Here is a 72,089-nt window from a genome sequence, read left to right as displayed (position 1 = left end):
TTCCGTAAGAGGCACAATGCTGACAACCTCTTAAGGAAACTGAGGAACATCATTGCACAATGGCTTACCCCAATTAGACTCTCCTGGGGATTTGTAAGATCTTACAATGCCACCAATATTGTGCGTGCATCACATCTGGGCAAATTTCAGTATGTCCCATGTTTTGCACATACAATTAATTTGGTGGTGCAGAATTTTTTGAAAAATGACAGGGGCATGCAGGAGATGCTGTTGGTGGCCCGAAAAATTGCGGGCCACTTTTGGCATTCAGCCACCGCGTGCCGAAGACTGGGGCACCATCAACCACTCCTGAACCTGCCATGCCATCATCTGAAGCAAGTGGTGGTAATGAGGTGGAATTCAATACTCTATATGCTTCAGAGGATGGAGGAGCAGCAAAAGGCCATTCAAGCCTATACATTCACCTACGATATAGGCAAAGGAGGGGGAATGCACCTGACTCAAGCGCAGTGGAGAATGATTTCCATCTTGTGCAAGGTTCTCCAACCCTTCGAACTTGCCACACGTGAAGTCAGTTCAGACACTGCCAGCTTGAGTCAGGTCATTCCCCTCATCAGGCTTTTGCAGAAGCAGCTGGAGAAATTGAAGGAGGAGCTAAGATGGAGCGATTCCGCAAAGTATGTGGGACTTGTGGATGGAGCCCTTCATTCGCTTCGCCAGGATTATTCGCTTTGCCAGGATTCAAGGGTGGTCAATATGCTTGAATCTAGGTTTAAAGCCTACGTTGTATCTCTTTTTCTGGCAGACACAAGTCTGCAGAGGTTCAAAGACCTGCTGGTGAGAAAATTGTCAACTCAAGCAGAATGTGACCCATCAACAGCTCCTCCTTCACTTTATACTGCAATTAGGGCTGCAAGGAAAAGGATAAGATTTCCTAGCCCACCCGCTGGTGGTGATGCAGGGCAATCACTAGCGAGTGCTGACATCTGGTCCGGACTGAAGGACCTGCCAATCATTACTGACATGTCTACTGTCACTGCATATGATTCTGTCAACCTTGAAAGAATGGTGGAGAATTATATGAGTGACAGCATCCATGTAGGCATGTCAGATAGTCTGTACGTATACGGGCAGGAAAAAGAGGCAATTTGGATGACCTTGCACAAACTGGCTTTATTTTACCTAAGTTGCCCTCCCCCTTCCCTCCCCCCCATCCCTCCAGTGTGTACCATGAAAGAGTGTTTAGTGCAGCCGGTAACCTTGTCAGCGATCGGCACAGGTGGTTACTTTCACAAAATGTGGAGAAGATGATGTTCATCAAAATGAATTAGAAATTCCTCCGGGAAGACTTTTACCAGCAATTGCCTCCAGAAAATACACAGGGACCTGTGATGGTGGATTCCAGTGTGGACGAATGAATACTTTGTGAGGAGAAGGATGTACACAGTGAAACTTGAAAGGGGTGAGTAATTGGAGGATGAGGTCAACATCTTGCCTCTGTAGAGCCTTTTTGTGCAAGGAGAGATTGATTGCTTCTTTTTTGGTGGAGGTCCAAACAAATCAGTCATTTCAGTCACAGACATGTGGCAGTTCCTGTCGCTGAAATGATTGGTTTGTTAAAGTGTGCATGTCCTGTTTATACAACATAAGGGTGGGTGGGAGGTCCAAAGGACAATTCCATCTTGCACCTCTTTTTCTTCTTTGCATCATGTGCTAGTTTTTTTTAAGTGCCATCCTGTCTGCCACTGCAGTGCCACTCCTAGATGGGCCAGGTGTTTGTGCCGCACACTTGTGTCACTTAGCTTAGTCATACAGCCACCTCGGTGCAACCTTTTGGCCTCAAAACAATATTGTGAGGTGTGAGGCTTTCAGAATAGACAGGAAATGAGTGGAATTTAAAGTTATTGAGGTTAATAATACTGGAGGAGCAAATTACCCCCAAATTTAGCTGTTTTTATGTTTGTTTGTTTGTTTGTTTGTTTGTTTGTTTTCAAAAATCATCCAGATCCAAAACCAAAACACGAAAGGGTGAAAGGGCAAAACCAATCCAAAACTAAAACATGAGCAGGGAATTAGAACCAAAACCAAAACACAATAATTAGAGATGTGCCCGCCGCACATCTCTAATTATAATAACCTGCATCCACATACAATATATGGTAGCAGTCACACAACTCTTAAGCTGATTGTACATTATAAAATCATTCCCCAGTGTTTACATGTCTTTAGGGCACAACTCTTGTTAACATGCTCCATTTCATTAACACATTGTTTAGCATCAATTTCCGCGCACATTACATGTCTGTATCAGCACCAACCTGACAAAAGAGCATAATCTCCAGAGTATTCAACCATACTCATGGCAATTAGCATGTTATTGCCAGTAATTATTATTTCAAACAAATCATATAAATGAATGGAATGAAAGAGTAACCAGGCAATGCAAAATCATGTTAGCCTGATGAAAAATGTATGGATTGGAAAGAGCCAGATGTGTATGGACAAGTCCCAGCGGAACACATTTTGGTTGGCTTGGATAATCTTCCTGCCTTCAGATACTGTACATCAAGCACAGTATTTGGATGACTGTCCCTCTGCTCACCTTTGATCTCAGTAATACCATGGGAACATCCTTCTCTCATCTCACCCCAGACTGAGCTTACACAACATCACCTGCAGTTTGAGGTTTGACAATCTAACATGGTGTGTTTTCTAAGGACATGCACATAATATACTGTATGCAATAACAGCAAGATTAAAAATATTACACATTTCTTGGGGTAAATTTACTAAAGCTTCTAAAACAGAGAATTGGTGATATTGTCCATAGCAACCGATCAGATGCTGTCTATCATTTTCTAAAAGACAATGGAGAAATGATAAACAGCATCTGATTGGCTGGTATGGGCAACATCACCAATTCTCTGTTTTAGAAGCTTTAGTAAATTTACCCTTTAGTGCTTACTATAAACTGCAAATATTTGTTTCCAGACACTTTACGCAATTTACTACAGATATCTGGTTATAAAGTAATATTATATAAAAAACAACGTTCGCACAGCTCGGCCGGCCCGAGAAACGGCCATGGCCCATTAACTCTGGGGGTTGAGGGTGGAGGATCTGCCACAGGGATCTATTACCTGCAGAGGAGCTGATAATGCTGGGGATTCTTTTGCCATTTGTTTGGGGTATTTCCACCGGGGGGTGGGAAGTAATAAATACATTTTAAACTTTATTAAGTAAGAAAAAAAACCCTATAATCTCTGACCAGTTAGTTAAGTGGTTTACACAGCAGTTACGTGATCTCTCACTGTGGAAACCCATTATCCAGAAAGTTCTGGGAAAAAAAATAAAAAAAAGAAAGAAAATGATTGCTGTATTTCTGGTTATTTGTGACATGTGCTGATGTGGTGCTTGACGGTATATACATATCATTTGTTTTTATCATGTATCTTAGGCCTGATTCTGAGTCAGACGCAAGTGACAATGCGAATGGATCTTGTGGAGTTCAGCTAAGACATTGGCGACTGTGCATGCAGCACATCTCTCCTACTAGATTTAAGTGCAGTTTGCTAGTGCATATGGATTTATCTGTCTTCCACACACCACACTATCCCTGAAATTTAGGTTTCTGGATGACAAATCTTGCAAATACTCAGATCTGCTTTATCTAGCAGGAGTGTCATGGATGTACAATATAGGCCAACTTTCAAGCTCAGTTATAATAATAAGAATTTACTTACCGATAATTCTATTTCTCATAGTCCGTAGTGGATGCTGGGGACTCCGTAAGGACCATGGGGAATAGCGGCTCCGCAGGAGACTGGGCACAAAGTAAAAAGCTTTAGGACTACCTGGTGTGCACTGGCTCCTCCCCCTATGACCCTCCTCCAAGCCTCAGTTAGGATACTGTGCCCGGACGAGCGTACACAATAAGGAAGGATTTTGAATCCCGGGTAAGACTCAAACCAGCCACACCAATCACACCGTACAACTTGTGATCTGAACCCAGTTAACAGCATGATAACAAAGGAGCCTCTGAAAAGATGGCTCACAACAATAATAACCCGATTTTTGTAACAATAACTATGTACAAGTATTGCAGACAATCCGCACTTGGGATGGGCGCCCAGCATCCACTACGGACTATGAGAAATAGAATTATCGGTAAGTAAATTCTTATTTTCTCTAACGTCCTAAGTGGATGCTGGGGACTCCGTAAGGACCATGGGGATTATACCAAAGCTCCCAAACGGGCGGGAGAGTGCGGATGACTCTGCAGCACCGAATGAGAGAACTCCAGGTCCTCCTCAGCCAGGGTATCAAATTTGTAGAATTTAGCAAACGTGTTTGTCCCTGACCAAGTAGCTGCTCGGCAAAGTTGTAAAGCCGAGACCCCTCGGGCAGCCGCCCAAGAGGAGCCCACTTTCCGTGTGGAATGGGCTTTTACAGATTTTGGCTGTGGCAGGCCTGCCACAGAATGTGCAAGCTGAATTGTACTACAAATCCAACGAGCAATCGTCTGCTTAGAAGCAGGAGCACCCAGCTTGTTGGGTGCATACAGGATAAACAGCGAGTCAGATTTTCTGACTCCAGCCGTCCTGGAAACATATATTTTCAGGGCCCTGACTACGTCTAGCAACTTGGAATCCTCCAAGTCCCTAGTAGCCGCAGGCACCACAATAGGCTGGTTTAAGTGAAATGCTGAAACCACCTTAGGAAGAAATTGAGGCAGAGTCCTCAATTCTGCCCTATCCGTATGAAAAATTAGGTAAGGGCTTTTATAGGATAAAGCCGCCAATTCTGATACACGCCTGGCTGAAGCCAGGGCTAACGTCATTACCACTTTCCATGTGAGATATTTTAAGTCCACAGTGGTGAGTGGTTCAAACCAATGTGATTTTAGGAATCCCAAAACTACATTGAGATCCCAAGGTGCCACTGGAGGCACAAAAGGAGGCTGTATATGCAGTACCCCCTTGACAAACGTCTGAACTTCAGGAACTGAAGCTAGTTCTTTTTGGAAGAATATTGACAGGGCCGAAATTTGAACCTTAATGGACCCTAATTTTAGGCCCATAGACAGTCCTGTTTGCAGGAAATGCAGGAAACGACCCAGCTGAAATTCCTCTGTAGGGGCCTTCCTGGCCTCACACCACGCAACATATTTACGCCAAATACGGTGATAATGTTGCACAGTTACATCCTTCCTGGCTTTGATCAGGGTAGGGATGACTTCATCAGGAATGCCTTTTTCCTTCAGGATCCGGCGTTCAACCGCCATGCCGTCAAACGCAGCCGCGGTAAGTCTTGAAACAGACATGGTCCCTGCTGGAGCAGGTCCTTTCTTAGAGGTAGAGGCCACGGGTCTTCCGTGAGCATCTCTTGAAGTTCCGGGTACCAAGTCCTTCTTGGCCAATCCGGAGCCACGAGTATAGTCTTTACTCCTCTCCTTCTTATGATTCTCAATACCTTGGGTATGAGAGGCAGAGGAGGGAACACATACACTGATCGGTACACCCACGGTGTTACCAGAGCGTCCACAGCTATTGCCTGAGGGTCCCTTGACCTGGCGCAATATCTGTCCAGTTTTTTGTTGAGGCGGGACGCCATCATGTCCACCTTTGGTTTTTCCCAACGGTTCACAATCATGTGGAAGACTTCTGGGTGAAGTCCCCACTCCCCCGGGTGGAGATCGTGTCTGCTGAGGAAGTCTGCTTCCCAGTTGTCCACTCCCGGAATGAACACTGCTGACAGTGCTAATTTCCGCCCAGCGAAGAATCCTTGCAACTTCCGTCATTGCCCTCCTGCTTCTTGTGCCGCCCTGTCTGTTTACGTGGGCGACTGCCGTGATGTTGTCCAACTGGATCAACACCGACTGACCCTGAAGCAGAGGCCTTGCCTGACTTAGGGCATTGTAAATGGCCCTTAGTTCCAGGATATTTATGTGAAGTGACGTTTCCATGCTTGACCACAAGCCCTGGAAATTTCTTCCCTGTGTGACTGCTCCCCAGCCTCTCAGGCTGGCATCCGTGGTCACCAGGACCCAGTCCTGAATGCCGAATCTGCGGCCCTCTAGGAGATGAGCACTCTGTAACCACCACAGGAGAGACACCCTTGTCCTTGGAGACAGGGTTATCCGCTGATGCATTTGAAGATGCGATCCGGACCATTTGTCTAGCAGATCCCACTGAAAAGTTCTTGCGTGGAATCTGCCGAATGGAATCGCTTCGTAAGAAGCACCATCTTTCCCAGGACCTTTGTGCATTGATGCACTGACACCTGGCCTGGTCTTAGGAGGTTCCTGACTAGGTCGGATAACTCCCTGGCTTTCTCCTCCGGGAGAAACACCTTTTTCTGTACTGTGTCCAGAATCATCCTAGGAACAGCAGACGTGTCGTCGGAATCAGCTGCGATTTTGGAATATTTAGAATCCAACCGTGCTGTCGTAGTACTATTTGAGATAGTGCTACTCCGACCTCTAACTGTTCTCTGGACCTTGCCCTTATCAGGAGATCGTCCAAGTAAGGGATAATTAAGACGCCTTTTCTTCGAAGAAGAATCATCATTTCGGCCATTACCTTGGTAAAGACCCGGGGTGCCGTGGACAATCCAAACTGGCAGCGTCTGAAACTGATAATGACAGTTCTGTACACAAACCTGAGGTACCCTTGGTGAGAAGGGCAAATTGGGACATGGAGGGTAAGCATCCTTGATGTCCAGAGACACCATATAGTCCCCTTCTTCCAGGTTCGCTATCACTGCTCTGAGTGACTCCATCTTGAACTTGAACCTTCTTATGTAAGTGTTCAAGGATTTCAGATTTAAAATGGGTCTCACCGAGCCGTCCGGCTTCGGTACCACAAACAGCGTGGAATAATACCCCTTTCCCTGTTGTAGGAGGGGTACCTTGATTATCACCTGCTGGGAATACAGCTTGTGAATGGCTTCCAATATCGCCTCCCTGTCGGGGGGAGACGTTGGTAAAGCAGACTTCAGGAACCGGCGAGGGGGAGACGTCTCGAATTCCAATTTGTACCCCTGAGATACTACCTGCAGGATCCAGGGGTCCACTTGCGAGTGAGCCCACTGCGCGCTGAAAATCTTGAGATGGGCCCCCACCGTGCCTGAGTCCGCTTGTAAGGCCCCAGCGTCATGCTGAGGACTTGGCAGAAGCGGGGGAGGGCTTCTGTTCGTGGGAAGAGGCTGTCTGCTGCAGTCTTTTTCCCCTTCCTCTGCCCCGGGGCAGATATGAGTGGCCTTTTGCCCGCTTGCCCTTATGGGGACGAAAGGACTGAGCCTGAAAAGACGGTATCTTTTTCTGCTGCGAGGTGACTTGGGGTAGAAAGGTGGATTTCCCGGCCGTTGCCCGTGGTCACCAAGTCCGATAGACCGACCCCAAATAACTCCTCCCCTTTATACGGCAATACTTCCATATGCCGTTTGGAATCCGCATCCCCTGACCACTGTCGCGTCCATAATCCTCTTCTGGCAGAAATGGACATCGCACTTACTCTTGATGCCAGAGTGCAAATATCCCTCTGTGCATCTCGCATATATAGAAACGCATCTTTTAAACGCTCTATAGTCAATAATATATTGTCCCTGTCCAGGGTATCAATATTTTCAGTCAGGGAATCCGACCAAGCCACCCCAGCACTGCACATCCAGGCTGAGGCGATTGCTGGTCGCAGTATAATACCAGTATGTGTGTATATACCTTTTATGACATTTTCCAGCTTCCTATCAGCTGGCTCCTTGAGGGCGGCCGTATCAGGAGACGGTAACGCCACTTGTTTTGATAAGCGTGTGAGCGCCTTATCCACCCTAGGGGGTGTTTCCCAGCGCGCCCTAACCTCTGGCGGGAAAGGGTATAATGCCAATAATTTTTAGAAATTAGCAGTTTTTTATCGGGGGAAACCCACGCTTCATCACACACCTCATTTAATTCATCTGATTCAGGAAAAACTACGGGTAGTTTTTTCACACCCCACATAATACCCTTTTTTGTGGTACTTGTAGTATCAGAAATGTTCAAAACCTCCTTCATTGCCGTGATCATGTAACGTGTAGCCCTACTGGAAAATACGTTTGTTTCTTCACCGTCGACACTGGAGTCAGTGTCCGTGTCTGTGTCTGTATCGACCTGATGTAACGGGCGCTTTAGAGCCCCTGACGGTGTTTGAGACGCCTGTATTAACTGATTATCCGGCTGTCTCATGTCATCAACAGACTTTTGTAAAGTGCTGACACTATCACGTAATTCTTTCCATAAGATCATCCAGTCAGGTGTTGACTCCCTAGAGGGTGACATCACTAACACAGGCAATTGCTCCGCCTCCACACCATTTTCCTCCTCATACATGTCGACACAACGTACCGACACACCGCACACACACAGGGAATGCTCTGATAGAGGACAGGACCCCACTAGCCCTTTGGGGAGACAGAGGGAGAGTTTGCCAGCACACACCAGAGCGCTATATATATACAGGGATAACCTTATATAAGTGTTTTTCCCTAATATAGCTGCTGTATATCTTTATATGCCAATTTTATGCCCCCCCTCTCTTGTTTTACCCTGTTTCTGTAGTGCAGGACTGCAGGGGAGAGTGAGGGAGCCTTCCTCCAACGGAGCTGTGAGGAAAAAATGGCGCCAGTGTGCTGAGGAGATAGGCTCCGCCCCCTTTTCGGCGGCCTTTCTCCCGCTTTTTTATTGTAATTTAGGCAGGGGTTAAATACATCCATATAGCCCAGGAGCTATATGTGATGTATTTTTAGCCAAAAAAAGGTATTTCTATTGCGTCTCAGGGCGCCCCCCCCCAGCGCCCTGCACCCTCAGTGACCGGAGTGTGAAGTGTGCTGAGAGCAATGGCGCACAGCTGCGGTGCTGTGCGCTACCTTAATGAAGACAGGACGTCTTCTGCGCCGATTTTCCGGACTCTTCAGTCTTCTGGCTCTGTAAGGGGGACGGCGGCGCGGCTCCGGGACCCATCCATGGCTGGGCCTGTGATCGTCCCTCTGGAGCTAATGTCCAGTAGCCTAAGAAGCCCAATCCACTCTGCACGCAGGTGAGTTCGCTTCTTCTCCCCTTAGTCCCTCGATGCAGTGAGCCTGTTGCCAGCAGGTCTCACTGAAAGTAAAAAACCTACTTTAAACTTTTTCTCTAAGCAGCTCAGGAGAGCCACCTAGATTGCACCCTTCTCGTTCGGGCACAAAATCTTAACTGAGGCTTGGAGGAGGGTCATAGGGGGAGGAGCCAGTGCACACCAGGTAGTCTAAAGCTTTTTACTTTGTGCCCAGTCTCCTGCAGAGCCGCTATTCCCCATGGTCCTTACGGAGTCCCCAGCATCCACTTAGGACGTTAGAGAAATGTGGATGTATGTGGGATCATGCTCAGCGACAGGGGAGAACAAAGGGTACAACCATCTAGGCCCCCTGGTTCAGAGGGTCCCAGAGGTCCCCTCTCCGCTGACCTATGTCCGCTGACTTCCTCTCCGGCAACCCACGTCATTGCATGTCATGTCTGCGCTGTGTGTCCTGCTTGTATTGGGGTGCACCTATTAGCAATGGACTGGACATATCTTTTGGGTTATACAATGTTTAAACTAGAGATGAGCGGGTTCGGTTTCTTTGAATCCGAACCCGCACGAACTTCACTTTTTTTTCCACGGGTCCGAGCGACTCGGATCTTCCCGCCTTGCTCGGTTAACCCGAGCGCGCCCGAACGTCATCATGACGCTGTCGGATTCTCGCGAGGCTCGGATTCTATCGCGAGACTCGGATTCTATATAAGGAGCCGCGCGTCGCCGCCATTTTCACTCGTGCATTGAGATTGATAGGGAGAGGACGTGTCTGGCGTCCTCTCCATTAGAATAGAGATAGATAGATTAGATAGAGAGAGATTGTGCAGAGTCGCAGACAGAGTTAGTTTACCACAGTCAGTGACCAGTGCAGTTGCTAGTTAACTTTTATTTAATATAATATATCCGTTCACTTCTCTCTGCTATATCCGTTCTCTGCCTGAAAAAAAACGATACACAGCACAGTCAGTCACACAGTGTGACTCAGTCTGTGTGCACTCAGCTCAGCCCAGTGTGCTGCACAGTCATCAATGTATAAATTAAAAGCTTATAATTAATTGTGGGGGAGACTGGGGAGCACTGCAGGTTGTTAGCAGGAGCCAGGAGTACAATTATATTACTTAACAGTGCACACTTTTGCTGCAGGAGTGGTGACCAGTGCCTGACCACCAGTATAGTATTGTTGTATACTACTAATATCTCTTTAAATATCAACCAGTCTATATTAGCAGCAGACACAGTACAGTGCGGTAGTTCACGGCTGTGGCTACCTCTGTGTCGGCACACGGCAGGCAGTCCGTCCGACCAGAATTGTATTATTTATTATTATATACCTACCACCTAACCGTGGTTTTTTTTTCATTCTTTATACCGTCATAGTGTCATCCTAATTGTTACGAGTATACTACTATCTCTTTGTCAACCAGTGTACAGTGCGGTAGTTCACGGCTGTGGCTACCTCTGTGTCGGCACACGGCAGGCAGTCCGTCCGACCAGAATTGTATTATTTATTATTATATACCTACCACCTAACCGTGGTTTTTTTTTCATTCTTTATACCGTCATAGTGTCATCCTAATTGTTACGAGTATATTACTATCTCTTTATCAACCAGTGTACAGTGCGGTAGTTCACGGCTGTGGCTACCTCTGTGTCGGCACACGGCAGGCAGTCCGTCCGACCAGAATTGTATTATTTATTATTATATACCTACCACCTAACCGTGGTTTTTTTTTCATTCTTTATACCGTCATAGTGTCATCCTAATTGTTACGAGTATACTACTATCTCTTTATCAACCAGTGTACAGTGCGGTAGTTCACGGCTGTGGCTACCTCTGTGTCGGCACACGGCAGGCAGTCCGTCCGACCAGAATTGTATTATTTATTATTATATACCTACCACCTAACCGTGGTTTTTTTTTCATTCTTTATACCGTCATAGTGTCATCCTAATTGTTACGAGTATACTACTATCTCTTATCAACCAGTGTACAGTGCGGTAGTTCACGGCTGTGGCTACCTCTGTGTCGGCACACGGCAGGCAGTCCGTCCGACCAGAATTGTATTATTTATTATTATATACCTACCACCTAACCGTGGTTTTTTTTCCATTCTTTATACCGTCATAGTGTCATCCTAATTGTTACGAGTATACTACTATCTCTTTATCAACCAGTGTACAGTGCGGTAGTTCACGGCTGTGGCTACCTCTGTGTCGGCAGTCGGCAGGCAGTCCGTCCATCCATAATTGTATTATTATTATAATATATACCACCTAACCGTGGTTTTTTTTTCATTCTTTATACCGTCATAGTGTCATACTAGTTGTTACGAGTATACTACTATCTCTTTATCAACCAGTGTACAGTGCGGTAGTTCACGGCTGTGGCTACCTCTGTGTCGGCAGTCGGCAGGCAGTCCGTCCATCCATAATTGTATTATTATTATAATATATACCACCTAACTGTGGTTTTTTTTGCATTCTTTATACCGTCGTCATAGTGTCATACTAGTTGTTACGAGTATACTACTATCTCTTTATCAACCAGTGTACAGTGCGGTAGTTCACGGCTGTGGCTACCTCTGTGTCGGCAGTCGGCAGGCAGTCCGTCCATCCATAATTGTATTATTATTATAATATATACCACCTAACCGTGGTTTTTTTTTCATTCTTTATACCGTCGTCATAGTGTCATACTAGTTGTTACGAGTATACTACTATCTCTTTATCAACCAGTGTACAGTGCGGTAGTTCACGGCTGTGGCTACCTCTGTGTCGGCAGTCGGCAGGCAGTCCGTCCATCCATAATTGTATTATTATTATAATATATACCACCTAACTGTGGTTTTTTTTGCATTCTTTATACCGTCGTCATAGTGTCATACTAGTTGTTACGAGTATACTACTATCTCTTTATCAACCAGTGTACAGTGCGGTAGTTCACGGCTGTGGCTACCTCTGTGTCGGCAGTCGGCAGGCAGTCCGTCCATCCATAATTGTATTATTATTATAATATATACCACCTAACCGTGGTTTTTTTTTCATTCTTTATACCGTCGTCATAGTGTCATACTAGTTGTTACGAGTATACTACTATCTCTTTATCAACCAGTGTACAGTGCGGTAGTTCACGGCTGTGGCTACCTCTGTGTCGGCAGTCGGCAGGCAGTCCGTCCATCCATAATTGTATTATTATTATAATATATACCACCTAACCGTGGTTTTTTTTTCATTCTTTATACCGTCGTCATAGTGTCATACTAGTTGTTACGAGTATACTACTATCTCTTTATCAACCAGTGTACAGTGCGGTAGTTCACGGCTGTGGCTACCTCTGTGTCGGCAGTCGGCAGGCAGTCCGTCCATCCATAATTGTATTATTATTATAATATATACCACCTAACCGTGGTTTTTTTTTCATTCTTTATACCGTCGTCATAGTGTCATACTAGTTGTTACGAGTATACTACTATCTCTTTATCAACCAGTGTACAGTGCGGTAGTTCACGGCTGTGGCTACCTCTGTGTCGGCAGTCGGCAGGCAGTCCGTCCATCCATAATTGTATTATTATTATAATATATACCACCTAACCGTGGTTTTTTTTTCATTCTTTATACCGTCGTCATAGTGTCATACTAGTTGTTACGAGTATACTACTATCTCTTTATCAACCAGTGTACAGTGCGGTAGTTCACGGCTGTGGCTACCTCTGTGTCGGCAGTCGGCAGGCAGTCCGTCCATCCATAATTGTATTATTATTATAATATATACCACCTAACCGTGGTTTTTTTATACCACCTAACCGTGGCAGTCCGTCCATAATTGTATACTAGTATCCAATCCATCCATCTCCATTGTTTACCTGAGGTGCCTTTTAGTTCTGCCTATAAAATATGGAGAACAAAAAAGTTGAGGTTCCAAAATTAGGGAAAGATCAAGATCCACTTCCACCTCGTGCTGAAGCTGCTGCCACTAGTCATGGCCGAGACGATGAAATGCCAGCAACGTCGTCTGCCAAGGCCGATGCCCAATGTCATAGTACAGAGCATGTCAAATCCAAAACACCAAATATCAGAAAAAAAAGGACTCCAAAACCTAAAATAAAATTGTCGGAGGAGAAGCGTAAACTTGCCAATATGCCATTTACCACACGGAGTGGCAAGGAATGGCTGAGGCCCTGGCCTATGTTCATGGCTAGTGGTTCAGCTTCACATGAGGATGGAAGCACTCTCTCTCTCGCTAGAAAACTGAAAAGACTCAAGCTGGCAAAAGCACCGCAAAGAACTGTGCGTTCTTTGAAATCCCAAATCCACAAGGAGAGTCCAATTGTGTCGTTTGCGATGCCTGACCTTCCCAACACTGGACGTGAAGAGCATGCGCCTTCCACTATTTGCATGCCCCCTGCAAGTGCTGGAAGGAGCACCCGCAGTCCAGTTCCTGATAGTCAGATTGAAGATGTCAGTGTTGAAGTACACCAGGATGAGGAGGATATGGGTGTTGCTGGCGCTGGGGAGGAAATTGACCAGGAGGATTCTGATGGTGAGGTGGTTTGTTTAAGTCAGGCACCCGGGGAGACACCTGTTGTCCGTGGGAGGAATATGGCCGTTGACATGCCAGGTGAAAATACCAAAAAAATCAGCTCTTCGGTGTGGAGGTATTTCACCAGAAATGTGGACAACAGGTGTCAAGCCGTGTGTTCCCTTTGTCAAGCTGTAATAAGTAGGGGTAAGGACGTTAACCACCTCGGAACATCCTCCCTTATACGTCACCTGCAGCGCATTCATAATAAGTCAGTGACAAGTTCAAAAACTTTGGGTGACAGCGGAAGCAGTCCACTGACCAGTAAATCCCTTCCTCTTGTAACCAAGCTCACGCAAACCACCCCACCAACTCCCTCAGTGTCAATTTCCTCCTTCCCCAGGAATGCCAATAGTCCTGCAGGCCATGTCACTGGCAAGTCTGACGAGTCCTTTCCTGCCTGGGATTCCTCCGATGCATCCTTGCGTGTAACGCCTACTGCTGCTGGCGCTGCTGTTGTTGCCGCTGGGAGTCGATGGTCATCCCAGAGGGGAAGTCGTAAGCCCACTTGTACTACTTCCAGTAAGCAATTGACTGTTCAACAGTCCTTTGCGAGGAAGATGAAATATCACAGCAGTCATCCTACTGCAAAGCGGATAACTGAGTCCTTGACAACTATGTTGGTGTTAGACGTGCGTCCGGTATCCGCCGTTAGTTCACAGGGAACTAGACAATTTATTGAGGCAGTGTGCCCCCGTTACCAAATACCATCTAGGTTCCACTTCTCTAGGCAGGCGATACCGAGAATGTACACGGACGTCAGAAAAAGACTCACCAGTGTCCTAAAAAATGCAGTTGTACCCAATGTCCACTTAACCACGGACATGTGGACAAGTGGAGCAGGGCAGGGTCAGGACTATATGACTGTGACAGCCCACTGGGTAGATGTATGGACTCCCGCCGCAAGAACAGCAGCGGCGGCACCAGTAGCAGCATCTCGCAAACGCCAACTCTTTCCTAGGCAGGCTACGCTTTGTATCACCGCTTTCCAGAATACGCACACAGCTGAAAACCTCTTACGGCAACTGAGGAAGATCATCGCGGAATGGCTTACCCCAATTGGACTCTCCTGTGGATTTGTGGCATCGGACAACGCCAGCAATATTGTGTGTGCATTAAATATGGGCAAATTCCAGCACGTCCCATGTTTTGCACATACCTTGAATTTGGTGGTGCAGAATTTTTTAAAAAACGACAGGGGCGTGCAAGAGATGCTGTCGGTGGCCAGAAAAATTGCGGGACACTTTCGGCGTACAGGCACCACGTACAGAAGACTGGAGCACCACCAAAAACTACTGAACCTGCCCTGCCATCATCTGAAGCAAGAAGTGGTAACGAGGTGGAATTCAACCCTCTATATGCTTCAGAGGTTGGAGGAGCAGCAAAAGGCCATTCAAGCCTATACAATTGAGCACGATATAGGAGATGGAATGCACCTGTCTCAAGTGCAGTGGAGAATGATTTCAACGTTGTGCAAGGTTCTGATGCCCTTTGAACTTGCCACACGTGAAGTCAGTTCAGACACTGCCAGCCTGAGTCAGGTCATTCCCCTCATCAGGCTTTTGCAGAAGAAGCTGGAGGCATTGAAGAAGGAGCTAACACGGAGCGATTCCGCTAGGCATGTGGGACTTGTGGATGCAGCCCTTAATTCGCTTAACAAGGATTCACGGGTGGTCAATCTGTTGAAATCAGAGCACTACATTTTGGCCACCGTGCTCGATCCTAGATTTAAAGCCTACCTTGGATCTCTCTTTCCGGCAGACACAGGTCTGCTGGGGTTGAAAGACCTGCTGGTGACAAAATTGTCAAGTCAAGCGGAACGCGACCTGTCAACATCTCCTCCTTCACATTCTCCCGCAACTGGGGGTGCGAGGAAAAGGCTCAGAATTCCGAGCCCACCCGCTGGCGGTGATGCAGGGCAGTCTGGAGCGACTGCTGATGCTGACATCTGGTCCGGACTGAAGGACCTGACAACGATTACGGACATGTCGTCTACTGTCACTGCATATGATTCTCTCAACATTGATAGAATGGTGGAGGATTATATGAGTGACCGCATCCAAGTAGGCACGTCACACAGTCCGTACTTATACTGGCAGGAAAAAGAGGCAATTTGGAGGCCCTTGCACAAACTGGCTTTATTCTACCTAAGTTGCCCTCCCACAAGTGTGTACTCCGAAAGAGTGTTTAGTGCCGCCGCTCACCTTGTCAGCAATCGGCGTACGAGGTTACATCCAGAAAATGTGGAGAAGATGATGTTCATTAAAATGAATTATAATCAATTCCTCCGCGGAGACATTGACCAGCAGCAATTGCCTCCACAAAGTACACAGGGAGCTGAGATGGTGGATTCCAGTGGGGACGAATTGATAATCTGTGAGGAGGGGGATGTACACGGTGATATATCGGAGGGTGAAGATGAGGTGGACATCTTGCCTCTGTAGAGCCAGTTTGTGCAAGGAGAGATTAATTGCTTCTTTTTTGGGGGGGGTCCAAACCAACCCGTCATATCAGTCACAGTCGTGTGGCAGACCCTGTCACTGAAATGATGGGTTGGTTAAAGTGTGCATGTCCTGTTTTGTTTATACAACATAAGGGTGGGTGGGAGGGCCCAAGGATAATTCCATCTTGCACCTCTTTTTTCTTTTCTTTTTCTTTGCATCATGTGCTGATTGGGGAGGGTTTTTTGGAAGGGACATCCTGCGTGACACTGCAGTGCCACTCCTAGATGGGCCCGGTGTTTGTGTCGGCCACTAGGGTCGCTTATCTTACTCACACAGCGACCTCGGTGCAAATTTTAGGACTAAAAATAATATTGTGAGGTGTGATGTGTTCAGAATAGGCTGAAAATGAGTGTAAATTATGTTTTTTGAGGTTAATAATACTTTGGGATCAAAATTACCCCCAAATTCTATGATTTAAGCTGTTTTTTAGGGTTTTTTGAAAAAAACACCCGAATCCAAAACACACCCGAATCCGACAAAAATAATTCGGTGAGGTTTTGCCAAAACGCGTTCGAACCCAAAACACGGCCGCGGAACCGAACCCAAAACCAAAACACAAAACCCGAAAAATTTCAGGCGCTCATCTCTAGTTTAAACCTATGGGTTGTAGTGGTGAGTCTTATACAGTATGCATTCTGGGATCTTTCCAAGTGCTCTCAAGAGGCTGGTACCCCATCGTGTCTATCAAGCAGTGGCATGCGGTGAGGTGAGGCAGGTGTGGCAGAGACATACATTAAGTGTACAGGGCCACAAGATTTCTGTTGCCTGCCCTGTGTGGGATGCCTGTTTCAGATGGATCTTTTGCATCAGCCATGGGGTGGGAGTAAGCGTCACTACTACCGATGACTGCTATTGATGGGAAAACAATGAGTGGAATAGGGTTCTACATGAAGTCACACAGATTATCACATGAGAAACAAACATATTTTGTGTTGTTTGGACCTTACTTATGATGAATAAACCTGACATTTTGACCAATGATATAAAATGGAGGGTAATTAACTCACCTGATTTAAGTGTTTTGGCTGCAAGAATCCAGTCAAAACATCATTGAAACTTGATAAAAAATGTGACCTGTGTGTTTGGTATATAAATATATATATATATATATATATATATATATATATTTATATATTTACAGTATGTATTATGTACAGTATGTTTTATGTATTTTGTATATGTAACACATGCCTCTGTTTTTCTATATTGTGAACAATATCACAGCGAGAAAATACAGTATAAATACCTGCGAGAATAATTAAAATAATAATAATAAAAAACACCTCATCAGGTGGCATCTAGTCTTCAGGGCATATTTATCACAGTGTGATAAATATGACCAAATCCGCTATCTAATAATTAAATACGTTGCAGGGATGTATTAATTATCAAGAAATCTTTGTCCCTGCGAATCCACTTACTGCAATTCTCAGGGAAAGGTTTTTGTGAAAAATACCCACAGATTATGTCCGTGCATGGGCTGCTGCCGCTGGCTACCCGCTACAACCACCCCCCATCTAATTACACTTACCTGTAGCCAGAACTGGTGATCCGGGAGAGCAGCCGTTCATCTGATCCTGTGCACTGCTATGAGCCCTGGTGCAGTAAAGTGAGATGTCACTTTGTAGCATCACTTTACTGCACTGGGTGTCACAGCAGGGGCACAGTGATCAGATGATGAGCTGTATTCCCCACATCTCTGATCACCAGTCCCTGGGTGCAGGTAAGTATTATTATTTATTTCTAGCTTTTTTTTCACACAATGATCAGTCTGTGGGGTATATTTACTAAAATTCGTATTTTCCCGTTTGAGGTCAAAGTTCAATCACGAATGACATCGAAAGTGTAAAGTTGCAACTTTTTGAATTTAGTACGACTAATTTACTAAGCTGTCGTATTCTGCATTTTCGGATTTACCGATGTCAATGTCATTAGTTTTTTTTGGCAGTGTTTTACGTGAGTGACTTGTAAAACACTGCCGACTTTAATACAATGAATCTCGGCCGGATCTGAGAGATCCATGCTGGGCTTCATTGTGCACCTTTAAAAAAAATGCAATCAGTGTTAAAATAAAAAAAAAAATTGCGTGGGGTCCCCCCTCCTAAGCAAAACCAGCCTCGGGCTCTTTGAGCCGGTCCTGGTTGCAAAAATATGGGGGGGGGGAATGTCAGGGGTTCCCCCATATTTAAGCAACCAGCACCGGGCTCTGCGCCTGGTCCTGGTTCCAAAAATACGGGGGACAAAAAGCGTAGGGGTCCCCCGTATTTCTGAAACCAGCACCGGGCTCCACTAGCCAGATACATAATGCCACCGCCGGGGGACACTTTTATCTAGGTCCCTGCGGCCCTGGCATTACATAACCAACTAGTCACCCCTTGCCGGGGTACCCTGGAGGAGTGGGGACCCCTTCAATCAAGGGGTCCCCCCCCTCCAGCCACCCAAGGGCCAGGGGTGAAGCCCGAGGCTGTCCCCCCCATCCAAGGGCTGCGGATGGGAGGCTGATAGCCTTTTTGTCAAAAAATGAATATTGTTTTTAGTAGCAGTACTACAAGTCCCAGCAAGCCTCCCCCGCAAGCTGGTACTTGGAGAACCACAAGTACCAGCATGCGGAGGAAAACCGGGCCCGCTGGTACCTGTAGTACTACTACTAAAAAAATACCCCAATAAAAACATAAGACACACACCTTGAAAGTAAAACTTTAATGCATACATCCACACCTCCATATACACATACTTACCTATGTTCACAAGAGGGTCGGTCCTCTTCTCCATGTAGAATCCATGGTGTACCTGTTGAAAAAATTATACTCACAAAATCCAGTGTAGATGGCTCCTCTTGTAATCCATTTGTAATCCAGGTACTTGGCAAAATAACAAAACGGACAACCGACCTCAAACTGAAAGGGGCCCCATGTTTTCACATGGGACCCCTTTCCCCGAATGCCAGAAACCCCCTCTGACTTATGTCTAAGACGGTTCCATCAGCCAATCAGGGAACACCACGTTGTGGCATCCTCCTGATTGGCTGTGTGCTCCTGTACTGTATGACAGGCAGCACACGGCAATGTTACAATGTAGCGCCTATGCGCTCCATTGTAACCAATGGTGGGAACTTTGCGGTCAGCGGTTGACCGAAAGTAACCTCACCGCTGACCACAAAGTTCCCACCCTGTAGTGTGGTGGCCCGGGTTAGGAGAAGCAACCAGGAACATTTCCGCCCAGGAGCAGCACATGCAGTGTCACTGTACTGCACACTGAGGTCGGCAGCTGCCTGAGTCACCTGATCACCCGTACAGAGCAGCGGAGCCTGGGAGCATCCAGCCCAGATGCCAGCCTCTCTCCCTGCGTAAGTACAGTGCTGCCCACACTGACTGTCCCTGCAGCCAGCATTGCACTCCCATCCTCCATGCCTGCTCTCTCTGCTTACCAAGCCACCACTTGTTTCACCAGCAAGTATTCTTATCCCCCGTCATGTAACGCACCCTGAATAAATACCCCCCTCTCCAGCACCCTGCATTAACACCCCATCCTCTCACCAATGCTGCATTAATACCCACCTCCTCACACACACCCTTCATTAATACCACATCCTATCACCCACCCTCTATTAATATCCCCCTCCTCTCACCCACTCTGCATTAATATCCTCATCTTCTCAACCACCCTGCATTAATATCTCCCTTCTCTCCAGCACCCTGAATTAATACTCACATCCTCTCACCCATGCTGCATTAATACTCCCTCCTCTCACCTGCCTTGTGTTAATACTACTCTCACCCACCCCTCATGAATATCCCCCCTTCCACTCAGTAACTTTCTCTCACCTGTAAATTAATACCCCATTTCCAGTCACCCATCCTGCATTAATACCCTCCTCCTTTCATCCTCCCAGCAATAATATCTCCCCTTTCTCCCCCTCTTCTCACCCACCCAGCCCTCCTGCTGCCCTGTAATCATTCAGATCAGTGCCTGATCTTTCTCCCACATCCCTCTTAGTGTTATCATTGTGTAACTCTTACCCTGGTCTACTTCTACACAAAACTTTTTTGGCATAGCAGGGCTGCACAAGCGTTCGCAGCCTTGCTATGCAAAAAAGCCCTCCACCATAGGCAGCATTTAGTTGATCACATGGGCAGCAAAAAGTTGCTACGTGTGATCAACTCGAAATGACCCTCAATGTCATTGGCTTATTGCAATAAAGAGATTTCCATTATATTTCCCACATATTGTCTTTCTTACAGGTTATCATCAAACCTTCCCTCATAGATGGAGGGACTATACACTCCTACTATACTGAATATTTCTCAGGTACCATATACAAATCCTCTTATGTAGATACAGTATACAGCTCCAATGCTAGTATAGAATGTATATGATAGAATTGCTGGTCATATACTTGGGATAAATAGAGGGAGTATGTGCTTCCTACTATACTCAATATTTCTAAGGTACCATAAGGATGTCTTGATTAATGATGATAGGGAAAAGGCAGAGTTATTGAATAAATTCTTTTCATCAGTATTCACGAGAGAGGACCGATTGACGAGAGTAGAGCACAGAATAAGCTATAATAATGACCCGTTGCTAAGTACTTTTAAATGAGGAAGTAGTCCGGGAAAGACTAAGGGGGACATGTACTAAGCAGTGATAAAAGTGGAGAAGTGATCCAGTGGAGAAGTTGCTCATGGCAACCAATCAGCTGCTCTGTATATGTTTATAGTAATCAAATTATAAATGTTACATCAATGCTGATTGGTTGCCATGGGCAACTTCTCCACTGGATCACTTCTCCACTTTTATCACTGCTTAGTACATGTCCCCCTAAGTAAAATGAAGATAGATAAATAAATCTCCTGGGCTGGATGGACTTCACCCCAGTGTTCTTATGGAACTTAACTCAGAGCTATCGAGACCCATATATATGATTTTCAGTGAGTCAATTACATCAGGAATGATACCGAAAGACTGGCGTATAGCATAGGTAGTCCCAATATTTAAAAAGGGAATTAAAACTCATCCCAGTAACTATAGACCGGTAAGTTTGTCATCTGTAGTGGGGAAAATACTGGAAGGTATATTAAGTGATAGCATACTAGAGTACTTGGATACCTCCAAGGTTATTACTAGGAATCAGCATGGTTTTGTGAAGAACAGGTCATGTCAAACTATCTTAATTAGCTTCTATGAGAAAGTGAGCTATAATATTGATCAGGGTAAAGCAGTGGATGTGGTCTTTTTGAACTTTGCTAAAGCCTTTGACAAAGTCCCACATAAGAGACTAATTTTCAAACTAAGAGAGCTTGGGGTGGGAAACATTATTTGTACTTGAGTGAGTAATTGTCTGTACAACAGGGAACACCGAGTGGTGATTAATGGGATGTTCTCTGAATGGGCCTCAGTGCTCAGTGGAATACCACAGGGTTCAGTACTAGGGCCATTGCTGTTTAACATATTCATTAATGACCTAGGAGTGGGCCTAGAAACCACAGTGTCAATTTTCACAGACGATACTAAACTATGTAGAGTAATTAATTAAGACAAGGATGTTGAGTCTCTACGGAATGATTTATCTAGACTTGAGGTCTAAGCAGACAAATGGAGAATGAGGTTCAACATAGACAAATGTAAAGTTACGCACTTTGGGACTAAGAACAGTAGGGCAGCCTATAAACTAAATGGGGAAAATGTATCGATAATGGTAGCTGAAAAAGATTTAGGGGTGCTTATCGATAATAGACTTAGTAGCAGTATGCAATGTCAAAATGCAGCAACAAAAGCAAATAAAGTGTTATCATGCATAAAACGGGGAATGGAGACAAGGGATGAGAGTGTATTCCTGCCACAGTATAAATCATTGGTGCGGCCACACCTGGAATATTGTGTACAGTTCTGGGCACCTCACTATAAAAAAGATATCTTGGAACTTGAAAGGGTTCAGAGGCGAGCTACCAAACTGTTTAAAGGGTTAGAGGCTCTGAATTATGAGAAAAGACTTAAAAGGTTAGATTTGTTTACACTGGAAAAGAGGTGACTGAGAGGGGGCAGTATTAATATTCATACAGTAAATACATAAAGGGACAATACAAGGATTTATCAGATGATCTGTTTATAAAAGAAAAAAGGCTACACAGGACACGGGGACACCCCCTGAGGTTAGAAGAGAAAAAACTTAATAAACAATGGAGGAAAGGGTTCTTCACAGTAAGAGCAGTAAGGATTTGGAATTCTCTGCCAGAGAAGGTAGTAATGGTGGACTCAATCAATAAGTTTAACATTTAAATGATATAAAATTTTATAATACAGGTTGAACTCGATGGACATTTGCCTTTTTTCAGCCTCAACATCTATGTAATAAATCCTCTTTTGTAAATACTCCAATGTTGGTCTAAAATGTATATGATAGGATTGCTGGTATAATACTTGGGATAATATACTAACCGCAGATATATCCCTTTCTTTATCTTGTCCCAATATGGAATTCCCCAAGAAATAGAGTGTATTTAATGCACCAACAGACTATCATTTAGTTGACAAGTATAGTATCTTAAGGTATTGCTTATATGGTCTCTGAGTGGTGTTATGCCATAATATTTTCACTGCCTTTGACAAAACTGGCAGTGTTACTTCATTCGGTATCCGGTCTATAGGTCGACATCATTTATTTTGAACTTTTTCATACTTTACGATCCACGTGGACTATAATTGGGAATAGTAACCTGTCCCGGGTGCAGCGGTAGTGGAGAGAGGCACCTTGCCCAAAGCATGGCGAGCGAAACGAGCCATGAGTTTGGGGTACCCGATCACTTTATGAAGTGACCATGCAATTGGGGTTCCCGGCCACTTTACAAAGAAAACAACACCAAATTTTAAATAAACCTCACATCAACCTTTTCTCATGTCGACCTTTTCCATGTCGACCTAATGGCCGTGTCGATGTATTTTAGGTGTCAACCTAGTCACTGTTGAGCAATAGTGGTCAACCTAATGACTGTCGGCCTAGTTACTGTCGACCCAAAGAACCACGGTCCTTCATTCATAGGACAGTAAAAGTTCAGACTTGTTCTTGATACCATGGCAACCACTATAAAGATTATGTATATCACATCTCATACTTCCATAAGCTCTAATTATCTTATATAACAAATGGAGCTACTTAATTTATATATTTTTGTGCAGATGGTATAAGAAGTATAATGAGTTGGTGACTATCACTGCCTATATACAGTAGGTCTGGCAATGTTATTTTATTAGTTGGTAGTAGAGTATTGCAACTTATATAGTAAGCAAAAGCAGTTTAGATCATACTGTACATGTTTTTTATATGGATGGCAGATGTAAAATTCCACTGTTGCTGCCTGTGAAAGTCTGCCAGTGTTATATGTTCCAACTTATGTTATAGGCAGAGCCATTTAAATTGTGTTTATTTAGTCAGTGGCAAATGTTGTGTGAAACAAATTGCGCTGCCTGTACAAATCTGGCAGTGTTACTTTATTATTTAGCAATTAAATGTTGCAATCTGTCTCATTGCATTGACTGCACTTTTAGACAGTTATGTATCAATTATTTATACACTTTCCAGCTGCAATGATTTGTTTCACAGTACTCAATGCATACAGAGTTGCAAACTGGCAGTGTGCCTGCAGCTGACAAATGGAGCTTGTATGCGGTTAGTAAGAAAGCAGGGACGGCTTCTTTTCTACCCTCCACCTATGGACTAGCAGTGATCCTGATATCTCTCCATTAACATAGGGGGTCATTCTGACCCGATCGTACGCTGTAGTTTATCGCAGTGGTGTGATCGGGTCAGAACTGTGCATGCGCCGTTGACAGGCAGAGGCGGTTGCTGGGTGGGGGGGCGGAACGGCAGCGTTTGACTGCCGTTTCGTGGGCGTGGTCCGGCCGGACTGAACGGGGGGCGGGCCGCAGCGGCTATGTGATGTCATACGCAGCCGCTGCGGGCCAGGGAGCGATGAGTAGCTCCCGGCCAGCACGCTAAAGCTGCGCTGGTCGGGAGCTACTCTCGAAGTGCAAAGGCATCACCGTTGTGCGATGCCTTTGCACCTCTGCGGGGGGGGGCAACACTGACAGGCGGGGCGAGATAGCCCTGTGCTGGGCGTTCCCCCGCATGTCAGTGTGAATGATCGTAGCTGTGTTAAATTTAGCACAGCTACGATTATCTCAGAATGACCCCCATACTGCAGTAATTCAGTTTAACTGATATTCGTGATTATACATATTATAGGAGCAAGAAAAATCCCAGTATGTTTGAGGCACGCTGTAGCAATTGCTTGTCTGCACTTATATACTGTAAGTATTGTCGTTTTCTTATTAAAACCCTCAACACATATCTGCTGCTTCTTACTAGTATAATTCCTTTTAACACTTAAACCTCTCACTAGTGTGATGCCTTGGAGCTGTTGACTCATGCTGATCTGGAGGTCCTGTGCACAGAAGCTGAACCTTAGTGTGAGGGGTCAACCAGCTGAGGTCACCTGGTAGCAGTTGGTAGGCCCATATTTTTTTGACTGAAATTATGGTAAGCACCTAAAATTTACTCTTGTTTTATTGCAGAGTTTATTCGAATTTTAGCAATTAGCAGTGTTTAGTATTTGGAGAGTGCACCTGCATTTTCTCTTTTGTGGTACAGAACTACAAAGTCTCAGAATGATAGCACATCTCAGTATGTTGAGAATTAGGGTATGCAGTCCAAGCCGTCCCCCTTCCTATAGTCTTAATTTAACCTAATCATGTAGTGATAGAAATAAATAATGCATTAGGAGACAATTAATGCATTATGAGTTTGAAAATGTATTTTAAGAGCTTACCAGTTTGCAATAAGAATACTGTCTACTCTGGAACATTTTATGTACAGTGAGTGTCATTTGTAATATAGTCCAAATTAGTGATGAGCGGGTTCAGTTCCTCGAGATCCGAACCCCCCCGAACTTCACCCATTTTACACGGTTCCGAGGCAGCCTTGGATCTTCCCGCCTTGCTCGGGTTAACCCGAGCGTGCCAGAAACGTCATCATCCTGCTGTCGGATTCTCGCGAGATTCGTATTCTATGTAAGGAGCCGCGCGTCGCCGCCATTTTCACTTGTGCTTTGGAGATGATAGCGAGAGGACGTGGCTGCGTTCTCTCAGTTTCTGTGTTCAGTGTGCTGCAAATATCTGTGCTCAGTGTGCTGCAAATATCTGTGCTCAGTGTGCTGAAAATATCTACGTTCTCTGCCTGAAAAACGCTCCATATCTGTGCTGCATTGTAGTATATAGTAGGAGGACAGTGCAGAATTTTGCTGTGACCATCAGTATATATAGCAGTACGGTACAGTAGTCCATTGCTCTACCTCTGTGTCGTCAAGAATACTATCCATCCATACCTGTGCTGCAATTTAGTTGTGCGCAGTATATAGTAGGAGGACAGTGCAGAATTTTGCTGTGACCACCAGTATATATATAGAAGCACGGTACAGTAGTCCACTGCTCTACCTCTGTGTCGTCAAGTATACTATCCATCCATACCTGTGCTGCATTTTACTTGTGCGCAGTATATAGAATCAGAATCAGAATCAGCTTTATTGGCCAGGTATACTTGCGGAATTTGTCTTCGGTCTGCTATACAACAGCCAAGTAGGTAACAGGTAAGCAGGTGTGTGTGTGTGTGTGTGTGGGGGGGGGGGGGGGAAGTAAAGTTACACAGATAGGTATACCGTAGGGACACAAGTTAGTTACATGTACGTCTAGTCAGTCAATGTTCAGGAGTTCAGCAGGCGGACCGCTTGGGGAAAGAAACTTTTGAGACTTCTGGTGGATCTGGCGGGGACAGAACTGTAACGCCTGCCTGAAGGAAGCAAGTTAAACATGCTGTGGCCGGGGTGTAGCTGGTCTTTTACTATCTTCATTGCCCGCTTTTTAGCTCTGGACAAGTACAGGTCCTGGACTGAGGGAAGGTCGGCCCCGATGATCTTCTCTGCGGTTCTGAACACCTTTTGGAGCCTGCATCTGTCCCTCGCTCTGGCGGAGCTGTACCATACGAGTATCGAGGAGCACAGTACCGACTCCACAATCGCGGAGTAGAAGAGGAGCAAAAGCTTCTGTGGGATGTTGAACTTCCTTAGTTGCCTGAAGAAGAACAACCTCTGCTGCGCTTTCCCAACAGTGGCATCAGCGTTGGACCCCCATTTAAGGTCCCTGGAGATTGTGGTCCCTAGAAACTTGAAGGAGTCCACTAGCGATACCACACTGTCAGCAATCGTTAGCGGAGGTGCACTAGATGACTTCTTCCTGAAGTCCACTATCATCTCGACAGTTTTGAGGGGGTTGAGCTCAAGGTTGTTGTGGATGCACCACTGGGCCAGCCGGTCTACTTCCCGTCTATAGGCCGATTCGTCCCCATCCTTGATGAGGCCGATGACGGTGGTGTCATCGGCGAATTTGATGATCCTTACTGATTGCGCCTCTGAGGTACAGTCATTTGTGTACAGGGAGAAGAGCAGGGGTGAGAGGACACAGCCCTGAGGGGCCCCTGTACTAATGGACCGCGCTTGAGAGGTGAATTCCCCTGCTTTCACCACCTGTGTCCTATCTGTCAGGAGGTCTGTTATCCAGGAACAGGTAGGTTCTGGGACCCCTAGGCGAAGTAATTTGGGGTGGAGGATGCTGGGGACGATTGTATTGAAGGCCGAGCTGAAATCGACAAACAGGACCCTCGCGTAGGTACCGGGAATGTCTAGGTGCTGTAGAATGTAGTGCAGGCCCAGGTTGACTGCATCCTCAACACACCGATTCGAGCGATAGGCGAACTGCAGGGGGTCCAGTTGGGGGCCAGTCACAGTTTTCAGGTGATTCAAAACAAGACGCTCGAACGTTTTCATGACCACAGACGTCAGTGCTATCGGCCTGTAGTCGTTCAGGTTCGTGATAGTGGGTTTCTTGGGGACCGGGACTATAGTAGGCCTTTTGAGGCAGGAAGGGACTTTCTGTAGCTCCAGCGATTTATTGAAGATCTTGGTGAATATGGGGGCGAGCTGACCCGCACATGCTCTTAGGGCAGATGGTGACACTCCATCAGGACCTGGAGCTTTCCTGGTTTTGGCCATTTTGAACAATGCCTCCACCTCTTCTTGGGTGACTTGCAGTGCCTGGGGTTGGCCGTCGGTGTTCGGGACATCGTAGAGGTGATTGTTTGGGTTGCAGGGGACTTCTTTTGGGAACCTGCAATAAAAGTGGTTCAGTTCATCTGCAAGGTCTTGGTGCATGGCGGTGGACTTTGATGTTTTCCTATAGTTGGTTATGGATTGCATTCCTTTCCATACAGATACGGGGTCATTGGTGGAGAGATCGTTTGTCAGCTTGTCCGAGAACCGCTTTTTTGCTAGCCTGATTCCTTTAGTCAGAGAGTTCCTAGTACGGTTGTATAGTGTTCTGTCACCGCTGCTATAGGCCTCCTCTTTGGCTCGACGAAGTTGCCTGAGCTGGGCATTGAACCAGGGCTTGTTGTTGTTGTAAATGCGGTAAGTCTTGGTAGGTACACACATGTCCTCACAGTAGCTGATGTAGGATGTGACAGTGTCTGTCAAGTCATTCAGGTCGGTTGCCGAGGCTTCAAAGACCCCCCATTCCGTGCAGTCAAAGCAGATCTGGAGCTTCATCTTGGCCTCATTGGTCCATTTCATAACAGTCTTAACGACAGGCTTAACTGCTCTCAGCTTCTGTGTATAGGTAGGGAGTAGGGGGACGAGGCAGTGGTCAGATAGGCCGAGTGCAGCACGTGGGATAGACCGGAAGGCAGACTTGAGGGTAGTGTAGCAGTGATCAAGGGTGCGCCCTTCTCTAGTGGGACACGTGACAGTTGTTTGTACTTAGGTAGCTCCTTGCTCAGGTTAGTTCTGTTGAAGTCACCCAGTACTATAAGCAGAGAGTCTGGGTGTTTTTGTTCTATGTCGGATATACATATGGCCAGGTGGTGCAGGGCTTCGTTCGCGCAGGCGAGGGGGGGGATGTACACTCCCACAAGGACAATTGAGGCAAATTCCGGGGGGGGGAATAGAAGGGGTTGCAGTTGATACTTAGCATCTCCAGGTGAGGGCTGCATGATTTGCCTATGATCGTGACATTGGTGCACCATCCGTCGTTGATGTAGAAGCAGATGCCACCACCCTTCGTTTTTCCTGAGAGAACCTTGGAGCGATCGGCCCTGAAGAGACTGAAGCCCGGCAGAGACATCGGGTTGTCCACAATATGGTCGTCCAGCCACGTCTCCGTAAAGCAGAGGACGGATGACCCTGTAATGCCTGACCCTGCGCTGCCCAGAAGGAGGGACAATTCGTCGAACTTGTTTGCCAGTGAGCGCACATTCGAAAGCAGGATCGCGGGAAGTGCAGACCTGTGCCCTCGCCGCCGCCACCTCACTAGGGCGCCTGCGCGACAGCCTCTCCTCTGAGTCCAGGTCCTTCTACTAGGGCCGACATGAGGGCCTCCGTCATTCCCTTTCCGGGGCCGGTGATCCATCTGCCAGTCGCCACCTGGGATGCGGGGGCGCGCGGCCGCTCGGTCATCCACTTCGGTGTCCACAACGTCTGCATCCTTGCCACACAGGGCAGCAAGGGCAGCGAGGGCTGCAAGGGCCGCTGACCTGCCCGCCGACGGGCCCGAACTTGTGGTAAGCACCTCGGGAGCGCTCCAACTTAGGAGGGCTTCCCTGCTGTATTTGGTCACCGGTGGGGTAGACAAGGGCAAGGGAAAACAAGGGGAAACAGGTATTTTGGCTGAGCTGCGTAGCTCCGAGGCAGCCATCTGCGGCGCCATCTTAGATTGTAATCGCTATAATCGTTGTTGCTGTAACCTATTGCTGCTCCTTAATACAATGGGTATATTTGAAACAAGTGATACTGTAAATAAAAAAAAATAGCTGCTTTTTCTGTTGCTGATTTAGTCAAAAGCAGACTTGTGGAGAGGTGTTAGAATCCAATTCCTGTTGTGTAGGTGTGAAAGATCTCAGTGTGAGAGGCCTTTGAAGTAAATTTCTTGTCGGGGTAGTGATAACATGTGTCCTTTGGAATGGCTCTTGCAAATTGAAGTGAGCAGTGACCCTTCAGTGATTCAGAGCCTGAATATGCTGTATATTAGTTGATTAATGCAAGAAGTCAGTTATTTTTTGCTCAGAGAACAGAGGTGAATGATATAGTAGGAGGACAGTGCAGAATTTTGCTTTGACCACCAGTATATATATATATATATATATATATAGCAGTACGGTACAGTAGTCCACTGCTCTACCTCTGTGTCGTCAAGTATACTATCCATCCATACCTGTGCTGCATTTTAGTTGTGCGCAGTATATAGTAGGAGTACAGTGCAGTATTTTGCTGTGACCACCAGTATATCTATAGCAGTACGGTACAGTAGTCCACTGCTTTACCTCTGTGTCATCAAGTATACTATCCATCCATGCCTGTGCTGCATTTTACTTGTGCGCAGTATATAGTAGGAGGACAGTGCAGAATTTTGCTGTGACCACCAGTATATATATAGCAGTACGGTACAGTAGTCCACTGCTATACCTCTGTGTCGTCAAGTATACTATCCATCCATACCTGTGCTGCATTTTAGTTGTGCGCAGTATATAGTAGGAGGACAGTGCAGCATTTTGCTGTGACCACCAGTATATACATAGCAGTACGGTACAGTAGGCCATTGCTATTCATATATATTACTGGCATATAATTCCACACATTAAAAAATGGAGAACAAAAATGTGGAGGGTAAAATAGGGAAAGATCAAGATCCACTTCCACCTCGTGCTGAAGCTGCTGCCACTAGTCATGGCTGAGACGATGAAATGCCATCAACGTCGTCTGCCAAGGCCAATGCCCAATGTCATAGTAGAGAGCATGTAAAATTCAAAAAACAAAAGTTCAGTAAAATGACCCAAAAATCAAAATTAAAAGCGTCTGATGAGAAGCGTAAACTTGCCAATATGCCATTTACGACACGGAGTGGCAAGGAACGGCTGAGGCCCTGTCCTATGTTCATGGCTAGTGGTTCAGCTTCACATGAGGATGGAAGCACTCATCCTCCAGCTAGAAAAATGAAAAGACTTAAGCTGGCAAAAGCACAGCAAAGAACTGTACGTTCTTCTAAATCACAAATCCCCAAGGAGAGTCCAATTGTGTAGGTTGCGATGCCTGACCTTCCCAACACTGGACGGTAAGAGGTGGCGCCTTCCACCATTTGCACGCCCCCTGCAAGTGCTGGAAGGAGCACCCGCAGTCCAGTTCCTGATAGTCAAATTGAAGATGTCACTGTTGAAGTACACCAGGATGAGGATATGGGTGTTGCTGGCGCTGGGGAGGAAATTGACAAGGAGGATTCTGATGGTGAGGTGGTTTGTTAAATGTCAGGCACCCGGGGAGACACCTGTTGTCCGTGGGACGAATATGGCCATTGACATGCCTGGTCAAATTACAAAAAAAAATCACCTCTTCAGTGTGGGATTATTTTAACAGAAATGCGGACAACAGGTGTCAAGCTGTGTGTTGCCTTTGTCAAGCTGTAATAAGTAGGGGTAAGGACGTTAACCACCTAGGAACATCCTCCCTTATACGTCACCTGGAGCGCATTCATCAGAAGTCATTGACAAGTTCAAAAACTTTGGGTGACAGCAGAAGCAGTCCACTGACAACTAAATCCCTTCCTCTTGTAACAAAGCTCCTGCAAACCACACCACCAACTCCCTCAGTGTCAATTTCCTCCTTAGACAGGAAAGCCAATAGTCCTGCAGGCCATGTCACTGGCAAGTCTGACGAGTCCTCTCCTGCCTGGGATTCCTCCGATGCATCCTTGAGTGTAACGCCTACTGCTGCTGGTGCTGCTGTTGGTGCTGCTGGGAGTCGATCGTCATCCCAGAGGGGAAGTCGTAAGACCACTTGTACTACTTCCAGTAAGCAATTGACTGTCCAACAGTCCTTTGCGAGGAAGATGAAATATCACAGCAGTCATCCTGCTGCAAAGCAGATAACTCAGGCCTTGGCAGCCTGGGTGGTGTTAAACGTGTGTCCGGTATCCACCATTATTTCACAGGGAATTAGAGAATTTATTGAGTTAGTGTGTCCCCGGTACCAAATACCATCTAGGTTCCACTTCTCTAGGCAGGCGACACCGAGAATATACACAGACCTCAGAAAAAGAGTCACCAGTGTCCTAAAAAATGCAGTTGTACCCAATGTCCACTTAACCACGGACATGTGGACAAGTGGACAAGTGGAGCAGGGCAGACTCAGGACTATATGACTGTGACAGCCCACTGGGTAGATGTATTGCCTCCCGCAGCAAGAACAGCAGCGGCGGCACCAGTAGCAGCATCTCGCAAATGCCAACTCGTTCCTAGGCAGGCTACGCTTTGTATCCCCGCTTTCCATAAGAGGCACACAGCTGACAACCTCTTACGGAAACTGAGGAACATCATTGCACAATGGCTTACCCCAATTGGACTCTCCTAGGGATTTGTGACATCGGACAACGCCACCAATATTGTGCGTGCATTACATGTGGGCAAATTCTAGCACGTCCCATGTTTTGCACATACATTGAATTTGGTGGTGCAGAATTATTTAAAAAACGACAGGGGCGTGCTAGAGATGCTGTTGGTGGCCCGAAGAATTGCGTGCCGAAGACTGGAGCACCAGCAAACACTCCTGAACCTGCCCCGCCATCAGCTGAAGCAAGAGGTGGTAACGAGGTGGAATTCAACCCTCTATATGCTTCAGAGGATGGAGGAGCAGCAAAAGGCCATTCAAGCCTATACATCTGCCTACGATATAGGCAAAGGAGGGGGAATGCACCTGACTCAAGCGCAGTGGAGAATGATTTCAACGTTGTGCAAGGTTCTGCAACACTTTGAACTTGCCACACGTGAAGTCAGTTCAGACACTGCCAGCCTGAGTCAGGTCATTCCCCTCATCAGGCTTTTGCAGAAGAAGCTGGAGACATTGAAGGAGGAGCTAAAACAGAGCGACTCCGCTAGGCATGTGGGACTTGTGGATGGAGCCCGTAATTCGCTTAACCAGGATTCACGGGTGGTCAATCTGTTGAAATCAGAGCACTACATTTTGGCCACCGTGCTCGATCCTAGATTTAAAACCTACGTTGTATCTCTTTCCGGCAGACAGACCTGCAGAGGTTCAAAGACCTGCTGGTGAGAAAATTGTCAAATCAAGCGGAACGTGACCCGTCAACAGCTCCTCCTTCACATTCTCCCGCAACTGGGGCTGCGAGGAAAAGGCTAAGAATTCTGAGCCCACCCGCTGGCGGTGATGCAGGGCATTCTGGAGCGAGTGTTGACATCTGGTCCGGACTGAAGGACCTGCCAACGATTATAGACATGTCGTCTACTGTCACTGCATATGATTCTGTCACCATTGAAAGAATGGTGGAGGATTATATGAGTGACCGCATCCAAGTAGGCACGTCAGACAGTCCGTACGTATACTGGCAGGAAAAAGAGGGAATTTGGAGGCCCTGGCACAAACTGGCTATATTTTACCTAAGTTGCCACCCCTCCAGTGTGTACTCCGCAAGAGTGTTTAGTGCAGCCGCTCACCATGTCAGCAATCGGCGTACGAGGTTACTTCCAGAAAATGTGGAGAAGATGATGTTCATCAAAATAAATTATAATCAATTCCTCCGTGGAGACATTCACCAGCAATTGCCTCCAGAAAGTACACAGGGACCTGAGATGGTGGATTCCAGTGGGGACAAATTAATAATCTGTGAGGAGGGGGATGTACACAGTGAAAGGGGTGATGAATCTGTAGAGTCAGTTTGTGCAAGGAGAGATTGATTGCTTCTTTTTTGGTGGGGGCCCAAACCAACCAGTCATTTCAGTCACAGTCGTGTGGCAGACCCTGTCGCTGAAATGATGGGTTTGTTAAAGTGTGCATGTACTGTTTATACAACATAAGGGTGGGTGGGAGGGCCCAAGGACAATTCCATCTTGCACCTCTTTTTTCTTTCATTTATCTTTGCATCATGTGCTGTTTGGGGATTATTTTTTGAAGTGCCATCCTGTCTGACACTGCAGTGCCACTCCTAGATGGGCCAGGTGTTTGTGTCGGCCACTTGAGTCGCTTAGCTTAGCCATCCAGTGACCTTGGTGCACCTCTTTTTTTCTTTGCATCATGTGCTGTTTGAGGACTATTTTTTGAAGTGCCATCCTGTCTGACACTGCAGTGCCACTCCTAGATGGGCCAGGTGTTTGTGTCGGCCACTTGGATCGCTTAGCTTAGCCATCCAGCGACCTCGGTGCAAATTTTAGGACTAAAAATAATATTGTGAGATGTGAGGTTTTTTTCTTTGCATCATGTGCTGTTTGGGGACTATTTTTGAAATCTGCCATCCTGTCTGACACTGCAGTGCCACTCCTAGATGGGCCAGGTGTTTGTGTCGGCCACTTGGGTCGCTTAGCTTAGTCATCCAGCGACCTCGGTGCAAATTTTAGGACTAAAAATAATATTGTGAGGTGTGAGGTGTTCAGAATAGACTGGAAATGAGTGGAAATTATGGTTATTGAGGTTAATAATACTATGGGATCAAAATTACCCCCAAATTCTATGATTTAAGCTGTTTTTGAGGGGTTTTTGTAAAAAAAAAAACACCCGAATCCAAAACACACCCGAATCCGACAAAAAATTTTCAGGGAGGTTTTGCCAAAATGCGTCCAAATCCAAAACACGGCCGCGGAACCGAATCCTAAACCAAAACACAAAACCCGAAAAATTTCCGGTGCACATCACTAGTCCAAATTCAAAGCAGCAATTTTGTCTAGTTTATTCTAAGCTCACACAAAATGAGGCAACAGGCAGATTCACATTCAGTAAACACCTTGTCCATCACTGGGAAGGGGTGGAGCCCTCTTATATACAGTACATTTTATATATTATACTAATTGAAAGCAAATATGTGCAAAATAATGGAAAAATCATCATTATTTTCCCCTTTGTGTTTGTTTGTTTGTTTGTTTGTCCTTGTATTTAACTATGCCAAATATTGATGGGATAATAAAATATATATATTAAATTCTGTGTGTAAATCAGCAAAGAATAGTAAAATGAATGAAATGACAGGAGCTAGGACATCATTATGTATAGAAAACAGATCATGTACACAAATGGTAAATTAGCTTCTCCTGTGGCTGACAGTAGTATATTGTGTGTACTAACAAGTTCTACATTATTTCATGTAGCTGTGAATACATTTTCAGCACAATGTAATGTTCCTGCTGGTCACATTGATGTGCATGTGAAAAATCCCTGGTCATGAAGGTAAATAGACATTATGCTGAAACAAATGACATTCAAAAAGCAATATGCTTCTTGCTGAGAAATAAAAGGCACTCACATGTGTAAGCTGAGTTTTCAGCTATTGGCCCTCATTCGGAGTTGTTCGCTCGCTAGCTGCTTTTAACAGCATTGCAAACGCTAGGCCACCGCCCTCTGGGAGTGTATCTTAGCTTAGCAGAATAGCAAACGAAAGATTAGCAGAACTGCTACTAAATAATTCTTTGCAGTTTCTGAGTAGCTCCAGACCTACTCCTAGATTGTGATCACCTCAGCCCGTTTAGTTCCTGGTTTGACGTCACAAACATGCACTGAGTTCGGCCAGCCACTCCTGCGTTTTTACCTGGCACGCCTGCGTTTTTTAGCACACTCCCGGAAAACAGCCAGTTACCTCCCAGAAACTCCCCTTTCCTGCCAATCACTCACCGATCAGCACAGCGACTGAAAAGCGTCGCTCAGACCTGTGTAAAATTGCTTCGTTTGATGTTAAAATACTTAGCTCATGCGCGATGCGTACCATGCGCATGCGCATTTTCCACCTAATTGCTGCGTTGCGAAAAATGGCAACGAGCGAACAACTCGGAATGACCACCATTGTGTGAATAAAACAGGAAGGATATCTACCATGCTGATGGTAGTCTGTTCACTTGGGGCCCTTTATGACAATATCTACAGAGATATTTAAGTTGCTTCGTAAAAGCAGTAAGTTCAGCATTTATTACTCCAAACATTAAAATAAATGGCAATGAACTAAGGCCCAGATTATAAAGCCTTGGAGAGTGATAAAGTCGCTGGTGATAAAGTACCAACCAATCAGCTCCTAACTGTCATTTTTCAAACACAGCATGCAACATGGCAGTTAGGAGCTGATTGGTTTGTACTTTATCACCATGCTATTTATCACTCTCTAAGGGTTGATGAATGGGGACCTGAATGTCCTCATTATATACATACAGGCGATGCCATGCACATGTTCTGTATAGTAATTAATCAAAGAGCCAAGGTAGGTTGCCAACCCTGGGGCTTGTGGAAAATATGGGTGCATGCTACTGACTTTTAACATTTACTTTTGCTTTAAGCAGCATTGGTCACATATTACTACAGATACAGAATCTGAACTTCAATAAGAGCTACTGTATGTCACATAATGCTGCTTTTTTTAGATGTTATTTCTAACCTTACTGTGGGACGTTATTGTTGTTTGATTTATGCCACTGACCATGTGTCTGTTTTCATACTTGGCTGCCTATTTAAGTCATTTTTAATGTAACCCCATTATGTATTAATTTTTTATGGCATCAGCCAATGCAGCCTTGGCGCTTCAACATTGCTCAGTTCTTCCTATCCCTCTCCTGTAATGGCCACTTGCACCTGTGAAGTAACCCTGCTAGGTGTCCCTGCTTGTATTTCTTGATACATTTACTAGATACTGTACATATATTTTTTTATTGCCGTGTTACCTGGCAATATATAGTTCTTTTTACCAGGGGCAGATTTAGGGGTGAGGGTGCCCACAGGCACAACAGTAACTGCCACGCCCCCCCCCCCCCCCCCCCCCAATTTTTTTATAATTAGCATTTATTGGTTATAAGTCATCAATTGATTATAGCAAATTTACTAGATACAAAAAGGAGCCATTAACTATGACAATTTTTTTAATTATAATTACAGCATGTATACATATTTACTAAGTAGGACAGCTTACATGGGCTTACCCATTTACACTACATTCAAGATGTCATATGGTACAGTACAGTGGAAATATTTTTGCAGTTACTGGTACATTTCAGGCTGACAGTAACACAAGCATTCAGGTGCTGCCCCTCCAAAAGTGCCACCCCTAGGCATGTGCCTAATGGGAAATTCACCACTGCTTTATACCCTATCCCAGAGGTACTCAAACGTGGTCCTCAATTCACATCAGCAGTCCAGGTTATAAGTTTGCTTGGCAATAGGTGACTTAATTAGCACCTCAGTTAATTTGATCATCTGTGCTGAGCCATGGATATACCTAAAACCTGGACTATTGGGGTGCCTTGAGGACCGCATTTGAGAACCCCTGCCCTATCCTATGATTTATTCATCGCTAACTCCTTCAGTCTTGGCACTATCACAGAAACCTATCTCATACTAACACCACCTCTCCAAATGCTCTATCCTATAGGTACCCATACTCCCTGAGAAAATTGTCATCATGGGGTGGCAGGGTCAGGGCCATCTTATTCCACAGCTCCATGTCATGACTCCAGAACCAACTGACTCCTTCTTCTCCTTTGAGGTCCCCTCGAGTTGTTGTTATTATTGTTATTGCTACTTGAAAAACGAGCCATGTAATTACTATTAAAAGGATTTAAATTAGGTTAGCATAATGTGTGGCTGGTTTCATTCTAGAGCTGACTGAACTGGTGTAGATCCTTAGTGGAGGGTTCAGATCCAAGCGAGGTTGGCACTTCATAATACTGGATGGCTCTACAGGTACAAATTCACAAACCACAGCTCCACCATCAAAACACTGCAAGAACAGCCCAGAGCCAGGTGGCATCTATGGCTCTTTATTAGAAAAATATATTTATATACTTACCTATTACCTTCCTAACTCTAAGCCTTTGTAAAGATAATACAGTAGGTGTACAGGGAGCCCAGTTTTATTACAGCAACCCCACCTTATGAGCAAGATTCTCCTAAATAGAATAACATTGAAGTACCTTAGAGAGTTCTTCTTTCTGATAAGAAGAGAGTTGGAAGAATCATTCTCCAGCACAACTACTGATTCACCTGGCTAATTAAATATATCTTACAAAACTATCAACTTACAGCATGCATTTTATAATTATCTTGGGCACATTAACCCCGTAAGGAGTACAGGGACATTCATATACTAAAAACCAAACAGAACTCTAGTGCTTCAGGAGTAGCAAAAAATTAATTTAATACACTGGGCCAGTGGTTCTCAAACTGTGTGCCTAGGCACCCTGGGGTGCCTCAGGGCACTTGCAGGTGTGCCTTGGATTGGTGGTCCAGGACCAATTTAAATTAATTATGGTCAATGTAATAAAACTAGTTCTGGTGGCTGTCAATCATAAAATATGTGAACAAACGGAAGCTAATCTTGTCCATCACCACACAACTGACCCTAAGGATGACAAACACAGTTTACCCAATTTAATATTTATTTCTAAATTTCTCACTAAGAAACTTTTGGCCTGGGGGTGCCATGAAAAAAATTCTGATACTGTAGGGCACTGTGATTCAAAAAGCTTTGGGTACCACTGCACTAGGCAAAGAAAGATTTCATGCTGTCATTAGTTCAGTACTTTTAACATCAGATTATTAATAAATGCTGGATTTAGACATAGCACATAACCATACAATATCTGCTCCAGATTTAAGTAAATAATTCCTTTCTACAATTGATTCAAAGGATTAAACTACTGGTAACAGTAATTCTGAAAATACACAGATACTTTATTAAAGTACATTGTCCATGTCTAAGTAATAAGTATTGATACCATTTTGCAACAATTGAATAACATGAAAGCTTGCAGAGGTAATAACATGAGAAGTCCACAGAACATAGGGAAAAGTCCCCAGTAATAAATGGATTCACAATGCACTTAACTAAACAGTGATGCTTGATATAGACACAAGGCTCAGTAGAAGATCAGCAATGCTTAACTAGGTAATCCTTAAGAGCACGGACAGGCAGAGCATGGAGCTGAAGAAAGACGGGTACAGGTAAACCAGGCTTCCATCAAGAATTATGGGGGTAATTCAGATCTGATCGCTGTTCAATGCGCACGCAAGTGGCGTTTGCACATGTGCGAATGCAACGCAAGAGTGCGCTCATGCAGAAAAACACGCCCACCACGCACGAGAGCACAAAAATGTGCAGAAGAACACAAAAGAGGTGTGTACTATTTTGCTTTGCATGGAAACAATGCATTCGCAAGGTTGCTATTCGCATCGCTAGCAACATGGAGATTTTCATGCATGTGCGTTGCATTCGCTAGTTTGCAAATAAACGCACAATGGATTTTTTAATAAAAATACTTTAAAAAACAATTACACTAAGGAATCGTAATGTGATTGAACAATTAAGTGATCAAACACTGCTAAATGAAGAGTTTGTCAACCTAATTGTCCAATAACATTCAGCAACTAAGGCAACAAACATATCAGTTTAATATATTTGTTGTCCTATTTGCACAATTCCCTGCACTTATTAAAATGTAAATTTGTTTTGACTAAAACAAGAAAGGTTGAATATGTTATTTATTATGATTTTGACTAAGCAGTGAATGTATGACATAAATTATATACTCATTATGTTCTGTTGCTTATATGATTAATCTTTTTGTAAGCGTTTAAAAGGGGAGTGATAAAGTAGCAAACAATTTGTTCCTAACTGCCATGTCACAGGCTGTGTTTGTAAAATGACAGTTAGGTTTGTGTGTTCGCAGGGCCGGCGCTACCACTAGGCAGCTTTAGGCAGCTGCCTATGGGCGGCGACCACTAGAGGGCGGCACCGCACAGTGAATTAAAGGGAACACTTTCTTTATCAGCTGCCTCGCCCTCGCCTCAGCCCAGCCAAACTCCTGCTTTTCTTTAAGAGAGACAGAGGAGCAGCTCGTGGGCGTCTGTACTGTATTTCATCAACGAGTGAGTTGACTGTCTGTGTGAGTCCTGGCCTGATTCATCCTGCAACCCTGCAGGAGCAGATTCGGCAGGCGGCAGCAGCCTGAACATAACATTCCACTATGCGGGCTATCGCAGCCGCCCCCGCACCTCTGCGATAGCCCGCATAGTTGAATCATGTTATGTTCAGGCTGCTGCCGCCTGCCGAATGTGCTCCTGAGTCCCACATTATCATTATGTGTGCAGTCACGGAGTCACCGCAGTGCGCTATGTTATCACTGCTGCCTGCGAGGGTTTTCGGCGTCCCCCCTCCCCAATCCCCCCTGCATTTGGGCAGTGGGCTGTGTGGGCACATGATGAAGCAGTCACCTGCTGCCGCTGGCCTGGTCCGCTCCGCTGCCCGTCGTGTTACCGCTCCGGCGCCGCCTCCCCCCTACGATCAACTGCGTCTGCATGTCATCTCATCCGCTCTCACCCTCGGCTCTATGCAGTCCCGCGACTGGCTCCCGCCCGCATCTGAAAACCACTGGCACTCACCGAACGTGACCTGCTGCTGCCTCCCTGAGTCCCCCCCCTCCTGCATATTATTACCAGCTCCTAGGTTCATCTCTTCTCTCCCCCCCCCCCCCGCAATTAGGCTCCCACATTTTGCCGCCCCCCTTTCCTTTACCTTGTTACCAGCTCCCCCCCCCCCCCCCCCCTGATCAGGAGCACCCAGCCAGGCCTGCTACCATTGCCATGGTCACGCAGGGGGGGCATCTACGTGGTTCGGCGAATGAGGTTAGGCTTATGTGTAACACTGCACCGCCTTACCTTGTGTACACATATAGATATATATATTCAAAAGACCGGCACTCCTCTGTTAAATTGATGATTGCGTCCCAGTGAGGGAAAAATCATATATAGTTCACAATAGCGGCACTCGGCGACAACTATAAGAATTTAAAACACCATCACTCTGGATTATTTCAACGTTTCAGGATCCTTTATTTCGACCCTTTCGTCAGGATATAGGATAAAGGATCTGGAAACGTTGAAGTAATCCAGAGTGGTGGTGTTTTAAATTCCTTAAGACGTCGTCGCTGAGTGCCGCTTTTGAGAAACATATATGTGTGTGTGTGTGTGTGTGTGTGTGTGTGTGTGTGTGTGTACAGTATATAGAAATGCAGTATAGTCTTGTGCATCTCCATTATGAACAGCGGTGCTTGGGGGAACCAGTGTAACATTATAGGATGGCTGAAGATTACTATTTTGAGGGAAGAGGTTAGGGTTAGGCTGTGGGTAGGGGCGGTTAGGATTAGACTACGGAGTTAGTATGCACGGGTAGGAGGGGGGGGGGGTGACACTGACTATTTGCCTAGGGTGCTGAGAGACCTTGCACCGGCCCTGTGTGTTCGGTACTTTAGCACTCTCCATTCGAACACTTACAAACTGATGCAACAATATTGTCCTTAAAAAAAACACAACACACAATTTAATTTGTTGAAAAATTTACTGAAAAATATTGATTATAAACATAAAAACAAAAATAAATCATCTAAAAATGTGTAACAAAAAATTAATTTAATCAAGGATGCCCTGCGCGTGGGCCTCCATCTGCTGCATGGACAAATGAATGGGCCGATTTGGATCTCCAACCTCAGCATCTGTAGAGAATGTTTAAACAAATATTACATTTAATTTCAGACATTATGCAATATAGAAGCAATGTACCAAACACACTTCAACAGCTCACTGTCTAGGTCAGGGATGGTGAATGTTTGGCCCTTCAGCTGGTGTTGAACGACACATACCAGCATGCCCTGCAACAATTTTAGCATGGACAAATGCAAAAACTGTTGCAGGACATGCTGGGATGTGTAGTTCCACAGCAGCTGGATAGCCAAAGTTTGTGGACACATGTTGAAGTATCTGTTTAAAGGGCATAAAAAAAACACACCAAACTTACACTCCTCCATAGGCCCATACTCCTCCTCCTCTTCTTCCACACCAGGGGATGGTGCCGGTATGTCTGCATTGCGAACTCTAAACTCAGCATCTGAAAAAGATGTTTACTAATTCAGCAACAAAAAAAAATTCACTCATCATGCAATATACTGTAGAAGAACTTCAACACCTCAATCTTTAGGTCAGGCATGGTGAACCTTTGGCTATCCAGCTGACGTGGAACTACACAGCCCAGCATGCCCTTCAAGAGTTCCGCAATCTGGCCATGCAAAAACTGTAGTAGGGAATGCTGGGCTGTGTAGTTTATGTGTCGTTCAACAACAGCTGGAGGACCAAAGTTTCACCATCACTGGTCCAGGGTCAGCAACTGCAGCTCTCCATCTGTTGTTTAACTACACATCCCAGCATGCCCTACAAAACGTTACACATTCCCAAATTGCACAACTTTGCAGGGCATGCTGGGCTGTGTAGCTGGATAGCCAAAGTTTGTAGACACATGTTGAAGTATATGTTTAAAGGCCAAAATAAAAAATAAAAAATTAACACTCCTCCATAGGCCCATACTCCTCCTCCTTCTCTTCCACACCGGGGGTTTGTTGTTGGATGGGGGAAGGGACTTGAATGGGGGCGGGTGGTTGAGGAGGAGAGGGTAGTTGAATGGGGGTGGGTGGTTGAGGGGGAGAGGGAGGTTGAATGGGGGTGGGTGGTTGAGGGGGAGAGGGTGGTTGAATGGGGACAGGTGGTTGAGGGGGAGAGGGAGGTTGAATGGGGGCGGGTGGTTAAGGGAGAGAGGGAGGTTAAATGGGGGCGGGTGGTTGAGGGAGAGAGGGAGGTTGAATGGGGGCGGGTGGTTGAGAAGGAGAGGGATGTTAAATGGAGGATGGTTGCTGAGGGGGAGAGGAGGTTTGAGAGGGAGAGGGAGGTTGCTGGTGTCGGGCACTTCTTCTTTCAACAATCAATCCCTACTCAACGATCGCGACAACAATCCCTACTCAATAATCAACATAAAACCTACATTTTTTAAATAAAAACAACAACAAACTTTATTATACTATAAATAAACACAAAATTATTGCTGGTATGCTAAATAATAAATGTTAGTATGTCAGAGCTAATTTTTGTACTGTAATCACCATACAACACACACACATACTCTATACATCCATACAAACATCTATGCATACCAACATACATTTTCAATATCTCCAGTCTAAACAACATACCCACACACTTATGGATGCAAATATTACACAACTTCAAACTGCAAACACACTCATGCGCACACAAATGCTACAATATGCATTACTTACGGTCGCAAATTTGCTGGCGTAACTCTGCCAGCAGCTGCGGCTATCTTCAACACAGGTTGGACCACCGTCTCTCTAATTGTACAATGGTCCGCCTGCTGTGGAGTTTCACACGCAGCTTTTGGTGGACCTCCACGTAGGCCACATGCTTATGGGCATTTGAGACATAAGGGCCCGTGTGGCCAACGTAGCAGTTCATCACTGCAGTGAGGAGCCGCAGCTCCCTGATGCTGAATGCAGCAGCTCGCATGGTTTCAATGGCATATTCATCTAAATTGCTAATATTTATACTGCCTGCCTGCTGTTGGTTGGTCGACAGCTGTGATGCTCTTAAATACAAATAAGCTTTATTGCTATTAATGTACAGTACATTAACAGTATGGTCTGTGTTCTCATTTGTGAACGCAATTGCGATTGTATGCAACTGTAAAAGTATTTGCAAAATACTTACCAAATATCCAATTAATTAATAGTAATTGTAATTGGTGACAAAACGCATAGCTTCATTGTTCCTTAAAAAAATAAAACGTTGACTACAAAACTCTACTTGTACTGTAATGTGATCATTAACTCATTAGATAATTTAAAAACAAAACAACAATATCTTTTAACTTCAGCAAATAACATTGCTGTAAATAGGAATATTTAACACACAAATGCAGTAATAATGTTCTGAATACACGTACAATCTACCATAATTTTTTTTTTTTTTGGAGTAGCTAAATAGTCAAAACTCACAAAATACAAATATGCAGTTGACAACACCAAAAAACTCTTGTCTGATGTGCTCATAACTTAAACATACCTGAAATATTCTGCCACTATTCTGTCCCTAAAGCCATGACCGTGTTGTGTTTCGAACCTCCATGTATGGCCAACCCCTGGCTCCTCATCCTCTGGGCCCAAAATAAGGTTTTGGGCCAGCTCCACAAGCCTCCTTGCAGCAATATTGTGCAGTATTGCACACAGGACCACTATCTTACTAACCATTGCTGGCGAATACATGAGGTCGCCACCAGTGTGGTGGAGCACACAAAAATGGCCTTTTAGAAGCTCAATCGTGCACCACTATAAGTGTGGAATTAAATGCAGATTGTGGTCCTGGTGTTGGTGTGCTGTAAGGAGTCATGAGCATGGGGTGCAAGGATATCCCCGATCTCCTGCAAAAACACATCTAAACAAACCACATAAATATGGTTACAAATTACACAACAACACAACTGACACTTTACTACATGATGTAGCTACAACTCACCCAAGAGCCACGCGTCTTGGCCTTCCAACATGCTTAATTTTTGCCATATCCCTGATTGCCGAATCACGTGGGAATCATGGGCACTTCCTGGGTACCGGGCATTCAGGGAAAGGATCTGGAGGGATGGGCCACAAACAAACATCACATTCAAAGAGTGGAACATTTTTGTGTTCCTAAAGATTATTTCATTATGTGATAGAGCCACAAGTGGAATGTGTGTACCATCTACTACTCCAATAATGTGTGGGAAATAACCATCTTCATGGAATTGCCGCTTCAACATAGCTTGGGAATCCACAACCACAATATGAACTGCTTAGCTCTTTTGAGGAATGCAGCAATGACGCGCCTCAGAATTCTTGGGAATGAGGCCTGGGAGATGCCTCCCAGAACTACAACTATATGCTGGTAGGACCCTGAAGCGTAAAAATGTAAGACAGCAATGAATTGTGTCAGTGGTGGAATTGCTGTAGGATTGAGAATTGTACTCTCTAGATCACTCTCTATTATTGAGAGAGTTTCTAGGATGACATGAGGGGGCAGCATATAGCGCTGCACCACCTCATCATGTGGCATTCCAAAAAGGGTGACATGGGTTCGAAAGATACTAGGCCTTGCACGCCTCCTTTGCCTTCGAGAATGAGGGGCAGGTTGGGGTTGACTGTATAAGGAATACAGGTATGCCGCCGTCGCCAACTGAAATATACATTTAACAGAGTTTGAAATCCGAAACCAATGATTGGTACCAAACAATCTTGTCAACCAATTCTTATTTCAAAAATCCACTTACAGGTGTGGTGTAATCCATCTCTAAATTGTTCACAACAGGAGGAAAGGAACATTGTATACATTGACAAATAAATACAAGTAGGGAGGCCAATCCCAGCATCGGGATCGGCAGGATCCCGTGATTTAGGCCCAAAAATGGCCTCCAATCCCAGGGATTGAGGGATCAGCATTGAGCATCCTCAGGATGCTCAGACGCTGGCCGGCTCCCTCCTTCACTCGCTGAGAGTGACGGATGTTTCCCACCCACCTGCCCCATTGTATGATGAGTATTGTGTGTGCGGGGGGAGGACACAGGGAATAGCCAATCCCGGGTATCCCAGGAATGCCAGGATTGACCATTTTTCAATCCCGATATCCGGGATTGAAAAAATTGCCCGGGATTGGCCTACCTAAATACAAGTAAAGAACAAAATAATTCACACACAACAAACCAACACAATAAGCATACATATACTTACCAAATGAAAACACCTGATACAAAATGCAGCACAGGGCTGCTAATAACTTAAAAGGCCTACTTTAGCAAAAAAAAAAAAAAGAAACAAAAAACTCCCTTGAGAAGAAAAGAAAAACAAACACTTAATAAGCATACTAAGAGAAAACAACACCCCACCACCCAACACACATCTACTGTATGAACATGCATATACTTACCCACAGATGAGTAGAAATCTCAAAAAGAAAAGGCAAAAGGCCAGAAGTGAAACTGAAAATGGGCTGCTTTGCCAAAAAGGAAAATAATAATGCTGCTCCCTTCAGGAAAGACAGAAATAAACACTTAATAAGCATAGAACCTTGCTGTGTCTGTCGTTTAAATCCGTGAGTACCACACCTACCGCTTGTATATGTATATATATATATATATATATATATATATATATATACACACACTATATATATATATATATATATATATATATATATATATATATATATCTATCTATCCCAAATAAGGACCGGCACTCAGGGACAAATAACCACACAGCAAGCAGCAAGTTAGTTCAACATTTCGGGGTATTAAACCCCTTTATCAAGTCACTTGTACAAAAAAACAACATACCTTTTATAATGTGTACCATCACCGCCAGCAACGATCCCTACTGGAGACCCGATGACGTCACAGCTTGTGCTGTGTGGTTATTTGTCCCAGAGTGCCGGTCCTTATTTGGGATATATACAAACTTGAAACAGGGCACTGGGGCATGTTGGTTACAGCTGTAAGAGTGCCGGACATCCATTGGAACATATATATATATATATATATATATATATATATAAAAAAGGAACTAAGGCCCCTTAATTGCGCTGAATATCTGATGAAGCTCAAACCACTGAGAAATACCCCCTGTCAGAAGGGGTACTAAACATAGAATAGACAAAAGAAAAAATAAGAATTTACTTACCGATAATTCTATTTCTCGTAGTCCGTAGTGGATGCTGGGGACTCCGTAAGGACCATGGGGAATAGCGGCTCCGCAGGAGACTGGGCACAAAAGTAAAGCTTTAGAACTACCTGGTGTGCACTGGCTCCTCCCCCTATGACCCTCCTCCAAGCCTCAGTTAGGATACTGTGCCCGGACGAGCGTACACAATAAGGAAGGATTTTGAATCCCGGGTAAGACTCATACCAGCCACACCAATCACACCGTACAACTCGTGATCTAAACCCAGTTAACAGCATGATAACAGAGGAGCCTCTAGAAAAGATGGCTCACTACAGCAATAACCCGATTTTTTGGTAACAATAACTATGTACCAGTATTGCAGACAATCCGCACTTGGGATGGGCGCCCAGCATCCACTACGGACTACGAGAAATAGAATTATCGGTAAGTAAATTCTTATTTTCTCTAACGTCCTAAGTGGATGCTGGGGACTCCGTAAGGACCATGGGGATTATACCAAAGCTCCCAAACGGGCGGGAGAGTGCGGATGACTCTGCAGCACCAAATGAGAGAACTCCAGGTCCTCCTCAGCCAGGGTATCAATTTTGTAGAATTTTACAAACGTATTTGCTCCTGACCAAGTAGCTGCTCGGCAAAGTTGTAAAGCCGAGACCCCTCGGGCAGCCGCCCAAGATGAGCCCATCTTCCTTGTGGAGTGGGCATTTACAGATTTTTGGCTGTGGCAGGCCTGCCACAGAATGTGCAAGCTGAATTGTACTACAAATCCAACGAGCAATAGTCTGCTTAGAAGCAGGAGCACCCAGCTTGTTGGGTGCATACAGGATAAACAGCGAGTCAGATTTTCTGACTCCAGCCGTCCTGGAAACATATATTTTCAGGGCCCTGACAACGTCTAGCAACTTGGAGTCCTCCAAGTCCCTAGTAGCCGCAGGCACCACAATAGGTTGGTTCAGGTGAAACGCTGAAACCACCTTAGGGAGAAACTGAGGACGAGTCCTCAATTCCGCCCTGTCCGAATGGAAAATCAGATAAGGGCTTTTACAGGATAAAGCCGCCAATTCTGACACGTGCCTGGCCCAGGCCAGGGCCAACAGCATGACCACTTTCCATGTGAGATATTTTAACTCCACAGATTTAAGTGGTTCAAACCAATGTGACTTTTTGGAACCCAAAAACTACATTGAGATCCCAAGGTGCCACTGGAGGCACAAAAGGAGGCTGTATATGCAGTACCCCTTTTACAACGTCTGAACTTCAGGGACTGAAGCTAGTTCTTTTTTTTTTTTTTTTTTGGAAGAAAATTGACAGGGCCGAAATTTGAACCTTAATGGACCCCAATTTCAGGCCCATAGACACTCCTGTTTGCAGGAAATGTAGGAATCGACCCAGTTGAATTTCCTCCGTCGGGCCTTACTGGCCTCGCACCACGCAACATATTTTCGCCAAATGCGGTGATAATGTTTTGCGGTTACATCCTTCCTGGCTTTGATCAGGATAGGGATGACTTCATCCGGAATGCCTTTTTTCCTTCAGGATCCGGCGTTCAACCGCCATGCCGTCAAACGCAGTCGCGGTAAGTCTTGGAACAGACAGGGTCCTTGCTGGAGCAGGTCCCTTCTTAGAGGTAGAGGCCACGGATCCTCCGTGAGCATCTCTTGAAGTTCCAGTTACCAAGTCCTTCTTGGCCAATCCGGAGCCACGAATATAGTGCTTACTCCTCTCCATCTTATCAATCTCAGTACCTTGGGTATGAGAGGCAGATGAGGGAACACATACACTGACTGGTACACCCACGGTGTTACCAGAGCGTCTACAGCTATTGCCTGAGGGTCCCTTGACCTGGCGCAATACCTGTCGAGTTTTTCCCAACGGTTTATAATCATGTGGAAGACTTCTGGGTGAAGTCCCCACTCTCCCGGGTGGAGGTCGTGTCTGCTGAGGAAGTCTGCTTCCCAGTTGTCCACTCCCGGAATTGCTGACAGTGCTATCACATGATTTTCCGCCCAGCGAAGAATCCTTGCAGCTTCTGCCATTGCCCTCCTGCTTCTTGTGCCACCCTGTCTGTTTACGTGGGTGACTGCCGTGATGTTGTCCGACTGGATCAACACCGGCTGACCTTGGAGCAGAGGTCTTGCTAAGCTTAGAGCATTGTAAATGGCCCTTAGCTTCAGGATATTTATGTGAAGTGATGTCTCCAGGCTTGACCATAAGCCCTGGAAATTCCTTCCCTGTGTGACTGCTCCCCAGCCTCGCAGGCTGGCATCCGTGGTCACCAGGACCCCGTCCTGAATGCCGAATCTGCGGCCCTCTAGAAGATGAGCACTCTGCAACCACCACAGGAGGGACACCCTTGTTCTTGGTGACAGGGTTATCCGCTGATGCATCTGAAGATGCGACCCGGACCATTTGTCCCGCAGGTCCCACTGGAAAGTTCTTGCGTGGAATCTGCCGAATGGGATTGCTTCGTAGGAAGCCACCATTTTACCCAGAACCCTTGTGCATTGATGCACTGAGACTTGGCTCGGTTTTAGGAGGTTCCTGACTAGCTCGGATAACTCCCTGGCTTTCTCCTCCGGGAGAAACACCTTTTTCTGGACTGTGTCCAGGATCATCCCTAGGAACAGAAGACGAGTCGTCGGAACCAGCTGCGATTTTGGAATATTGAGAATCCAATCGTGCTGCTGCAACACTACCTGAGATAGTGCTACACCGACCTCCAACTGTTCCCTGGATCTTACCCTTATCAGGGAATCGTCCAAGTAAGGGGTAACTAAAATTCCCTTCCTTCGAAGGAATATCATCATTTCGGCCATTACCTTGGTAAAGACCCGGGGTGCCGTGGACCATCCATACGGCAGCGTCTGAACTGATAGTGACAGTTCTGTACCATAAACCTGAGGTACCCTTGGTGAGAAGGGTAAATTTGGACATGAAGGTAAGCATCCTTGATGTCCCGAGACATCATGTAGTCCCCTTCTTCCAGGTTCACAATCACTGCTCTGAGTGACTCAATCTTGAATTTGAACCTCTGTATGTAAGTGTTCAAAGATTTTAGATTTAGAATCGGTCTCACCGAGCTTTCCGGCTTCGGTACCACAACAGTGTGGAATAATACCCCGTTCCCTGTTGCAGGAGGGGTACCTTGATTATCACCTGCTGGGAATACAGCTTGTGAATGGCTTCCAAAACTGTCTCCCTGTCAGAAGGAGACATCGGTAAAGCCGACTTTAGGAAACGGCGAGGGGGAGACGTTTCGAATTCCAATTTGTACCCCTGAGATATCACCTGAAGGATCCAGGGGTCTACTTGCGAGTGAGCCCACTGCGCGCTGAAATTCATTGAGACGGGCCCCCCACCGTGCCTGATTCTGCTTGTAAAGCCCCCGCGTCATACTGAGGGCTTGGCAGAGGCGGGAGAGGGTTTCTGTTCCTGGGAACTGGCTGATTTCTGCAGCCTTTTTCCTCTCCCTCTGTCACGGGGCAGAAATGAGGAACCTTTTGCCCGCTTGTCCACGAAAAGACTGCGCCTGATAATACGGCGTCTTCTCATGTTGAGAGGCGACCTGGGGTACAAACGTGGATTTCCCAGCTGTTGCCGTGGCCACCAGGTCTGAAAGACCGACCCCAAATAACTCCTCCCCTTAATAAGGCAATACTTCCAAATGCCGTTTGAAATCCGCATCACCTGACCACTGTCGTGTCCATAACCCTCTACTGGTAGAAATGGACAATGCACTTAGACTTGATGCCAGTCGGCAAATATTCCGCTGTGCATCACGCATATATAGAAATGCATCTTTTAAATGCTCTATAGGCAAAAATATACTGTCCCTATCTAGGGTATCAATATTTTCAGTCAGGGAATCCGACCACGCCAACCCAGCACTGCACATCCAGGCTGAGGCGATTGCTGGTCGCAGTATAACACCAGTATGTGTGTAAATACATTTTAGGATACCCTCCTGCTTTCTATCAGCAGGATCCTTAAGGGCGGCCATCTCAGGAGAGGGTAGAGCCCTTACAAGCGTGTGAGCGCTTTATCCACCCTAGGGGGTGTTTCCCAACGCACCCTAACCTCTGGCGGGAAAGGATATAATGCCAATAACATTTTAGAAATTATCAGTTGTTATCGGGGGAAACCCACGCATCATCACACACCTCATTTCATTTCTCAGATTCAGGAAAACTACAGGTAGTTTTTCCTCACCGAACATAATACCCCTTTTTGGTGGTACTCGTATTATCAGAAATGTGTAAAACATTTTTCATTGCCTCAATCATGTAACGTGTGGCCCTACTGGAAGTCACATTTGTCTCTTCACCGTCGACACTGGAGTCAGTATCCGTGTCGGCGTCTATATCTGCCATCTGAGGTAACGGGCGCTTTAGAGCCCCTGACGGCCTATGAGACGTCTGGACAGGCACAAGCTGAGTAGCCGGCTGTCTCATGTCAACCACTGTCTTTTATACAGAGCTGACACTGTCACGTAATTCCTTCCAACAGTTCATCCACTCAGGTGTCGACCCCCTAGGGGGTGACATCACTATTACAGGCAATCTGCTCCGTCTCCACATCATTTTTCTCCTCATACATGTCGACACAAACGTACCGACATACAGCACACACACAGGGAATGCTCTGATAGAGGACAGGACCCCACTAGCCCTTTGGGGAGACAGAGGGAGAGTTTGCCAGCACACACCAGAGCGCTATATATATATACAGGGATAACCTTATATAAGTGTTTTTCCCCTTATAGCTGCTGTATCTTTAATACTGCGCGTAATTAGTGCCCCCCCCTCTCTTTTTTAACCCTTTCTGTAGTGTAGTGACTGCAGGGGAGAGCCAGGGAGCTTCCCTCCAACGGAGCTGTGAGGGAAAATGGCGCCAGTGTGCTGAGGAGATAGGCTCCGCCCCCTTATCGGCGGCCTTATCTCCCGTTTTTCTATGTATTCTGGCAGGGGTTAAATGCATCCATATAGCCCAGGAGCTATATGTGATGCATTTTTTGCCATCCAAGGTGTTTTTATTGCGTCTCAGGGCGCCCCCCCCCAGCGCCCTGCACCCTCAGTGACCGGAGTGTGAAGTGTGCTGAGAGCAATGGCGCACAGCTGCAGTGCTGTGCGCTACCTTGTTGAAGACAGGACGTCTTCTGCCGCCGATTTTCAGGACCTCTTCAGTCTTCTGGCTCTGTAAGGGGGCCGGCGGCGCGGCTCTGGGACCCATCCATGGCTGGGCCTGTGATCATCCCTCTGGAGCTAATGTCCAGTAGCCTAAGAAGCCCAATCCACTCTGCACGCAGGTGAGTTCGCTTCTTCTCCCCTTAGTCCCTCGATGCAGTGAGCCTGTTGGCAGCAGGTCTCACTGAAAATAAAAAACCTAAAACTAAACTTTTCACTAAGCAGCTCAGGAGAGCCACCTAGTGTGCACCCTTCTCGTTCGGGCACAAAAATCTAACTGGGGCTTGGAGGAGGGTCATAGGGGGAGGAGCCAGTGCACACCAGGTAGTTCTAAAGCTTTACTTTTGTGCCCAGTCTCCTGCGGAGCCGCTATTCCCCATGGTCCTTACGGAGTCCCCAGCATCCACTTAGGACGTTAGAGAAAAGGGTTCTCTTGGGAGCTTAACCACCACAGGTATCTAATAGTGTCTCAAGGTCCACCTCACAGCTATAAGACTTATAGCTGTGAGGTGGACCTTGAGACACTATGTCAGGGATTGGATTGGATAGTGCTGTTTGAATCCATCTGTTTTGCCCTTTTATTTTCGAAGTCCAAACAGGATTTATTAGAAAGAAGCATACGGATATACAACTGATTTACTTCGGTCACACCCATAATTTGAAGGTCAATTAGTACCTAAAAGGAATACATTCTCAGCAATTCCACGCTTTGTTTGTATTGACTTTTTTTGGTGAAGCCATTCTTTGATGTGAACCCCTGATGAAGTCCTAACGGATGAAACACGTTGGGTTTCTACGAATTTGGGTTTCTATGAATTTGTGAACAGATCACACATGCTTTTTCGTGTTGAAGAATAAGCACTTCACCGAACGACTGAGAAAATCATAAAATAGATTATAACAAATGAATGTATTACTCAATTAACATGTGTGACCCTGCTATTCATGTTATGGAAGTCTATATGACAATACTGTAATATGTTGTTTTAATAAACAATATTTTTATCATATGTATTAGATACCTGTGGTGGTTAAGCTCCCAAGAGAACCCTTTTTTCTTTTCTCGTGTGTGTGTGTGTGTGTGTGTGTGTGTGTGTGTGTGTGTGTGTGTGTGTGTGTGTGTGTGTGTGTGTGTGTCAAAGTTGGGAGTTATGCATTAACATTACTCCAGGGAAATTTTTACACAATCACTACATATTTCATTAATTCGATTTAAAAAAAACCCTCACCTCAAAAGTCCTCTCTACAACGCACACCTCGACACACAGATTCTTCTCCTCCATACAACCACAAACCACAGATAGCTAGAACATGCTTAAATGGTGTAGGCAATCACAGCAATTGTACCAATTGTATATGCATCACCTGTGTGAAATTATGCTAAGCATGCATACGCAGGTATAAAACGGGTGGTCTTCAGTTTGCCGACTGTTGGGATCCCGGCGCACAGTATTCCGGCGCCGGAATCCCGACAGCTGGCATACCGACACTTTTTCTCCCTCTTGGGGGTCCACGACCCCCCTGGAGGGAGAATAGAGAGTGTGGCTTGCGTAGCATGCCACTGTGCCCACAGCGTGGCAAGCGCAGCAAGAGCCTGGCCGCCGGCATACCCTACTACACCCCATAAAACAACACCCCCTGAACCATACGCACATGCACCTGCATCATGTCTTCAGATAGTGATACACAGTACACACATGAGCTTAGAAGGCTAAGATCTGAATATGAAGCTATAAAACAAAGAATAAGAGCAAGTAAAGAAAGACGACGCCAAATGGCACAGTAACAACCACCTGGCTGTACAGAGGAGAGGAGCAGGACCCAGTAGTGAAGTACTCCCATCTACTGTGCAAACACAATAAGAAGCTGGCCTCAGTTACTTGGCTGAGTAAGATGTGGGGCAAACTGAGGAAGATTCTGTGCCCACTACCCAAATGCAACAATCTGGCCCACAAACTGAAGAGGAAGATGGGCCAAGTTCACAGGCTACTGCATCGATTCGCAACCAGGGAAAGAAAAGAGAAGATGCCAACCCCCATTTGGCCAGAGGGAGTTGGACATTCTTGTCCCATAATCCATTGACAAAATTCATTTTGGAAATAGAACATGGGCGCTGCGACCAAGGAACGTATCTGGAGAGAAATCACCAATGCGGTGAATGAGGTGGCCCCAATTATTCACACACCCCAAGAAGTAAGGAGACAGTAAGTACATACTGTACTTTATCACACTCAAAAACACTATTGTGTGCATTAACTAAGATGGTAGTTCCTTTATATATGTGATGTTGCCTATAGCAACCAAGACTATTACATATATAACCTTCTAAAAGGTGTAAGAAAAATGAGCAGATTAATGTTTGTTTGCTATGTGCAAAATTATATATTGTAGTAAAAATATCATCTTACAATGTATGTGTATGCTATGTATGTCTAACTCTAAACAAAAAACAAAAAAACATAAATGGACAGAATCTTAAAAAAGTTAAGTGTTAAAAATGTAAATAATGTAATAATGTTAATTTTTAATACCTTTTATTTCACCCAAGAACATCTGTAGTTGGGCTGACTTCAAGTGTCGGCTGATAAGCAAGATGTCTGCACGGTGGAACTCTGCGAGGGAGACAGGGCGAATCCTTGAGAGTCTAGAATACACCTCCTTGGAGGAGCAAGCCTTGGTCTATGTGGTGGATGAAGAGGTGGCAGGTGTGTCCGAAATGGACCTGCCCCTGAATCTCCACAGGCCTTGCAAGGTAAATGATGACAAATATTTGTGTAATGTAAAATACAAACCAAAAAATTGGTTAACTAATGTTTATTTTTTTTCTCTCCTTTTCCAATCACAGCACAGTAGGTGCAGCTCACTAAAGCTGGGGTGGGTGCTAACGATGACAACTCCAGTGTGGGGCCAGAAAGTTCACCATCCCGCCAACACACAGAGGCACCTTCCCCCCCCCCAATCCAGTCTCCAGGAGCTTCTGGTGCAAATTGTGCGCCAAGGGAGAAACAACGCTGACTTCCAAGACCAGATGCTCCTGGAGGACCGTGAGCTTATGTCCACTGTGCGACAAGGCATGTGTGGGATCTCTATTGGTGAAGCCATGCGTGACATATCCATCACTATCAGCCAAGGCATGCAGGCCATCGCAGCCCTCCTTAGCCAGACTCTCAGGGAGCCTACAACACCTGCCCCATCCTCTAGCCCTGCCCAGCAACAAAATCTCACTGGGCAGGCCCCTCGCAGATCAACGCACAGACCCTACACAGAAGAACAACCCCTTCAGTTGGCAAAAAAAAAGGGACAGATGGTGATTTGTCTCCAAATGCGGTCCTTGGTTCTGGCGCCCATGTTCGGATTTCCAAAATGAACATTTACAATGGCTTGTGGGACAGGAATGTCCAACTCCCTCTGGCAAAATGGGGGTTGGCGTCTTCTCTTTTCTTTCCCTGGCTGTGATGCAGTAGCCTGTGAACTAGCCACAGCTTCCTCTTCACTTTGTGGGCCCAGAATCTTCCTCAGTTTGCCCCACATCTTCCTCAGCCAGGGTACTGAGACCAGCTTTTTGTTGTGTTTGTTGCAGAGATGAGGGTAACTGAGTACTGGGTAATGTAATCATCATTTCTGCACAGCCAGGTGCTTGGTGCTGTGCCATTTGGCAATCGCAATTTCTGCCTGATGAAGGGGGAGAGGTGGCGGTCAGCATGCTAGGCGGCCTTGCCCTGTCATGCCTTGCCCAGCATGTGAACAAAAGGATTGCAAAATTCTGCTAATTATTAGAATTTGCAAGCCTTACTGAATTAGGCCCTAAGTGTCTTATCACAGTCCACTGAACCAATCGGAAGTGCTGCTCTGGCGTCAAGATAATGACAATTCAAACGCAGACTAATTTCTGTATGAAATGAGGCAGGCTAGCACCGATACACCTGTCAATGGCTGCATCACATGTAGGTGCATGAAGGCTGACGCCAATACAAATTGATGATGATGATTACCGTCTCAGATTAGATGATGGCAGGTAGACCTTTGAAGCGCATCTGAACATGGTGTGAGAAAAAAACTGTGGCTGCTCGCATCTAAACCCTTTTGTACAGATTTAGAATTAGTTGCACACAGATGTACACATGTTGCACATCACAGGGGTGTGCGTACACTAGCAATAAATATTTGCCATTTCCAGTAGTTTTATATGCAGAGTCACCCAGAATCTGGTGCGTCAGGAGGGTCTATTTGCTAGATGTGAGCAACTGTGTATGAGGACACATCTATACAGTACATGAGTTGTTTGCACCCTTCGTTTGTACAGAAGAAAGAAAAGTATACCTGCTGTATTACAGAGAAGTGTATGTATTCTTTATTTGCTATCCAAACAAATGTTAAAAAACTTTGCTTGTACAGTATTTATGGCTTGGGTGGGTGTTAGCGCGTCTAAGGTGCACCTAATGTAATACTGGTGCATATGCTACTGGTGCAGAGCATGCCTCTGGCGCAACACATGGGTGTAAACCCATTATTTTTCTCTATGTTTGTATATGATCTTTTTTAAAAATACATATGGATGCAACAGCATCAGCCCCAGTACCTTTATATAAGACAGTTCCTACATTCAAGTTGTAGGTGCAAGACCATGTTACACTGCTCCCTCTTGCTGGAAATTGAACCCAACATGTTAGTCAATGCCAGGTAAGGCATAGCTACCATAGGTGCGGGGAGCGCAGCTGCTATGGGACCAAGAGCTGAGAGGGGCCACCTTCCCTGTCACAGTTACATGTGTTATATACAGGGTGCAGCTACCATAGGTGCAGGGAGCGCAGCTGCTATGGGGCCAAGAGCTGAGAGGGGCCACCTTCCCTGTCACAGTTACATGTGTTATATACAGGGTGTAGCTACCATAGGTGCGGGGAGTGCAGCTGCTATGGGTCCAAGAGCTGAGAGGGGCCACCTTCCCTGTCACAGTTACATGTGTTATATACAGGGTGTAGCTACCATAGGTGCGGGGAGTGCAGCTGCTATGGGTCCAAGAGCTGAGAGGGGCCACCTTCCCTGTCACAGTTACATGTGTTATATACAGGGTGTAGCTACCATAGGTGCGGGAAGTGCAGCTGCTATGGGTCCAAGAGCTGAGAGAGGCCACCTTCCCTGTCACAGTTACATGTGTTATATACAGGGTGTAGCTACCATAGGTGCGGGAAGTGCAGCTGCTTTGGGTCCAAGAGCTGAGAGAGGCTCTCCTTCCCTGTCATATTTACATGTGTTATATACAAGGGCGTAGCTACCATAAGTGTGGGGAGTGCAGCTACTATGGGACCCAGAGCTGAGAGGGGCTCTCCTTCCCTGTCACAGCTACATGTGCTATATACAAGGGTGTAGTTACCATAGGTACAGGCAGTGCAGCTGCTATGGGTCTCAGAGCTGAAAGGGGCCACCTTCCCTGTCACAGTTACATGTGTTATATATATTTTTTCACAATTGGGTGATACATTGGAGCTCTTACAAACTTTAGCCTTGGGTCATGCAATAGATCTAGGTATGCCCCTGACCTGCTCATTGTAAAATTATATATAGTGTACTGTAGGGCATTATAATGTTACATAATATGAACTGAGGCATTGTAATGTGGTCCCATATGAAGTTAAGGCACTATAGTGTGGTATAATGTGAAATGGGGGCACTGTACAGTATGTTACAATGTGAATTGGGGGTACTGTGTTGCATAATGTGTACTGGCAGCCAGGGCCGGTGCTAGGGTGTTCGGCGCCCTCCTGCAAACTATCACTTTTGCGCCTTTCTACAAATACCGATCTCATCCTCAGAGCTGTAGCTAAACATTTTGGTGCCCCCCCACCCCCAAGATCTATAACATGGACAGTTCGTGTCTCAATTATAAAAAATTACGCCACACAGTAGTATCACTTATACACACCAGGTAGAGCCCCTTATATACATTACGCCAGGTAGAGACCCCTTTTACACATTGCACCAGGTAGAGCCAGTCACACCTTAATCCAGGTAGAGCACCCTTCACACGGGTGGTCTTCAGTATGCCGGCTATCGGGATCCCGGCGCACAGTATACCGGGATCCCGACAGCCGGCATACCGACACTTATTCTCCCTCGTGGGGGTCCACAACCCCCCTGGAGGGAGAAAAAAAATAGTGTGGCGTGCGTAGCGCGCCACCGTGCCCGTAGCGTGGCGAGCGCAGCGAGCCCGCAAGGGGCTCATTTGCGCTCGCCACACTGTCGGTAAGCCGGCGGTCGGGCTCCCGGCGCCGGTATGCTGGTCGCCGGGAGCCCGACCGCCGGCAATCCGTAGTGAACCCCTTCACACATTGCACCAGGTAGAGCCAGTCACACATTATTCCAGGTAGAGCACCTTTTTACACGTTGCGCCAGGTAGAGCCAGTCACTCATTATTCCAGGTAGAGCACCTTTTTACACATTGCGCCAGGTAGAGCCAGTCACTCATTATTCCAGGTAGAGCACCTTTTTACACGTTGCGCAAGGTAGAGCCAGTCACTCATTATTCCAGGTAGAGCACCTTTTTACACGTTGCGCCAGGTAGAGCCAGTCACTCATTATTCCAGGTAGAGCACCTTTTTACATGTTGCGCCAGGTAGAGCCAGTCACACATTATTCCAGGTAGAGCACCTTTTTACACATGCCACTTCCCGCAACACACATTACTATGAACCCCCCTTCTCCAGCACACATTAATATGACACCCGACCTTACCAGCACACGTTGTATGCCACTCCCCAGCACATTAATGACACGACCCTCCAGCACACATTAATTACACCCCCCTCCCCAGCACACATTACACCCCCCTCCCCAGCACACATTAATTACATCCCCCTTCCCCAGCACACATCACACACACCCTCCCCAGCACACATCACACACCCCCTCCCCAGCACACATCACCCCCCCTCCCCAGCACACATCACACACCCCCTCCCCAGCACACATCACACACCCCCTCCCCAGCACACATCACACACCCCCTCCCCAGCACACATTACACACCCCCTCCCCAGCACACATTAATTACATCCCCCCTCCCCAGCACACATTAATTACATCACCCCTCCCCAGCACACATCACACCCCCCTCCCCAGCACACATCACCCCCCCCTCCCCAGCACACATTAATTACACCCCTCCTCCCCAGCACACATTAATTACATCCCCCCTCCCCAGCACACATTAATTACATCCCCCCTCCCCAGCACACATCACACCCCCCCTCCCCAGCACACATTAATTACACCCCTCCTCCCCAGCACACATTGATACCCCCACTCCCCAGTACACATCAATGACACCCCCCTCCCCAGTACACATCAATGACACCCCCTCCCCAGTACACATCAATTACAGCCCCCCCGTCCCCAGTACACATCAATGACACCCCACCAGTACACATTAATTACAGCCCCCCCAGTACACATCAATGACACCCCACCAGTACACATTAATTACAGCCCCCCCTCCCCAGTACACATCAATGACACCCCACCAGTACACATTAATTACAGCCCCCCCCCTCCCCAGTATACATCAATGACACCCCACCAGTACACATTAATTACAGCCCCCCCCCCTCCCCAGTACACATCAATGACACCCCACCAGTACACATTAATTACACACACAAACATCCCCAGCACATGTATATCTGCAGCAGTATTTATTTACCTCAGTTTCTGCTCCTCAGTGTATGGCTGCTGCTCTTCGAAGTTCTCATGTCTGACTCTGCTCTGCTGCTTCCTCCAATGCACGTGACTTCCTGCCTCCTCCACTGATGGGGGAGGGGGGTAAACGGTGCTGAAGACTGCTGTGTCTTCCTACAGAGTCACAGGGGAGGGAGGGGCGACGCTGCTGCCTATCTTCATGCAGGAGTCTGGACATGTGCAGCGGGAGGAGAGGGGAGAGGGGAGGTTCCTGGCACAGGATATCAGCTCAGCTGTTCATCCTACCAGCGCTGCTGCTGCCTGTCAGTGTGACAGGTGCAGGCTGCGGCAGCTGGCAGTACCACTGTCCATCAGCAAGAGTGAGGTAGCAGAGCAGGGAGAGCGCCTTTCTAGCCCAGCGCCTCCCTGCTTTGCAGACCTTGCTGAGCGGCCAGCGCCGGGCCTGCTGGCAGCCCTACAATGTGACATAATGTGAACTATGGCACTGCTATGGTTCATAAAAGAAACTAGGGCACTACTATGTGGGCATAATATTAACAAAAGCTATGAAGAGGTGTCTCTCTAGAAGCACTGGGACAGGGGCCCTTTCAAAATATTCCTTAAGTGCCCAGAATGTTTTGGTTATGCCCCTGGTTACAGTATAACAATAAGAAAATGAATTAGTTAGCAAACTAGTGAAGTGAAGAGAACAATAAAGACATAGGCCTACTAACTAAATGAATGTGAAAACAGAAAATAATTCCTTTAACAGATTGTAGCAGGAGCCAGTAGTTACACATAACTTTGTACAAGGGTTAAAGTTGGGGCGAACAAGGTGGAACTGGTTTCTACCACCTGTGGAACTAGTTCCACCTCCTCCATTACCCTGCACAATAATTCCAACAGAAAAGCCTGTCCCATCACCTACATCAATAGATGATGCAGGTGGTGCTAGTTTTACTGATGAGCTGCAGCCACCTTCTCCTTCCTCAGGTCCTGGTGGCTCCATGGTCCTCCATCTACAGCCCACCACTCCTTGTATTCACACATGCTGTGTCTGTTGGACAGCATTCATCCCTTCCTCAGGTCCCAGTGGCTTTGTTTTCTGGCTCGGTGTATGTGATGTCATGCTGCCATGAAGACGAGCAGGTGTGCATCTTGAAGACAATATCAGAGGGGGCTGGAGGGACAAGAGAGGTGGGGAAGCTGCTGAAGGGATACACGGCATGGAATTGCTGGAGGGACACAGGCGGAGAAGCTGCTGGAGTGACAGAGGCAGAGATGTGGCACTAAAGTGGGCATTATGTGTATAAGCAGCAATGTTGTGGTCATTATGTGTAAGAGGCACTACTATTGGGGCACTATGTGTGGGGGGCACTGCTGCTGTGTGCATTCTGTATATAAGTTTGCACTACTGCTGTGGGCATTTTGTGTACAAGCTGCACTTCTGTGGGCATTTTGTGTATAAGCTGTACTTCTGTGGGCATTATGTGTATAAGCGGCACTACTGTGGTCATTATGTGTAAGGGGCACTACTACTGTGGGAACTGTGTATAAGGGGCACTACTGTGTGGCATAATATGTATAAAGGGTACAATTATGTAGCGCAATTTGAATAAAGGCCACTGCTGAGTGATGTAAACATAATAAGGGGCATTACTTTGTGGTGTAATATAAATAAGGTATGGTGTAATTTGCATTTGGGGTACTAGTGCGTGACCGTGATGTTCCTTTATAAAGTATGGGAAGTAGGGCACTAATTTATAGTTTGCAGGGGTGCCGAAAACACTAGCACTGGTCGTCGGGGCCAGTTTCAGTGAATACAATGGGACAATTAATCAGACTTACCTACTCTCCCGGGATGTTGCAGAAGACTCCTGATTTTTCAGGTAGTCCCCCACACCCAGGGCTGGATTAACAACTGGGCAGATGGAGCTGCAGCTCCAGGCCCCCATTGAAAATAGGCCCACAGAACCCCAAACTGGCTGGTCGAAGTCCCGACCAACCCACGCACGGCCTGTCTGAAAATCTTGCGGGTCTGACTAACTACTGAATCCTCCTGAGGCTCTGCTCTGTCCCCGAATCCTGACTTAAGCTGTGCCCCCGGACTCGCCTGTAGCTCCGCCCCCTGTTCTGGCCAAAGTTATGGCTTACCTCAGTCATACTCAGTCTGGGCTGCCAGGTAAATCTACTGTGCCCCCCCCCCCCCCCCCCCCCCACAGTACTTTGTAACCACTCCCACTCCCGCATGGCCAATGCAGGGTCGGCTGCTGACTGGTCTGGGACAAACTGTATACTGCACTTAATGAACCAGCTGCTGTGCTGCCTCCAAAGGACTGCACTGCTGTAATGCTGAGGAGATGCCTGATAAGTGCAGGAACTCCTCAGCAGTGTCTGCTGTGCTCCTTTTGGCTGAGTGACACATCACACACAGTCACTCATCCAATCAGAGCACAGACACCCCCACCCCCACAAACTGACTGCACGGACAGGAGGCTGAAGGATAAAATTGTATGCAGATTGCAAACGTTCAACATGAACTCAGAAAAAATGGTTTGTCTAGTGTCAGTGTGTAACATGCTATATATGGGGATCAGTATGATATCCCAGCTGTCAGGATCCTGGTGTCAGGAGACCCACGCTGGGATCCTGACAGCCGGGATACTGGTGGCAAGCGCAGCGTATCCCCTAGTGGGCTCACTGTGCTCACCACGCTTCGTGGCACAGGGTTATATTCCCGCTCAGGTAGTGGCATGGTCCACCACCCAAGTGGGGATTCCAGACCTTATTTCACCAGGTGTCGGGATTCTGGCGTCGGTATCCTGAAAGCTGGGATCCCTACAGCTGGTAAATTGACTGTCTCCTATATGTGTATAGTATTGTACATGGTAATCACTTTTCTAAGCTTAGTTGAAAAAACGAGCGCTAATTATTAAAAGCGTGGCACCTGTGAAAAAAAGGATTTTGTGTGGTTAAAACATAATGTTTACAGCTCCTTTTGGAGCGGGTTTGAACAGTCAGGAGTGTGGTCTTGAAGATGTATCTGACCCTACCTTACCCTACCTTCCAGCGGAGGTGGTCTTTTACAGTCTCTATGCCCGTCCGCAGGTCCACGTGTGTTGCCGTCTCACTTCCGCTGCGGGAGGCGGGGAACACTGTGCTGGCGTGGAGCCTCTGATGTTTGGCTCTCTACCGCTGCGTCCAGAGGAGGATATGATGACGTGATCGGCCAGTAGAGAGACTGTAAAACACCACCTCCGCTGGAAGGTAGGGTAAGGTAGGGTCAGATACATCCGCAAGACCACACTCCTGACTGTTCAAACCCGCTCCAAGAGGAGCTGTAAACATTATGTTTTAACCACACAAAATCTTTTTTTTCACAGGTGCCACGCTTTTATGCTCTTATTAATTAGCGCTCGTTTTTTCAACTAAGCATCTATTTTATATTTGAGCAGCTATTATTAACACAGTGCGGTTTACATTCTTTTCTCACTTTTAGAAGCTTGATAACCTCACCCCCCTCCTCGAAGCCTACATGTTCCTTAAATCTCCTGTAGATGTAGCAGTCCCTCTTTTAACCCCTTCCCTGCTAGCTGCCTTTTCTGCAGTAAATATATAGTATGTATATTGTATATGTATGTATATTATGTATGTGTGTGCTACTTGTATAACTGTGTAGAGGATCCCGGTGCTTACAATGTCAACATTCACAAGACCGACACTGGCATCTCAATGCTAAGAATCCCAACACCTGGTGGGTAAGTATACTAACGGTCTTCCTGCCTTCCCACAGCCTAAACCTAACCCCCCCCCCTGCAGCCTAATGCTCACCCTAGTGCCTAACCCTTACCATGTCCTCACCCTCACAGCCTGACCCAGAGCTGGCCCTAACCAATATGATGCCCTAGGCAAGATTTTGGCTGGTGCCCCCTAGCACCACCGCTAGTTCTGCCTATGACCCTGCACCACTTTCCCAGCACCATCATCCCTCACCCATAGAAGTCCTTATTTTGGTTTTCCTACTACCTATATTTTACATAGGAACAGTGCGCCCAAAAATAGGTGTGTTTTAGCTGGCAAGGGGCATGGCCATGCCATAGTACCCCCAATTGAAATTACGTTACACAGTACTGCAACTTTATTATCACACTGAATTGCTCCTTAGTCACATTACACCACACCATATTGCTCTTTATTCACATTAGACCACACAGTAGTGCCCTTTCTATATGTAACACCAAACAGTAAAGCACCTTATACACATAATGACACACTTTAGTATGCCTTTATACTAGAGATGAGCGCCGGAAATTTTTCGGGTTTTGTGTTTTGGTTTTGTGTTCGGTTCCGCGGCCGTGTTTTGGGTTCGACCGCGTTTTGGCAAAACCTCACCGAATTTTTTTTGTCGGATTCGGGTGTGTTTTGGATTCGGGTGTTTTTTTCAAAAAACCCTAAAAAACAGCTTAAATCATAGAATTTGGGGGTCATTTTGATCCCAAAGTATTATTAACCTCAAAAACCCTAATTTCCACTCATTTTCAGTCTATTCTGAATACCTCACACCTCACAATATTATTTTTAGTCCTAAAATTTGCACCGAGGTCGCTGTGTGAGTAAGATAAGCGACCCTAGTGGCCGACACAAACACCGGGCCCATCTAGGAGTGGCACTGCAGTGTCACGCAGGATGTCCCTTCCAAAAAACCCTCCCCAAACAGCACATGACGCAAAGAAAAAAAGAGGCGCAATGAGGTAGCTGTGTGAGTAAGATAAGCGACCCTAGTGGCCGACACAAACACCGGGCCCATCTAGGAGTGGCACTGCAGTGTCACGCAGGATGTCCCTTCCAAAAAACCCTCCCCAAACAGCACATGACGCAAAGAAAAAAAGAGGCGCAATGAGGTAGCTGACTGTGTGAGTAAGATAAGCGACCCTAGTGGCCGACACAAACACCGGGCCCATCTAGGAGTGGCACTGCAGTGTCACGCAGGATGTCCCTTCCAAAAAACCCTCCCCAAACAGCACATGATGCAAAGAAAAAAAGAGGCGCAATGAGGTAGCTGACTGTGTGAGTAAGATAAGCGACCCTAGTGGCCGACACAAACACCGGGCCCATCTAGGAGTGGCACTGCAGTGTCACGCAGGATGTCCCTTCCAAAAAACCCTCCCCAAACAGCACATGACGCAAAGAAAAAAAGAGGCGCAATGAGGTAGCTGACTGTGTGAGTAAGATAAGCGACCCTAGTGGCCGACACAAACACCGGGCCCATCTAGGAGTGGCACTGCAGTGTCACGCAGGATGTCCCTTCCAAAAAACCCTCCCCAAACAGCACATGACGCGAAGAAAAAAAGAGGCGCAATGAGGTAGCTGACTGTGTGAGTAAGATAAGCGACCCTAGTGGCCGACACAAACACCAGGCCCATCTAGGAGTGGCACTGCAGTGTCACGCAGGATGTCCCTTCCAAAAAACCCTCCCCAAACAGCACATGACGCAAAGAAAAAAAGAGGCGCAATGAGGTAGCTGACTGTGTGAGTAAGATAAGCGACCCTAGTGGCCGACACAAACACCGGGCCCATCTAGGAGTGGCACTGCAGTGTCACGCAGGATGTCCCTTCCAAAAAAACCCTCCCCAAACAGCACATGACGCAAAGAAAAAAAGAGGCGCAATGAGGTAGCTGACTGTGTGAGTAAGATAAGCGACCCTAGTGGCCGACACAAACACCGGGCCCATCTAGGAGTGGCACTGCAGTGTCACGCAGGATGTCCCTTCCAAAAAACCCTCCCCAAACAGCACATGACGCAAAGAAAAATAAAAGAAAAAAGAGGTGCAAGATGGAATTGTCCTTGGGCCCTCCCACCCACCCTTATGTTGTATAAACAAAACAGGACATGCACACTTTAACCAACCCATCATTTCAGTGACAGGGTCTGCCACACGACTGTGACTGATATGACGGGTTGGTTTGGACCCCCCCAAAAAAGAAGCAATTAATCTCTCCTTGCACAAACTGGCTCTACAGAGGCAAGATGTCCACCTCATCATCATCCTCCGATATATCACCGTGTACATCCCCCTCCTCACAGATTATCAATTCGTCCCCACTGGAATCCACCATCTCAGCTCCCTGTGTACTTTGTGGAGGCAATTGCTGCTGGTCAATGTCTCCGCGGAGGAATTGATTATAATTCATTTTAATGAACATCATCTTCTCCACATTTTCTGGATGTAACCTCGTACGCCGATTGCTGACAAGGTGAGCGGCGGCACTAAACACTCTTTCGGAGTACACACTTGTGGGAGGGCAACTTAGGTAGAATAAAGCCAGTTTGTGCAAGGGCCTCCAAATTGCCTCTTTTTCCTGCCAGTATAAGTACGGACTGTGTGACGTGCCTACTTGGATGCGGTCACTCATATAATCCTCCACCATTCTTTCAATGGGGAGAGAATCATATGCAGTGCCAGTAGACGACATGTCCGTATCCGTAATCGTTGTCAGGTCCTTCAGTCCGGACCAGATGTCAGCATCAGCAGTCGCTCCAGACTGCCCTGCATCACCGCCAGCGGGTGGGCTCGGAATTCTGAGCCTTTTCCTCGCACCCCCAGTTGCGGGAGAATGTGAAGGAGGAGATGTTGACAGGTCGCGTTCCGCTTGACTTGACAATTTTCTCACCAGCAGGTCTTTCAACCCCAGCAGACTTGTGTCTGCCGGAAAGAGAGATCCAAGGTAGGCTTTAAATCTAGGATCGAGCACGGTGGCCAAAATGTAGTGCTCTGATTTCAACAGATTGACCACCCGTGAATCCTTGTTAAGCGAATTAAGGGCTCCATCCACAAGTCCCACATGCCTAGCGGAATCGCTCCGTGTTAGCTCCTCCTTCAATGTCTCCAGCTTCTTCTGCAAAAGCCTGATGAGGGGAATGACCTGACTCAGGCTGGCAGTGTCTGAACTGACTTCACGTGTGGCAAGTTCAAAGGGCATCAGAACCTTGCACAACGTTGAAATCATTCTCCACTGCGCTTGAGACAGGTGCATTCCACCTCCTATATCGTGCTCAATTGTATAGGCTTGAATGGCCTTTTGCTGCTCCTCCAACCTCTGAAGCATATAGAGGGTTGAATTCCACCTCGTTACCACTTCTTGCTTCAGATGATGGCAGGGCAGGTTCAGTAGTTTTTGGTGGTGCTCCAGTCTTCTGTACGTGGTGCCTGTACGCCGAAAGTGTCCCGCAATTCTTCTGGCCACCGACAGCATCTCTTGCACGCCCCTGTCGTTTTTTAAAAAATTCTGCACCACCAAATTCAAGGTATGTGCAAAACATGGGACGTGCTGGAATTTGCCCATATTTAATGCACACACAATATTGCTGGCGTTGTCCGATGCCACAAATCCACAGGAGAGTCCAATTGGGGTAAGCCATTCCGCGATGATCTTCCTCAGTTGCCGTAAGAGGTTTTCAGCTGTGTGCGTATTCTGGAAAGCGGTGATACAAAGCGTAGCCTGCCTAGGAAAGAGTTGGCGTTTGCGAGATGCTGCTACAGGTGCCGCCGCTGCTGTTCTTGCGGCGGGAGTCCATACATCTACCCAGTGGGCTGTCACAGTCATATAGTCCTGACCCTGCCCTGCTCCACTTGTCCACATGTCCGTGGTTAAGTGGACATTGGGTACAACTGCATTTTTTAGGACACTGGTGAGTCTTTTTCTGACGTCCGTGTACATTCTCGGTATCGCCTGCCTAGAGAAGTGGAACCTAGATGGTATTTGGTAACGGGGGCACACTGCCTCAATAAATTGTCTAGTTCCCTGTGAACTAACGGCGGATACCGGACGCACGTCTAACACCAACATAGTTGTCAAGGCCTCAGTTATCCGCTTTGCAGCAGGATGACTGCTGTGATATTTCATCTTCCTCGCAAAGGACTGTTGAACAGTCAATTGCTTACTGGAAGTAGTACAAGTGGGCTTACGACTTCCCCTCTGGGATGACCATCGACTCCCAGCAGCAACAACAGCAGCGCCAGCAGCAGTAGGCGTTACACTCAAGGATGCATCGGAGGAATCCCAGGCAGGAGAGGAATCATCAGAATTGCCAGTGACATGGCCTGCAGGACTATTGGCATTCCTGGGGAAGGAGGAAATTGACACTGAGGGAGTTGGTGGGGTGGTTTGCGTGAGCATGGTTACAAGAGGAAGGGATTTACTGGTCAGTGGACTGCTTCCGCTGTCGGCCAAAGTTTTTGAACTTGTCACTGACTTATTATGAATGCGCTGCAGGTGACGTATAAGGGAGGATGTTCCGAGGTGGTTAACGTCCTTACCCCTACTTATTACAGCTTGACAAAGGGAACACACGGCTTGACAAATGTTGTCCGCATTTCTGGTGAAATACTTCCACACCGAAGAGCTGATTTTTTTTGTATTTTCACCAGGCATGTCAACGGCCATATTCCTCCCACGGACAACAGGTGTCTCCCCGGGTGCCTGACTAAAACAAACCACCTCACCATCAGAATCCTCCTGGTCAATTTCCTCCCCAGCGCCAGCAACACCCATATCCTCCTCATCCTGGTGTACTTCAACACTGACATCTTCAATCTGACTATCAGGAACTGGACTGCGGGTGCTCCTTCCAGCACTTGCAGGGGGCGTGCAAATGGTGGAAGGCGCATGCTCTTCACGTCCAGTGTTGGGAAGGTCAGGCATCGCAACCGACACAATTGGACTCTCCTTGTGGATTTGGGATTTCGAAGAACGCACAGTTCTTTGCTGTGCTTTTTCCAGCTTGAGCCTTTTCATTTTTCTAGCGAGAGGCTGAGTGCTTCCATCCTCATGTGAAGCTGAACCACTAGCCATGAACATAGGCCAGGGCCTCAGCCGTTCCTTGCCACTCCGTGTGGTAAATGGCATATTGGCAAGTTTACGCTTCTCCTCCGACAATTTTATTTTAGGTTTTGGAGTCCTTTTTTTACTGATATTTGGTGTTTTGGATTTGACATGCTCTGTACTATGACATTGGGCATCGGCCTTGGCAGATGACGTTGCTGGCATTTCATCGTCTCGGCCATGACTAGTGGCAGCAGCTTCAGCACGAGGTGGAAGTGGATCTTGATCTTTCCCTAATTTTGGAACCTCAACATTTTTGTTCTCCATATTTTAATAGGCACAACTAAAAGGCACCTCAGGTAAACAATGGAGATGGATGGATACTAGTATACAATTATGGATGGACTGCCGAGTGCCGACACAGAGGTAGCTACAGCCGTGGACTACCGTACTGTACTGTGTCTGCTGCTAATATAGACTGGTTGATAATGAGATGTAGTATGTATGTATAAAGAAGAAAGAAAAAAAAACCACGGGTAGGTGGTATACAATTATGGACGGACTGCCGAGTGCCGACACAGAGGTAGCTACAGCCGTGGACTACCGTACTGTACTGTGTCTGCTGCTAATATAGACTGGATGATAATGAGATGTAGTATGTATAAAGAAGAAAAAAAAAACACGGGTAGGTGGTATACAATTATGGATGGACTGCCGAGTGCCGACACAGAGGTAGCTACAGCCGTGGACTACCGTACTGTACTGTGTCTGCTGCTAATATAGACTGGTTGATAATGAGATGTAGTATGTATGTATAAAGAAGAAAGAAAAAAAAACCTTGGGTAGGTGGTATACAATTATGGATGGACTGCCGAGTGCCGACACAGAGGTAGCTACAGCCATGGACTACCGTACTGTACTGTGTCTGCTGCTAATATAGACTGGATGATAATGAGATGTAGTATGTATAAAGAAGAAAAAAAAAACACGGGTAGGTGGTATACAATTATGGATGGACTGCCGAGTGCCGACACAGAGGTAGCTACAGCCGTGGACTACCGAACTGTACTGTGTCTGCTGCTAATATAGACTGGTTGATAATGAGATGTAGTATGTATGTATAAAGAAGAAAGAAAAAAAAACCACGGGTAGGTGGTATACAATTATGGACGGACTGCCGAGTGCCGACACAGAGGTAGCTACAGCCGTGGACTACCGTACTGTACTGTGTCTGCTGCTAATATAGACTGGATGATAATGAGATGTAGTATGTATAAAGAAGAAAAAAAAAACACGGGTAGGTGGTATACAATTATGGATGGACTGCCGAGTGCCGACACAGAGGTAGCTACAGCCGTGGACTACCGTACTGTACTGTGTCTGCTGCTAATATAGATTGGTTGATAATGAGATGTAGTATGTATGTATAAAGAAGAAAGAAAAAAAAACCACGGGTAGGTGGTATACAATTATGGACGGACTGCCGAGTGCCGACACAGAGGTAGCTACAGCCGTGGACTACCGTACTGTACTGTGTCTGCTGCTAATATAGACTGGATGATAATGAGATGTAGTATGTATAAAGAAGAAAGAAAAAAAACCACGGGTAGGTGGTATACAATTATGGACGGACTGCCGAGTGCCGACACAGAGGTAGCTACAGCCGTGGACTACCGTACTGTACTGTGTCTGCTGCTAATATAGACTGGATGATAATGAGATGTAGTATGTATAAAGAAGAAAGAAAAAAAAAACACGGGTAGGTGGTATACAATTATGGATGGACTGCCGAGTGCCGACACAGAGGTAGCTACAGCCGTGGACTACCGTACTGTACTGTGTCTGCTGCTAATATAGACTGGATGATAATGAGATGTAGTATGTATAAAGAAGAAAAAAAAAACCACGGGTAGGTGGTATACAATTATGGATGGACTGCCGAGTGCCGACACAGAGGTAGCTACAGCCGTGGACTACCGTACTGTACTGTGTCTGCTGCTAATATAGACTGGATGATAATGAGATGTAGTATGTATAAAGAAGAAAGAAAAAAAACCACGGGTAGGTGGTATACAATTATGGACGGACTGCCGAGTGCCGACACAGAGGTAGCTACAGCCGTGGACTACCGTACTGTACTGTGTCTGCTGCTAATATAGACTGGTTGATAATGAGATGTAGTATGTATAAAGAAGAAAGAAAAAAAAACCACGGGTAGGTGGTATACAATTATGGATGGACTGCCGAGTGCCGACACAGAGGTAGCTACAGCCGTGGACTACCGTACTGTACTGTGTCTGCTGCTAATATAGACTGGATGATAATGAGATGTAGTATGTATAAAGAAGAAAAAAAAAACCACGGGTAGGTGGTATACAATTATGGATGGACTGCCGAGTGCCGACACAGAGGTAGCTACAGCCGTGGACTACCGTACTGTACTGTGTCTGCTGCTAATATAGACTGGATGATAATGAGATGTAGTATGTATAAAGAAGAAAGAAAAAAAAAACCACGGGTAGGTGGTATACAATTATGGATGGACTGCCGAGTGCCGACACAGAGGTAGCTACAGCCGTGAACTACCGTACTGTGTCTGCTGCGACTGGATGATAAATAATGATATAAAAAATATATATATATCACTACTGCAGCCGGACAGGTATATATTATATAATGACGGACCTGCTGGACACTGTCTGTCAGCAGAATGAGTTTTTTATAGAATAAAAAAACACCACACAAGTCACACGACGAGTGTTTAACTTTTTCAGGCAATCACAATATAGTATACTATACTGGTGGTCAGTGTGGTCAGGTCACTGGTCAGTCACACTGGCAGTGGCACTCCTGCAGCAAAAGTGTGCACTGTTTAATTTTAATAATATGTACTCCTGGCTCCTGCTATAACCTGTAACTGCTCCCCAGTCTCCCCCACAATTAAGCTGTGTGAGCACAGTCAGATATTATACATAGATGATGCAGCACACTGGGCTGAGCACAGATATGGTATGTGACTGAGTCACTGTGTATCGTTTTTTTCAGGCAGAGAACGGATTATATTAAATAAAACTGCACTGGTGGTCACTGGTCAGTGGTCAGTCACTAGTAAACTCTGCACTCTCTAGTACTCCTAAACTCCAGTAAATCAAGTGTCTCTGTCTCAATCTCACTCTCTCTCTTCTAATCTAAATGGAGAGGACGCCAGCCACGTCCTCTCCCTATCAATCTCAATGCACGTGTGAAAATGGCGGCGACGCGCGGCTCCTTATATAGAATCCGAGTCTCGCGATAGAATCCGAGCCTCGCGAGAATCCGACAGCGTCATGATGACGTTCGGGCGCGCTCGGGTTAACCGAGCAAGGCGGGAAGATCCGAGTCGCTCGGATCCGTGTAAAAAAAGCTGAAGTTCGGGCGGGTTCGGATTCCGAGGAACCGAACCCGCTCATCTCTACTTTATACACATAATACCACACAGTAATGCCCCTTACACATATAACACACATTATTAATGTCCTTATAAACATAATGCACCTTGCACATTATGCCAACTTTATTAATGCCCTTATACACACAATGTCCCTTACACATATGCTGCACATTATTAATGCCCTTATACACATGATGACACACATAATGTCCCTTACACATATGCCGCAACTATTAGTGCCCTTATACACATAATGTCCCTTACACATATGCCGCACATTATTAATGCCCTTATACACATAATGACACACATAGTACCCCTTACACATATGCCGCACATTATTAATGCATTTATACACCTGACATGCATAATGCCCCTTACACATATGCTCAATACCATTGCATAACGAACCCACACACATACAGCACTCACTCGGCTGTTTACACTGTGACCTCTGCTTGGATACAGATGTGTCCTCATAAATCTTGCCTCAATGCACCATGCAGCAGGAGATGCCTGGCGTGGGTCAGCTGGCAGCTCTGTTAACGTCGAGCACCTTTTTTTGATGAAAATGCATCTTATTTGCATTGCTATGTGGCTAGGATGCACAAGCAGCTTCTGCTGATTAAAATGATATACAGCATGCCTACATACGGTGTGCGACTGTGGCTGTATCTGTATACGAAATGCTACACACAGAATATAGGAATGCTGCATATCATTTTAATCAGCAGAAGCTGCTGATGCCCCTAGGCATATCAAATGCCCTAGGCAATTGCCTAGTTTGCCTATGCCTAGGGCCGGCTCTGGCCTAACCCTAACTCTTCCCGGCAGTGGTGCCAAGAGTGGGGAGAGGGTACAAAATAACTCAGGCCCAGGACCGACGGAAGGGCCAAGTAGGGACACCGGGCCCCAACCCCCTAATGTGGCAGCAGCTCTTCTCCTCAGCCCAGCACATGCTGCTGTGTGCTGGGCTGCAGTGAGGCCAGGGAGGCACTTAAAATACCATTTTCTCAGTATTTTTTTCTAAGGGTGCATGACCACACTTCCTGTGAATAAGCCACACCCCCTGAAAAGTACCTGGGCCCAGCAAGGTTTTCTACTGCCCTGCTCCCCGGCATACTTATGTTCGGGATGTTAACTCAGGGCCGGCTCTAGGCATGTTCGAATAGAGCGGCCGC

General features: G+C 46.2%; 1 long non-coding RNA gene across 1 annotated transcript; it reads right to left on the bottom strand.

Moving 5' to 3' along the window:
- Positions 1-40,573: 40,573 nt before the first annotated feature.
- LOC134911247 (uncharacterized) lies at positions 40,574-58,942 on the bottom strand. Its single transcript, XR_010176426.1, has 3 exons — positions 58,681-58,942; positions 41,049-41,138; positions 40,574-40,746 (listed from the first exon to the last, which is right to left on the bottom strand). It is a non-coding gene; the product is annotated as an uncharacterized LOC134911247 (long non-coding RNA).
- Positions 58,943-72,089: the final 13,147 nt, after the last annotated feature.

This window comes from Pseudophryne corroboree, chromosome 4 (assembly GCF_028390025.1).
Source record: "Pseudophryne corroboree isolate aPseCor3 chromosome 4, aPseCor3.hap2, whole genome shotgun sequence".
Lineage (NCBI taxonomy): Eukaryota > Metazoa > Chordata > Amphibia > Anura > Myobatrachidae > Pseudophryne > Pseudophryne corroboree.
This window is presented reverse-complemented; position numbering and strand designations above follow the sequence as displayed.